This window comes from Podarcis cretensis, assembly GCF_951804945.1.
Source record: "Podarcis cretensis genome assembly, chromosome: 16".
NCBI classification, from domain to species: Eukaryota; Metazoa; Chordata; class Lepidosauria; order Squamata; family Lacertidae; genus Podarcis; species Podarcis cretensis.
Window position 1 is genome coordinate 2702361 of NC_137186.1, and position 71684 is coordinate 2774044.

Sequence of the window (71684 nt, forward strand, 5' to 3'; positions counted from 1 at the left end):
AATAAATAAATGTAATGATGGTGCCATGCAAGCTTGCCTGGGAAGAGCATTTCACAAGCAGGGAGTCATCAACTGCCACTCTCCAGACCTCCCATGGAGTGAGGCTCTCAGATAACAATCAAAACAACTCCATTTGAGCCCATTGCACATGTAAAATACTCTTCTCTAACCTCACTTGTCCAACCTCTAAACACCAACTCCCATCTTCCTTGACTGTTCACCAGGCTGGCTGGGGGCTGATGGGACTTGGAGTCCAGCAACAACATCTGGAAGGAAATACCAGGTTGAGGCAGGCTGGAATAAGGAGAGGGCATTTCACTGGTTATGTGTCCAGATCCAGGTTGGGTCAAACCCTGGGATCACCCCAGATTGGACTGGGGCAAATCTGAAATATTAGTGCATTGCGATCTTGTGGTTAGTAGGTTATGAAACTAAAGTTTGACAGGCACAGATGGTGGTTTTCTACAGGTAGGCAAAAGTATTCCACATAGGTCATCGTAGTACAGTGGCTCAGCAGTCACCACTAAAACTGGGAGGCCATAATTCAAATCCTCATTAGATGACCCTGTCTCTCTTGCCCTTACCTTTCTCACACGGTTGTTGTGGGGAGGAAATGTTGAGTGAGGAGAACTATATGTGCCCCTTAAACTCCTTGGGGGAAATGGGGGTGTAAGTATAATTAATTAATTAATGAACAAAACACTCAGACCTGTCACAAATCTTCTGTGTCCCTATTTTCCAGGGACTGATTTACAGAAGCCATCACGGTTTCCAATTTGATCCTGGAATGTCCCTCTTTTCTTTAGGATGTCCCTGTTTTCAAAGAAGAAATGTTGGAGGGTAGGGAGTTTTGTGACTCCCGAGCCAAAGAGTTAAGGAACTAGACAACCTTTAGAAGATATCTGAAGGTAGCCCTGTATAGAGAAGGTTTTTTTAAAAAAATGTTTAATGTTTTATTACATTTTTACAGATGTTGGAAGCTTCCCAGTCAGATGGGCGAGGTAGAAATAAATTATTATTATTATTAGTCAGAGTGAGTGGAGGGAGAAGGACCTCACTGGGGACTCAGACAGATGTTGTTTTTGTCAAGATGGGGGTCCTCCGTTGCCCCCCCCCCATCCTGTGGGCAGCTGCCCACCTGCTGCTCCAGGAATGTGCTGGCGCCAGCTTGCACTCCCTGTGCTACTTCTTCATAGCTGTAGATGCGGGTGCCGCTGTGGTCTAAACCACTGAGCCTCTTGGGCTTGCTGATCAGAAGGTTAGCAGTTCAAATCCCGATGACGAAGTGAGCTCTGGTTTCTGTTATGGTGCCCCGTTGTGCCAGAAGCAGTTTAGTCCTGCTGGCCACATGACCCGGAAAGCTGTCTGTGGACAAACACTGGCTCCCTTGGCCTGAAAGTGAGATGGGCGCCCCAACCCCATAGTCACCTTTGACTGGACTTAACCATCCAGGGGTCCTTTACCTTTACCTTTATCTTCATAGCTGTATCAGCGCCTGGTCAGGGGCTGCCTCAGTTCATTGTTGTCGGATACGTGGATGACCAGCAATTTGTTCAGTACGACAATGAGGCGGAAAAATCGAATCCTCAGTACTGGCACAGGCAGACTCCTGAGCTTCAGGGCACTGGGCTGATGTTCAGGGCAAATATGCAGATTTTGTGGAATTGCTACAACCCTTCAGTGTATGTGCAGCTGTGAGTGAGGCTCAGACAGGAGCAACGGAGGACATTGGCAGTACGGCTATGACGGGAGGGACTTCATCAGCTTTGACAAGGAGACCCTCACCTGGATGGGAGCTGATATGGAGCCCAAGTGAGCAAGAGGAAGTGGGATCCTGAACTGGCCCAGAACCATCACCGGAAACCTGTCTGGAGGAGACTTGCATTGAGTGGCTGCAGAGATACCTGGACTACGGGAAGGCAGCTCTGCAAAGCACAGTGGCTCCGGTGGCTCCGGTGACCAGGGAGGCAGACTATGACAGCATGGAGTCCTCAGCTTCTACGCTAAGGAGATTGATGGGACCTACCATGTCTTGCTTAGTGTCAAGATCGACTCCAACGAGAGGGACCACTGCCAGTGCCACGTGGAGTATGACAGCCCAAAGGAGCATCTGGACATGGCCTGGGAGGAACTGGTCAACCTGGGGCTCATTGTGGGAGCCATTTTGGGTGTTGTGGCTGCCATCCTGCTGGCATCTGGGATCATCTTTTTCATCTGCCGGAAGTGGAGTGAGAAAGCAGCCTACTAAGCCACCTCAATAAGCGACCAGGGGTTTGCCAGCTCCGCCAGGGCTTCATACCAGCCTGGTGTGTAGGATGAGACCAGAAGGAGCCTGCCCAAGGTTTGCTGTGAATTACAGAGACTCAGAGCTCATGCTGTCCTTTAATGCTGCTTATGGTGTTCCTTAACTCTGGCCCTCGCCCATCCATTCTGACTCCAGCCGTAACTTGAATTTGAGGATAATCATGTTTTTCTGGTGGATTTTGGCCAATTTTTCTTTCCAGCTGATTTTCAGAAATGTGCTTGTATTAATCAGAAATGTGACAGATTTACGCAGCTAAACGCTTTTAAAAGAGATGAGGGGATTGAGCATGACTTGCAGTGATTTTGATGGTGTCCTGGCTGTCTCTGAGTGCAGATCTAGGTCACTGAGTCTGAGCTTCCACAGCCACTGCCCAGAAGATGTGTTCTATGCTTAGGATCATATTTTAGTCTCTTGCTAACTATGCTGTTTTAAATGTGCATTTTATACTTGTCTTCCTTTAGTAATGTTTTCTTTTGATTTCTTTTGTTAGCTTTTCTGTGTTAAATATGCATTCTGTAGTTGACCTCCTTTGCAATGTTTTGTTTTGACATCTTTGAGATAATATTTTAGTTTCCTGCTAATCATGTTACCTTGAATGTATACTTTGATGTTTAATGTGTTGTTAACCGCTTTGAGATTCTTTTCATAAAAATATAAAGTGGTATAAACATGAAATGAATGAAAAATGATTAAGAATTATCACCATCATCATCATCATTATTATTATTATTAAATAGGATGTCCCTATTTTCATCAGAAAAATGTTGGAGGGTACGTTATCATTCTCCAAACATACTCATGAATATCACTCCGTTCACTAGATGCAAAGAGACATTGAAACAATGTTCCTCTGCCTCTCCTTGCGGAGATTACATGCCTTGGATCCGTCACAGTCTCAAGACATGAGCAGGCTCATATATAGAGAGATGCTCTTTCAGGTAGTTGGGTCCCAAGCCATTAAGGATTGACAATTCATCCAGTTAAACCAGGGTGGTAGCGTTTTGGTATATTGCTGCACGGAAGACATTGACACAGAAGCCACAGAATGCCCACATCACATCAGGATCAGAGCCAACTGTTCTCCTTCAAAGAGCAGCTGGCCCCAATCCCTGTGACAGGTCAGAAAAAGGACATGGGAGAAAGGTTCAGCCCTTTTTTTTGTTTGACATGAAGTAGCAAATGTTGCATTTAGCTTCTGTGACTAAGACCTGCTGAATGCCCTACCCTTTCATGGATTGATAAAATCCTCCTTAAAGCCATCTGAGCTCATGGTTGTCACCATACCTTGTAGCAATGAAACCCTTAAGTTCATGAGAACATAAGAGCCCCCCTAGACCAGGCCAATGGCCCATCTAGTCCAGCATCCTATTCCCATGGTGGCCAAGCAGATGCCTGTGGAAAAAAACCCCAAAAGGACCACAGCACAAGAGCCTTCTCACCTTCCATGGCTTCCAGCAGCTGCTATTCAGAAGCATCACTGCCTCCGACTGAATAAAACAAAATGCACATCCCAGAATAATTAGGACCCAAATGGAAGTAGCGCCACAAACCATTTTGCCTACGACTCCACAAAATTGTCCTACCTGAAGATGCACAAATCATCTTGCCTGGAACTTGAAGAACCATTGTGCTTGGAGCTCCACAAACCATCTTCCCCGGAGCTCTATGGTTTCTTGGTGGATGCCCCATACCTCGAGTTACAAACGCCTCAGGTTACAAATGCTTCAGGTTATAAACTCCGCTAACCTGGAAGAGTTACCTCGAGTTGAGAACTTTGCCCCAGGAAATCGTGTGCCGGCAGTGCAGCGGCAGCAAGAGGCCCCATTAGTGAAAGCACGCCTCTAGTTAAGAACAGTTTCAGGTTAAGAACAGACCTCCGGAACGATCTGTGTTCGTAACTAGAGGTACCACTGTAACTGGAAAATTACATTGATAGGCTTTGAGACCTATCACAGGGTTTGCCAACAAAAATAATGAACAGGTGGTTCAGGTTAACTGGGCAAGGCAACTGACTTCTGATGGCATTTGATAATCCAACCCAAAGTGGACTCATTAATGGTTCCTCATAAGCCTGGGGAAAATGACAAGTGAGGTGCTGCAGGGTTCTGTCCTGGGCCTGTTGTTGTTCAGTGTCTTTATAAATGTCTGGAATGGAGGAATGGAGGGAATGTTCATCAATTTGCAGAAGACACCAAACTGGGAGGGGTAGCCAATGCTGCAGAAGACAGAATCAGGATTCAAAATGACTTAAACAGATTGGAGAACTGGGCCCAAACTAACTTTGTTTGTTTGTTTGTTTGTTTGTTTGTTTGTTTGTTTGTTTATACCCCGCCCATGTGGCTGGGTTTCCTCAGCCACTCTGGGCGGCTTCCAACAGAATATTAAAATACAATAATCTATTAAACATTAAAAGCTTCCCTAAACAGGGCTGCCTTCAGATGTCTTCTAAAAGTCTGGTAGTTGTTGTTCTCTTTGACATCTGATGGGAGGGCATTCCACAGGGCGTGTGCCACTACTGAGAAGGCCCTCTGCCTGGTTCCCTGCAACCTCGCTTATCGCAGGGAGGAAACCACCAGAAGGCCCTCGGCACTGGACCTCAGTGTCCGGGCTAAACAATGGGGGTGGAGATGCACCTTCAGGTATACTGGGCCAAGGCAATTTAGGGCTTTCAAGGTCAGCACCAACACTTTGAATTGTGCTTGGAAATGTATTGGGAGCCAATGTAGGTCTTTCAAGACCAGTGTTATGTGGTCTTGGTGGCTGCTCCCAGTCCCCAGTCTAGCTGCCTCATTCTGGATTAGTTGTAGTTTCAGGGTCACCTTCAAAGGTAGCCCCACATAGAGCACATGGCAGTAGTCCAAGCGAGATAACCAGAGCTTGCACCACTCTGGTAAGGCAGTCTGTGGGCAGGAAGGGTGTCAGCCGTGAGGGCGGGTGACCTCTCCACGCCCCCCACACCCCACTCACCATGTGGGCGGCTAGCCCCACCTCCGCGTCGCTCTGGTTGCAGGGCAGGTAGCTCCACCCCAGGTCTGTCACATGGAAGAAGGAGCAAGCTTTTCTCCTACTCTGGAGGGTAACACTTGAACCAATGGTTTCAAGTTACAAGAAAGTAGATTCCAACTGAACATCAGGAAGATCTATTCATTCCCAACCCAATGCTCAAAGTCTACGTGGGATGGAGAGAGACCAGCCACTTCCTCTTTTGTGATTGTCCCATTATCTGCTCTTTTTAGATGGTGATTGGGATGTGATTTGACCAAAATTAATAAGTGGGTTTATTTAACAGCCCCCACCATCCAATTTCTCCCAAATATAATTGAGCAGTGCCCCCAACTCTGTGATGGAGCCCAGCAGTGTTCCATTAAGGACAAGCAAAATAAAAGCCAAATACATGAAGTTACATAAAGACCAACTATATTAAGTTAAATGACGGATAGATTTGATCCAAGGTGGGAAGAGTGCACCCAATTATTCTCTCCCAATTATTGTGTTTCTCTCTCTGCTTCTGAACACATTGTGAACAAGGGGTGTGACTCTTCCCCCTCCAATTCTCCAACAGAGAGAAGCTGGTCTGCCATAGAATGTATCCCCCAGTCCTTGTCTTCAGACCATTCCTTGACACTGGGGAACTCTGGGAACTGTAGCTCTCTAATGGGAACTCTCAGCCCCCTTAACAAACCACAGCTCCCAGGATTCTTTGGGGGAAGCCACGACTGTTTAAAGTGCTATGACATTGTTCTAAATGTATCACACAGAGGGGGGGGGTCTAATTTAGGTCTATTGATTTCAATGGGTCTGATTAGGACTTAGTTGGACACAACCCAGACTCAGCTGACACATCCGTGAAGATTGTGACCTCTTGGGGATTGGGGTGTCTATTTTTAGAACACTGGCCACGTATCTTAGTCAAGGAGGAGATTGGCATGAAATTGCCCGCAGCCATCACAGAAGCAGAGTCGAAGAAAGGAGTGGCATGGGGAAAATGTAGAAATGCATGATGAGCCTACTCCATTGTGTAAGGATGGAGTCATCCAGATTTACACACTGTATCCGGAGGCTGGGCTTCAGTAGAGGATAAAAAGCACTTGCTGTTCCTGGAGCCACTTAATTCCTTCCAGCAGCGTCTCAGTGACCAATTGGGTAAGTCTCTTACAGCTGACACTAAGGAACTGCATGGTGGTGGCTGTGGCTAGTCAAAGCAGTAGTAGATGTCTCTTTCATGCTTTGGGCAAATCTGTTCTTAGATAAGACTGTAATAGTAGCGTAATACCAGCAAGGCTATTTCCAAAAGCCTTTTTTCTGCTAACCGTAAAATGCAGGGGTGGTTTTCTCCTCAGCCTCATAGTACTCTACTATTCCTAGTTGTTCTGCTACTACTAGTAATGTTAGTATTAATGGGCTGTATCCAATGCATATTCTATGTGTAGACTCACTGAAAGCAATGGACTTTGGTCTATTGGTTTCACTGGGTCTACTTTGGCATTAGAGATGCAAGCCAACATTTCAGCCCTTCCTATAGTAGTAGGAGACAATCAGTTTTATTGCTTCTCAATTAATTAGAAATATTGTGTTTCTTGAGATCCTCCCTGCAAGCTCTGAAAGTTCTTCCCCGGCCCCCTGCAGATTATCTGAATACACCTGGCTGGTGCCATTCAGATTATCCTAGGAATAGAATGACGGTGAATAGGAACTTGGATGAGGTGCACAAGATGGGGAAGGGCTCATAACTGAAATTGCATAAAGTGGAGAGCATCCTCTAAAACGTCTCCAAATGCCCACTTTCTTCTCCTCTCCTGCTCTCTCCCCAAACCAGACCAAAATACCTGGAGTTGAAGCTCTGGGGTTGTCTGAAGGTTGGCGGACACAGGGAATATGTGCTGCTGCTGCTGCTGCTGTGCTACCCTGTACATCAGCTGTTAGGCGGGGAGGCTGAGCAGCCTAAACAAAACCCCACTGCACCTCAGGTGTCTTCAGGGCTTCCTCCGCCCTCACTGACGTCCTCTTTGGGCTCCAGGGAGGGTCTCCTCGTGAGCCACGGGGACTCTCCAGCTTCCTCCTGAGATTTCTGGGTTTGAATTAAATTATTTCTCAGTACCTCACATGTATGCGGTCATGTGTGAGTTGGCCACAAGTAATTTTGGAGGCACCTGTATAATGCTGCCTAGATTCTGACTAAAAACCAGGAAGAACTTTCTGACAGTAAGTGGTGTTAGATACTGGAATAGAAACCCTCTGGAGGTGGTGGACTCTGCTTCCTTGGAGGTTTTTAGGCAGAGATTGGATGGCCATCTGTCATGGATGCTTGAGTTGAGATTTCTCCATTGCAGGGGGTTGAACGAGATGACCCTCATGGTCCCGTCCAATTCTGCAATTCTATGATTCTATGTATTACAACCATTTAAAAATGAGAAATTAAAAGCAGCTAAAGCAGACCCCAGTCACAGGAATAATAATAATAATAATAATAATAATAATAATAATAATTTATACCCCGCTCTTCCCGGTTCAAAAACCGGGCTCAGGGCAGCTAACAACAAATTTAAAACACTTAATTGATGCAATAAAAAAAAGCATAAAATACAGTATAAAACGTGAATAACAATAAATTCAAAAATCAAAAATCAATTTAGGGGGGAAATCCATCAATAAACATTAGATGATCACCAGGGCTAGCTGGCTAAATTCGTCCTATTTGGGCCAGCGAGGAGACCAGGGGAAAATTAGCAGTGGGATCCCAGAGCGGGTAATCTTAACAAAAAGGGGAGGGGGAGGGAAGGAAGGATAGGGGGGTGGGCCCTGAAAACACACAACCCAGTGGTCAAAGGTCGGGGCAAAGAGGTGTGTCTTCAGCATTCACCAAAAGCTAAAGTGAAGATGCCCTTATTTGGAGAGGAGCTGCCACAGAGAAGGCCCTCTCCTGGGTCACCTCCACCCTGAATTTCTGAGAGGGGTAGAACTATGAGATGGACCTCTCTATTGATTTTAACAATGTGGAGGGTTCAAGTAGGTGTTGCCTTTGGACTGCACTGGAGATTTCAAAATACCTGGGGCGTTGGATCCTCAAAGTAGCTTGCCATTACGTCAGTGTTCCGAATTTGTCAATGCCCCTTGTCCCTTGTGTAAGTCTTGCTAATTGCTCATCCTCCCACAGTCGCTAGTTATCAGGAACACTCCCAATTTACATATTCAATGTATTGGGTGGAACATGTTCTTCCTTTTCCTTCCAGGGGAAGAATGATTGGGGGAAATAGCAGGACGATCTTAACATGTTTGCTAGTTCCGGTGGCTAAAGCGGCCATTTCCCAGGTCTTTTCCCCCACCCCTCCAGATCTTTAGGAGTTAAATTCCAGGGGGCGGGGTGGGGGGAACACAGGGTTGTATCTAACATTAGGAACACTACTTGTGGACCCCTTGAAATTAAAGGACATGATTACTGAGGTCCATTGATTTCAATTAGTTTTATCCAGTGTTAGTTCTACTGAGAGTAGAGCCATTGAAGATGGTGGACGCGACTAGCTTAAGTCAATTAATTTCAATGGGTCTATCATGTAGTTGGATGAAACTCATTATTCCCTTGAAATACATCATTGATGTACAAAAGAGAGGACCTTCTTTGTGCTGGCTCCCAGTTTCTGAAATAACCTCCTGAGGGGAGGATGCCTGTTGCCAATACTATGCTCTTTTCAGCACCAGGTTAAAACTTTTTAAAATTCACTCAGCCGTTTTAGATTATGCTTTTATTAGTTGATAGAGTGATTTTATTCAACCTGAGTTTTATTGTTTCGTTGTTATTATTTGCATGACTAACTTAGACCCATTAAATTCAATGGGTTGTATCCAATGTTAGTTGTACTCAGCATAGACTTTGAAATCAATGGATGGACCCTTGTCTTAAATTCTTGGAGAGACTCTGTCAATAATTGTAGACATACAACAAGCAAGGCAAATGGTTTAGATGTGTTTGTGTGATGGTATTTCTGAATGACAGGTGAAATCCATTCTTTCTTACCTGCAGGCTTTCTGGAACATCAGTAGAAATGGCATCATTCAACAACCAGCAGCAGTGCAAACAGGCAACCACTTTGCCACCTGCACTGTGCAAAACAGCACCAGAACCGTTGCCATGTCCTCAGCCAACACCATGTCCTCAGGAGAAGCCTCCATGCAAGGAGACACCAGTAGTGGTCGTCCCAGCTCCTTGCCCTCAGCCAACACCGTGTCCTCAACAAAAACAGCCATGTAAGGAGCCACCAGTAGTGATTTGTCCAACTCCATGCCCTCAGCCAACACCATGTGAAGAGAAGCCTCCATGCAAGGAGACACCAGTAGTGGTCGTCCCAACTCCTTGCCCTCAGCCAACACCATGTCAAGAGAAGCCTCCATGCAAGGAGCCACCAGTAGTGGTCGTCCCAACTCCTTGCCCTCAGCCAACACCATGTCAAGAGAAGCCTCCATGCAAGGAGCCACCAGTAGTGGTCGTCCCAACTCCTTGCCCTCAGCCAACACCGTGTCCTCAACAAAAACAGCCATGTAAGGAGCCACCAGTAGTGATTTGTCCAACTCCATGCCCTCAGCCAACACCATGTGAAGAGAAGCCTCCATGCAAGGAGCCACCAGTAGTGGTCGTCCCAACTCCTTGCCCTCAGCCAACACCGTGTCCTCAACAAAAGCAGCCATGCAAAGAGCCACCAGTAGTGATTTGTCCTCAGCCAACACCATGTCCTCAGGAGAAGCCTCCCTGCAAGGAGACACCAGTAGTGGTCGTCCCAACTCCATGCCCTCAGCCAACACCATGTCAAGAGAAGCCTCCATGCAAGGAGCCACCAGTAGTCGTTGTCCCAACTCCATGCCCTCAGCCAACACCATGTCAAGAGAAGCCTCCCTGCAAGGAGCCACCAGTAGTAGTCGTCCCAACTCCATGCCCTCAGCCAACACCATGTCAAGAGAAGCCTCCCTGCAAGGAGCCACCAGTAGTAGTCGTCCCAACTCCATGCCCTCAGCCAACACCATGTCAAGAGAAGCCTCCCTGCAAGGAGACACCAGTAGTGGTTGTCCCAACTCCATGCCCAGAGAAGCAGCCTCCCTGCAAGGAGCCAACCACTGTCCCATGTTGCCCACCTGAGGCAAAATGCCCACCCCCTTGCGATCAACAGCAGAAGAAGCAACCTTGCCAGTGGCCTCACCAGCAGAAGTAAGCAAGCATGAGAAACAACAACGGCGCAGGAAGTCAGCATGATCAACACGTCCAGCTCACAACCTGCAGCTTTCAATATACCTCATCCTTTTTGTTTATTTAAATTCCTTTAAAAACCCTTCTGTTATTATATTTCCCATGTTGTTCTCCATATGATAATAGTAGTAAACAGCATAATTGCCACCAGCAAGTTACATTTACATTGCTTCAAGAGGAAGTGTTTTGGAGTTAGGCTGTCAAATTTGGCTTTTGGTGGCGATGCAATGAGTTCTTAGTTTCTTCCTTCTTGGGGCTGGCCCTGGTGGACGCCTCAGATGACAAAAGTTCCTCCCATTTCCCCTGATTTACCCAATGTAGCATGGTACTCTCTTCTGTGATGGAGGACACTGTCCTGTTGTCAGTACTGAAGTAAAATTCAACTGTTAGTTTGGTTGGATTCTGTACAAAGGATAGGAGAAACCATCTCATCCTTTCCTGGGTATCCCTGTTTCTTCAATATTTATTATTGCTTAATGATTATTTTGTTGACCATCCAGTTCTTAAAACAGGGAAGACCCCTGCCGCATAAGTCTCATCCCACCTAGAATGGTGAAATGAATACCAGTTGCTGGAGAATAGGTGTGGAAGAGGGATGTTGAACTCATGGCCCAACTGTTGTCTTCCCTAAGGAATTTGATTAACTAGTGTGGGAAGCAGGGGGCTGAACTAGGTTTGATCCAGTAGGGTTTTCCTTACATTCGTGAGCAAATCCCATTTCCTGCATGTACTTTTCCTTATCCACCCACCCCAGATGTTTAGTAGGCAATGTAGCAAGGACTGTTTCTGTCTTCATTAAATACATCCTTGTTGAGATGTTGGCAGAGAACGTAATAATCAGAGCTTCTCATCTGAGGCGACACATTAAACTTCAAAAAGAAATTGTCCCCAGTGATGCCCGAGTATTATTTTACTGTGAATTTAATTAAGGTAATTGACACAAAAGGAAGCGGATTTTATTGGATGGCTTTTGTGCCATGATTGCAAAGGGGTGATCATGGCATTGCCAGGAAGCTGATGACATGTCCCAAATCTTACTGTTTATTGTTCATCCGTCTGTATATTCTTCTGGGATTAAATGGATTGTTCCTAAATCTCTGAACTTCCGAAATACAAATAAAAAGCCTCAACATGAATTTGAATCTGGAGATTTGATTTTGGTGGGGTATATGACTGTATGAAGGGCAGTATGAAAATACCTATATAAAATAAATTAAGAATGTGCAAAGAAAGACTTCTTCAGTCCCTCCAGAAGATTCCAACTTGGGCAAAACTTCTTTTTTAAGAAAAGCTCAGCTTTTCACTTCTTGAAATATGACAACCCCACTGTTTGGACAAGGTCACAATTATTGGTACAGTGGTGCCCCGCAAGACGAATGCCTCGCAAGACGAAAAACCCGCTAGACGAAAGAGTTTTCCGTTTTTCGAGGCGCTTCGCAAGACAAATTTCCCTATGGGCTTGCTTCGCAAGACGAAAACGTCTTGCGAGTCTTGCGAGTTTTTTCCCTTTCCCCCCCTTTTTTTAAGCCACTAAGCCGCTAATAGCCGCTTAGCTGCTAAACCGCTAAGCTGCTAATAGCGCTAATCCGCTAATCCGCTAATAGGAATGCTTCGCAAGACGAAAAAACCGCTAGACAAAGAGACTCGCGGAATGGATTATTTTCGTCTTGCGAGGCACCACTGTATAACAGTTGGTTTAGCACCACATTGATGCCAGCAAACATTAGAGGGAAGGGCTGTAACTGAGTTACAGCCTGCTTTGCATGCAAACGGCTCCAGGTTCAACCCTAGGCATCCCCCGGTAAGTGCTGAGAAGGGCACCCCGTCTGAAACCCTGGAGAGGCCCTGCTAGTCAGAGTAAACAATATTGGGTTAGATGGAGCAAAGGTCCTGCTTTAGTACCAGGCAGCTTCCCATGTCCCAATCAACCCCAGCCAGTATAGCCTATGGTCAGGGATAGTGGGAGTCCTTGTGAAAGGGGAGAATCTGCAAAATGGAAATTTCGCCCACACGTTTCCTTGGTCACTTCATGATGCAGCTTTGCTTGCACCAAAGCCTGCACATCACCATGTGGGGATAAGCATGGTCAACTGCATGGGGAAGTGTGAAGAAGCAGGGTGGGTAGCATGGGCAAGCAGAGTCAATTGCATGGGAATAATACAATCAATGGCATGGGAAAGTGTGGCGAAGCATGGACAATGAATGGCATGGGACTTCACTCCTTGGGGGTTATTTCATGGTGCCAATTTGCCAAGTGGAAAAAGTACTACCAGGCCCCTCAACGCCAACCGACTGAAGTCCATAGCAAGGCCAAAGACGCTATTGGAAAAAAGGGTGGGAGGGTGGGAGATATGCCCCGCGAGGCTGAAAGGGAAGCCTCAGAGTCACACCATGGCTTAAATTGGCCCTGGCCACGCTCCCAAGCGACCTGATTGGCCACCTGTGACATGACCTGGCCGGGGTCTCTCCCAGCGGGACATGGGATATTGTCCCGCCCCCACGCTGAGGTGGGAGGAGGCTAGGTGGCCCGACCGCAACCCAGCCCCACCGGGAAGTGGACCCAATTTATTACTCCAGTCCTGGATTCCTATCAACTCCTATCATCTCATATTCGCCTGATGAAACATGTGGCGGCAAAAGTTGCTTTGTCAAGAGCAAAGGAAGAAAGCTGACAACTGGCTTCTTTGTTTGTGCTGGGTTCCAGGAAGACTCCACTGAACTACCCAAACCTGCTCAATCACTAGGTCTTCCAAATTCTTAATTGCATCTCCCCGTCTTTCTAAGAACGGGCAAGTATGGACAACGATTCTTACATTTTGGCTTGAGAGACACCTAGCCTCTTAAGCATTAAGCATAGCAGTATTAATTGCTTTGCACAGCATCGTTAATGGATATAGGCAAGGAGTTATTAAACTGGGCAATAGAGCCCCAGGGTGGCTGTGGGGTTACCTGAGGGAGGTACTAAGAGGGCAGCAGGGGATGCCGGAATAAACAACAACAACAACAACAATAATAATTTATTATTTATACCCCACCCATCTGGCCGGGCTTCTACAGCCACTCTGGACAGCTTTCAACAAAATATTAAAATACCGTAATGCATCAAACATTAAAAGCTTCCCTAAACAGGGCTGCCTTCAGATGTCTTCTAAAAATCTGGTAGTTGTTGTTCTCATCTGGTGGGAGGGCATTCCACAGGGCGGGCGCCACCACCAAAAAGGCCCTCTGCCTGGTTCCCTGTAACTTGGCTTCTTGCAGCGAGGGAACCACCAGAAGGCCCTCGGAGCTGGACCTCAGTGTCCGGGCAGAATGATGGGGGTGGAGACGCTCCTTCAGGTATACCGGACCAAGGCCATTTAGGGCTTTAAAGGTCAGCACCAACACTTTGAATTGTGCTCGGAGATGTGATTGACTACCAGACTTTGAAAAGCTGCTTTGAAAAGCTGCTGGATCAAGTTCATATTTTATTATTTTTTAATTAATTAAACTGAGTAGTTTTCACTGGATTTTGAATCAATGTGCAATTAGTTGCTACTGTTAGGAATTTGCGTTATTCTATTCTTTAGTGGGTCACACAAGCTGCTATTCTGGGTAGGGGAAGATGCACCAGAGATGAGTTGGGCAATGGCCAGAGGCCCTTGGCAGAGTAATACCAGCAAAAAATGTCCTCCCGGGATCAAATGTCCTCCCACTAGCAGATTGAATTGTTAAGATCACAGAAGGGAAGGTTATCCCTAGCAAAGATTTGTTTTTTGCTCTGGTGTAAAGAAGTATATATCCTTCAGAATACAGTGGTACCTCGGGTTAAGTACTTAATTCATTCCGGAGGTCCGTTCTTAACCTGAAACTGTTCTTAACCTGAAGCACCACTTTAGCTAATGGGGCCTCCGGCTGCTGCCGCGCCGCCAGAGCACGATTTCTGTTCTCATCCTGAAGCAAAGTTCTTAACCTGAAGCACTATTTCTGGGTTAGCAGAGTCTGTAACCTGAAGCGTATGTAACCTGAAGCGTATGTAACCTGAAGTGTATGTAACCTGAGGTACCACTGTATCTAGATTTATTGCTAAGCCTCTATAAATCCGTTCTATGAAACTTCAAGTGGGTTTGGGAAATGATATATCTAGTGTTTTTTTGGGGGGGACGCAGGGAATCCTGGTACTTTTATGAATATTGGTACTTTTGTCCATATACTGTATTTATTTTATCCCAATTTGAGCTCTAAAATGGTGGTTTTCTTGATTCAAAATGAGAGTACCCCTAAACGTGTGTTTTTTTTAGGAAAAAAAGCACTGGATTTAATCTTTAAAGATTAAGGAGCAGAAATGTAAATCTCTATTATTGTTATTGTTGTTGTTATCTGCTAAAACACAATAAACTAACTGACTGGCTGACTGAAATGATGTCTGTGCTCTATGGAGCTTACAGAATTTTCATAGGCAATTTTTGTGAGGAAGTGTTCAGGTACCCTGGATGTATCTCCACGGACCCCACCCAACCCCATAAGTGCACCTTCTTTCCTCCAGGGTGTCTATAATTTAGCATCTGCTTGGGCACCAAATTTGGCACATAGCTGTAAATTTCCTGCATTTGCAAGTGCTGTGGGTTAAACAACAGAGCCCAGGACTTGCGGATCAGTGGTTCGAATCCCCGCAACGGGGTGAGCTCCCGTTGCTCGGTCCCTGCTCCTGCCAACCTAGCAGTTCGAAAGTAACTGCAAGTAGATAATGCAAGTAGATAAATAGGTACCACTCCGGTGGGAAGGTAAACAGCATTTCCGTGCTGCTCTGGTTCACCAGAAACGGCTTAGTCCTACTGGCCACATGGCCCCGAAGCTGTACACCAGCTCCCTCGGCCAATAAAGTGAGATGAGCACAGCAACCCCAGAGGCGGTCACGACTGGACCTAATGGTCAGGGGTCCCTTTAGCTTTACCTTTAGACCAGATGACCGCTGAGGCTTCTATGATTCTAGGATCACTGACTGCACATCATTGGGTGCTGGGATATGAGGAATGTGTGAAATGGATGGAACATGTGTAAAAGGTAAAGGTAAAGGACCCCTGGACGGTTGAGTTGAGTCAAAGGTGACTCTGGGGTTGTGGTGCTCATCTTGCTTTCAGGCCGAGGGAGCCGGTGTTTGTCCACAGACAGCTTTCTGGGTTATGTGGCCAGCAGGACTAAACCGCTTCTGGTGCAACAGAACACTGTGACAGAAGCCAGAGCGCACAGAAATGCCATTTACCTTCCCGCCGCAGTGGTACCTATTTATCTACTTGCACTTTTGAACTGCTGGGTTGGCAGGACCTGGGACAGAGCAACGGGAGCTCACTCTGTTGTGGGGATTCGAACTGCTAACCTTCCAATCGGCAAGCCCAAGAGGTTCAGTGGTTTAGACCACAGCGCCACCCATGTCCGGAGCATGTGTAGTACTGATCCTTCACATAATAGGGGAGAGTGGGAGAACGGTATAGAGTTGAAGTCTAGCTAAGGCCACATTCACACCATGCATTTAAAGCACGGTGACACCTCTTGAAGCTGTCATGGCTTCCCACAAATAATGAGAAATATAGTTTGCTAAGCATGCTGAGAGGTACTAGGAATCTCATATTCCTCTTCCAGTGCTACAATTCCCAAAGATTCCTCTGAAGAGGATTTGGGTGTTAAGCCACCCTGGGCATTGGGCTGGCATTGCAAGGCTGCAATGGCAATATAGGAATTTGCCTTATACTAAGTCAGACCACTGGTTCAGTGCTGCCTTCACTGACTGGCAGGGGCTGCCCAGGGTTTCAGACCTAGAGATGCCAGGGATTGTGACCTGAGACTTTCTGCATGCAAGGGAGATGTTCTACAGCTGAGCCACAGCCCTTTCCTAACGCTGGTCTAATCCAACAAGGCTCTAATTTCGTTGCTTTTTCTTAAAATAATAATAATAATGAATAAAACAAGTAAAACTTCTTAGCAAGTCTCCACATATTGCTACCAGCTGAAACCTCTAATGGTTCAAATGGTCTGAAATACCTTTAAATCACAGACACTTAACATCAGTTCAGTCAGTGACCTAGCTTTGTTACGAATGCTGACGGAGTGGATCAGAATCAGAGGAACTGTGGGATTGGGTGTGAGTGTTGACAAATAAGATGTAAAGATCCTTCTGGGTCTGGGGTGCCCTTAAGTCCTTTGGCGTGTTTAGAGTAGCTCTTTTGGTGTGGCTAAAGCTTCCTTTTGGTGTGGTGAAAGCCGCCATTGGGTGCATCTAGAACAGTCCTTTGGTGTGGCTACAGTATCCCTTTGGTGTGCCTAGCATAGCTGTTTGGTATGGCTAGAGAAGCACTCTGGTATGTTTAGAACAGCCCTATAATGTTTCTAGAACAGTGCTTTGTTGTGCTTAGAACAGCCCCTTTGTTGTATCTAGAACAGCCCTTTGGTGTGCTTAAAAGAGTCCTTTGGTGTGTCTGCAGTGTTAGGATTCCTGTTCCATGACTGCAGTCATGGGATTGTTGTCTTTCACATGACAGTATATATTTTGACTCCACAGAGTGGGAAGTGACAGAGACGGGATGTTTGTATTACTGTGTTCTGTGAAGTGGGACTATTGTCCTCTTTTTCTCTTTGCTGTCTGAAGCTAGAGAGGGAGAGAGGGAGCCATGTTGCAGTGCTCCGTGTGTGTTTATATGTAAATAAAGTCGATTAGCCAAAATTCTGAGTTGCTGAGGTCTGTCACGCAAGTTGTGACGACTCTGTGGATCCCTAAGTGTGCCGGTGTCTGTTGGCATCGGTCGCTGTGATGTTTGGGCTGAAGTAAGCTTTTGAAGCTCCCGAACGATTGACCAGGAGGGAGGGAACATGCCAGTCGGGCACGTGTCTCTGCCAGTGTCCTACTCGAGTGTAGGATGATCCCCTGAAATTCAGAAGCCCTTTGGGTTTCATACACATGAAACCATACCATACCATATAACATGCACATGAAATCGACCTAGCAGAAGGAAAATAGGTCTGTGCTGAATGCAAAGAATGACACAGAGAGCGAAGAGACACAGATGCGGGCGGCTGACTGCAGGAAGCATTTTATTGATAGGCTTTCATTTCTGGAAGACTGCATTGGCTATGAGGGATAGAATCATAGAATCGTAGAGCTGAGACGGACCCAAAGTCCAACCGCCCTCAATGCAGGAACCACAGCTTCAGCACTGTTTCCCTTGTTGGCTGTCTTGATGGTGCTGGTGGTGCTGGTGGTGCTGGTGATGAGAGCCGCCATCCTTGGCTGACTGGCAGTGGCCTTGGCTTCCACCACCAGACCCATGGCAGGGTTTCCCCAAGCTCTGTGAATCCACCTGCCCTTGGCATGGATTCCCAGGGCACTGAGGTTCAACCTGCCCCTGGCACGGGTTCCCAGGGCACTGAGGTTCAACCTGCCCCTGGCACGCTGGCACTTGGCCCGTCTTCCCGCATCCTGAAGAGGGAGGCCCGCAGGAGATCGGTGGGCAGGAAGGAGGCTGCTTACACTGCTGTGACATCTTCTTCTGCTGATTTCGGGAGACCTGAAATGAAACCAGGCTGTAAGTTCCAGCAGCGCTCAGTCACAGGCAGTGATCTATGTCTTGACATAAGTCACCTTGGAACTAAGGGTCTCCTTAAGGAAATGAGTGAACCCGGGTTATTTTGCAACGGGCCCCAGATCTCCTGCTTACTCCCCCTTGGGGAAATAAATTAAATTATCTTTGTTTACAGTGACCCCCCAGCCACGCACTTGTAAAGGGCCATAGCTCAGCAGAAAATCATCTGCCAAAGCTGCAGAGGCCCAAGGGTGGAACCAGGGACCTTCTCCATGGAAAGCTGGTGCTCCATCAGCAAGCTATGGTCTTTCCCTGAAAAATAAAGCTCACCCACACTTCCACTTGCCCCACCACTTTCCTTGTGAAAACACGCTCTTTACCACTGAATCGGAGCAAACAACAGTCACGTTTTCTGCAGAATGACGTTTGCTCCAGTTCAACAGCAAAGAGTGAGGTTTTCCAAGCAGAGTGACAGGGCACATAGAAAAGCTCTTGGAGCCCTAAGTTAGGTTCTAATCCTCAAGGTTCTGAAAAAAGGAGCTGATTTAAATAGGAAGGCAGGGCTGTCTTAAGCATATGTGGCGCCGGGGTGCTAAGATCTGCCAGGTGCCCCCCTCAGCTTGCCCAGTCGCAGGCGCACAGGAGGGCAGGGCTGGCCAGCTGCCTCAGCATCTCGCTGGCTTGGTCACCCCCAAACTCATAGCACAGAGCCGCCCGCAGCAGAAGAACCCGCCACAGCGCTCTGACTGATGGGCGGATTCTTCCCCGGACTCAACTCTGGGGCCCCAGATTCTTGGCCTGGCGTCCCTGAGAGCCCGGTGCCTGGGTGCCCAGCACCCCTAGCACCTATGGGTAAGACGGCCCTGTAGGAAGCTGCCTTATACCAAGCTAAAGCACTGCACTGTCTAGCTCAGCATCATCCACACTGATTGACAGAATATCTCCAAGATTTCAAGCCGAGAATCTTTCCCAGGCATTGCTGGGGACTCCACAAGTTGAACCGGGACCTTTTGCATGCAAAGTAGATGCTGTACGATGGGTTGGATTACTCTGTTCTGTGCAAAATTCAGAACTTCCAAATCAAACAAGCGAAAAGGACAGTGGTGGGTTTGCAATGTAGCAGCATAGCTTCAGAAACCAATTCTAGGGATGGGGGAAGAAGTGGAATTGCTTATTAAACCGGAAGGAAGCCAACCTTTACAATTCATGCATTTCTGAATTTTGCAATGCCAAGATCTCCAACAGCAAAATGTGTACAAAAACATAAATAAACGTACACAAAGGAAAATATTTTGGTAAAAATAGGATATGAAAAAACATTACATTGGCAGAAAATGCTTGCAAATCCCTGCATACAAAAATTGACATATTAAGAAAAATGCACACTGGAAAGTGTAGGGATTTTCATGTGATTTAAACGAAACAGAATTTCAAACTGGTTCAGAAAAGGTGAGAAAGAGAGAAACGAAAATGAAATATTCATCTATCCCTAAGGCATTGTGTTTCAACTATGCAATGCCTTTTGAGAACTTTTCTATTCCACCCGGCCCATGCAGACAAGTAAGAAGACATCTGAGCTCATTTCTGCTTCTTCTACTTCTATGAAATAGCAGTATATATTTTTTTTAAAAAAATAAATAAACCCAGAGAGAAATTTGGGAGGAGGAGAATTACAGGCGCATTCTTACTCAAAAGTAAATGCTCTGTTTTAGGAGTAAGCACAGCTAAGTAAAGTGGTATTGTTCTCTCTCCTGAGATTAAGATTCAGAAAGTCATAAATTTCAGAATTTATGCTTCCTCCAGACATAGCATAGGCATACTGGTCATGCTCTCTTTTCTTCCATGAAATGGCAGAAAGAAGCTGACACAAAGCTTTCCTTATCAGCGTGGGGAAATTAAACCCAAGAACCAACTTACCCGACAATATGCCAACACAGGTGAGCTGAGAAGAAGAGCTGGGTGCTTTTCCGAGTGAGGAAAAGAAGGGCTTTATATAGGCCCTGTAAGCACCGTCTCATCAGGAAATGAGGATGACGCTGGTCCTACAAGTCAATTGAGATTGACACATGGAGAATCCACCCTTCTGACATTGTCAGGGCCTTTTTCACCCGATTCTCTGTTTTTTCCAAGAAGAAAGGACTAACGAGGGGCACCACCCTTTGCAAGAACAACATGTCCAATTTAATTCATGTCTTGAAAGATCCCTGAAGAAAGGGCACATGTAGGATTTACAACCCCGCCATCCTGTCTGGCACAGGACTCATGGGCAGAAGAACCATCCCAGTGCTGTCAGAAGAAGGAACTTGATACATTCAACTGGACCACTCCCAAAGTGTGTGGCTTGTGGTGGGATGAAATCAGCACTAGTCCTGCTCAGAGTAGACCTGATGAATCTGAGGTTCATGAACTTCAACGGGCCTAGTCTAAGCAGAACCTAGTTGGAGACTACCCTGAGAGATTATAGCTGCTGGGTACGCTCTGGGGCAAAAATTGTCCCATTTCAGAGTGCTTGAGTTAGGGAAGACGTCTTCAGTTTGCCCAAGCTTGGGAAGCAGAGTTCAGAATAAAACTGCCTGCCTTCTCATGCATTTATACATAAATCTATGACACAGTCTGTTGGAAGTGGTAGAAGTGCTCCAGGGAGCAAATGAATTGTTTAAGAACTTAAGAGTACCAAGTCTTGCAGTATTCAGGCATTTTTAGTTCAGAAGAGGATTTGAGAACCTTTCGTGTTCTTACTGAGGGGTGAATTGCCCTGGCAGTAATAATAAGCAGGATTAAAACCCAAAATGGTGAAGAATAAAAGTAAGCAGGATCCTTCCTTCCTTCCTTCCTTCCTTCCTTCCTCCCTCCCTCCCTCCCTCCCTCCCTCCCTCCCTCCCTCCCTCCCTCCCTCTGTTTTCTCTCCTCTCTTCTCTCTCTCTCTCTCCTTCCATCCATCCATCCATCCATCCATCTCTCTCTCTCCTTCCTTCCTTCCTTCCTTCCTTCCTTCCTTCCTTCCTTCCTTCCTTCCTTCCTCTCTGTTTTCTCTCCTCTCTTCTCTCTCTCTCTCTCTCCTTCCTTCCTTCCTTCCTTCCTTCCTTCCTTTTCTCTCTCTCCTTCCTTCCTTCCTTCCTTCCTTCCTTCCTTCTCACTCTCTCTCTCTCTCCTTCCTTCCTTCCTTCCTTCCTTCCATCTCTCTCTCTCTCTCCTTCCTTCCTTCCTTCCTTCCTTCCTTCCTTCCTTCCTTCCTTCCTTCCTTCCTCTCTCTCTGTCTTCTCTCCTCTCTTCACTCTCTCTCACCATTTCTACCTCCCCACCCCTTTCTCTCTATGTGTCACCCATTTCCTTTTTCTCTTCCTGCAACCCCTTCTCTCTCCACCTGCACCCCCAACCCTGCAGAATGACTGCCAGTGACAATACTGAGCTAGATGGTCTGGCTCAAGAGCATATAAGGAGAGCCCTGCTGGATGGGCCAGAGGTTCAGCTAGTCCAGCATGCTGTTCTCACAGTGGCCCTCCAGATACCCCTGGGAAGCCTGCAAGCACAATCTGAGAGGCAGCAGCACTCTGCTCACCTGGACTGTCCAGTCACAACAACTGGAATTCAGAAGCATCACTGCCTCTAACTGTGGAGACAGAGTATAGTCATCATGGCTAGCAGCCTTTGATGGCCTTGCCTTCCATGAATTTGTCTAATCCTCTTTCAAAGACATCCAAGTTGGTGGTCCTCATGTGTTGTATAAAAAAATGACTTACTTTTATCTGTTCTGAATCTTCCAAGGTTCAGCTTCATTGAACGTCCATGAGTTCTCCCTCCATGCCACACATGGTTTCATTAGTTCCTATCATGTTACATCTACTTGCCTTTAAAAGGTAAAGGTAAAGGGACCCCTGACCATTAGGTCCAGTTGTGGCCGACTCTGGGGTTGCGGCGCTCATCTCGCTTTATTTTTACTGGCCAAGAGAGCCAGCGTACAGCTTCCGGGTCATGTGGCCAGCAGGACTAAGCCGCTTCTGGCGAACCAGAGCAGCGCACGGAAATGCCGTTTACCTTCCCGCCAGAGCAATACCTGTTTATCTACTTGCACTTTGACGTGCTTTTGAACTGCTAGGTTGGCAGGAGCACGGACCGAGCAACGGAAGCTCACCCCATCGTGGGGATTCAAACCGCCAACCTTCTGATCTGCAAGCCCTAGGCTCTGTGATTTAGACCACAGCTGCACCTGAGTCCTTTCTACAAAGTGGATAAAGGTAAAGGTAAAGGTACCCCTGACCGTTAGGTCCAGTCGTGGACGACACTAGGGTTGCAGCGCTCATCTTGCTTTATTGGCCGAAGGAGCCGGCGTACAGCTTCCGGGTCATGTAGCCAGCATGACTAAGCCGCTTCTGGCGAACCAGAGCAGCGCACGGAAATGCCGTTTACCTTCCCGCCAGAGCGGTACCTATTTATCTACTTGCACTTTGACGTGCTTTCGAACAGCTAGGTTGGCAGGAGCAGGGACCGAGCAACGGGAGCTCACCCCGTTGCAGGGATTCAAACCACCGACCTTCTGATCAGCAAGTCCTAGGCTCTGTGGTTTAACCCACAGCACCACCCGCATCCTACTTGCCTTTACTCTAAACTAAAAAGTCCCAAATGATGTGACCTTTCCTCATCAGGGAGTCATTGGTAATTTCTTTTCCCAAGTCTACAATATCATTTCTGAGGGCCCAGGGAGATGGTACTACGTCCGTTCAGTGGCATATCAAATTTTAAAAGGATCTCAGCTAGCCAGCACTGGAGAAGACCTCTGCCAGATGGGCACCCTTTAACAGATAACCTTGTGGGGACAAGACTCCAAATAGTTCAGATACCAGCAAAAGTCAGCCATGGCAGTTTGCTGCAGCATTATCACCTGACATGACCAGACCCCGTTCTCATCCGTTGTCCTCTCGCAAGCAGGTTCTGCTCTCTCAAAGAAAAGGGTGTTTGCTTCAGGAAAGGAAACATATCCTTCTCATAAAACTCTACCAGTGACAACGGGGTGGACATGAGCTTAAATCACTGGAGAGTCACATCACGTCAGAGTTAAATCACTGGAGACTCACATCTCTTTCCTTCAGTGGTCAAGAGACCTATAAAAGATCTTCCCTTCCCAGCTTTCACCAACCAGTCTTCTGCTTCTGCCTTCTTCCCTCCTTCTCAGTGGACCGTGTTGGGTAAGTGAACTACTGTTTCTATTGTAAAGAGATTCTTGATGGCTGCCATCAGTAGAGGGCTGACATATCTTGCTGGGAATACCTACCAGTTTAGACAATGCTAACAGAGGAGTCGACAGGTTCACGGAGGAGAAGGAAGAGGAGATGTCTGTCATCTCTTAACCATGATGCTTAAACATCAACTCTATGTCATGTATACTACTCAGTTCCAGAATCTGGGTGTATCCATTGTGGAGAGGACTGCCAACTTCATGCCTATCAGGGTTCAGCCCTTAGAGAGACCTGGAAGCTGAGGTCACTCCCTCCAAGAGTGGGAGTGTTGGGTGCAGATATCCCTTCCTCAGGACTGGAGGTTGCGTCACCAGCTGATTGGGTATGGAGAAAGTGGATAGGTATATGTTTTTCTCTCTACAATGGTACCTCGGGTTACATACGCTTCAGGTTACATACGCTTCAGGTTACAGCCTCCACTAACCCTGTGTCCAGTTCTGGGCACCACAGTTCAAGAAGGACACTGACAAACTGGAACGTGTCCAGAGGAGGGCAACCAAAATGGTCAAAGGCCTGGAAGCGATGCCTTATGAGGAACGGCTAAGGGAGCTGGGCATGTTTAGCCTGGAGAAGAGGAGGTTAAGGGGGGATATGATAGCCATGTTCAAATACACAAAAGGATGTCACATAGAGGAGGGAGAAAGGTTGTTTTCTGCTGCTCCAGAGAAGCAGACACGGAGCAATGGTTCCAAACTACAAGAAAGAAGATTCCACCTAAACATTAGGAAGAACTTCCTGACAGTAAGAGCTGTTTGACAGTGGAATTTGCTGCCAAGGAGTGTGGTGGAGTCTCCTTCTTTGGAGGTCTTTAAGCAGAGGCTTGACAACCATATGTCAGGAGTGCTCTGATGGTGTTTCCTGCTTGGCAGGGGGTTGGACTCAATGGCCCTTGTGGTCTCTTCCTTTTTTTATAATAATTTTTATTATTATACATTTTATAAATTTCCCTCCAATTCTTCGTTCAATCCCGCATGCAACAAATCATAGTTATTTTTTGACTTCCTTCAACGTCTCTGACAATCATCCGTAGTTACACCTTTAATACACATTCCCTTCTTTCGTATTGCCATTTTTCCTCCTTACTCCTATTATTTCTCATAAACAATACTTATTTTCTTTTTTTTACAGTGCCTCTTTAAATCCCACTAGCATTGTGTTCACACCACATATATTTTTCAGATAATCCACAAATTTTCCCCAGTCTTCCCCCTTGTGGTCTCTTCCAACTCTATGATTCTATGATTCTAACCCAGAAATAGTGCTTCAGGTTAAGAACTTTGCTTCAGGATGAGAACCGAAATTGTGCTCTGGTAGTGCGGCAGCAGCGGGAGGCCCCATTAGCTAAAGTGGTGCTTCAGGTTAAGAACAGTTTCAGGAACGAATTAAGTACTTAACCCGAGGTACCACTGTATCTCATGGATATACAATGAAGCTGAATGTTGGAAGATTCAGGATAGACAAAGGGAAGGCCTTCTTCATACAGTGCATGCTATGAAGGTCTCTCCCACCAGAGGTAGTGATGGCCACTAACTTGGATGGCTCTGAAAAAGGATTGGACACATTCATGGAGGAGATCTGTCAGTAGCTATCAGTGACTTGCTCCATGGTTGATTGGGTTTAAAAGAGATTGGACAAATTCATTGAGCAAAGGGCTATCAGCTATGATGGCTATATTCTCCATTCACTGTTGGAGACAGGATGCCTCTGAAAAATTCCAGTTGCTGGGAATCGCTAGTGAGGAGAGTGCTTTTCCACTCAGGCCACTGTAAGAACAGAATGTGGGACTTGATGGACTATTGGACTGATCCATCATGGTTCTCATGTTCTTATGGAATCCCCAAGTCCAGAGGCAGTCTACCTAGATTCCTAGGATCATAGGGTTATGTGGCCACTGTGAGAAGAGGTTGCTGCAGGGATCTTCTTTGGTTCCTGTGGAGGCACATCACTGATCATTGTGGTCTATAGGGCACTGGGTTAGATGAAGTCTACTGTCTTGCAACCAGTCCAAAGTGGTTGCCCAGACTATCAGCTTCTTAGCCTCAGTGTTGCCTTTGTTGAACCCATCAGGGAAGTGGATGGGGACAATATTAGAATTAGCTGGTGTGACCTGCCATTGGCTCTGCAGTGCTCCCTACTGTTGGGCTCCCTGCCTTCCACCCTACAAGCCCCAATGGGCCCCTGCCACCACAGGGCCCTGGGATTAAAGAGACATATGCTTTTAAAAGTCCAGCTGAAAAAAGCTGCAAGTGGTTGCAAGTTGCTTTGCAGCATTAATGGTAGTCATTGGAATAATTACAATCGAGAGAGAGAGAGAGAGAGAGAGAGAGAGAGAAGGAAGGAAGGAAGGAAGGAAGGAAGGAAGGAAGGAAGGAAGGAAGGAAGACTTTTGGTTCCACCTGCCATTAGCTTTCTGACTCCCCCTACTGTCTCCCTAAAGGGATGCGGGTGGCACTGTGGGTTAAACCACAGAGCCTAGGACTTGCCAATCAGAAGGTTGGCAGTTCGAATCCCCGCCATGGGGTGAGCTCCCATTGCTCGGTCCCTGCTCCTGCCAACCTAGCAATTCGAAAGATACATCAAAGTGCAAGTAGATAAATAGGTACCGCTCTGGCAGGAAGGTAAGCAGTGTTTCTGTGTGCTGCTCTGGTTCGCCAGAAGTGGCTTAGTCCTGCTGGTCACATGACCCGGAAGCTGTACGCCGGCTCCCTCAGCCAGTAAAGCAAGATGAGCGCCGCAACCCCAGAGTTGGCCACAACTGGACCTAATGGTCAGGAGTCCCTTTACCTTTACCTTACTGTCTCCCTGCTTTATGCCCCGCCTGTCATAATGGGCACTGGCCACTATTGGCTTAGCTTCAATGTTGCCCTTGTAGAACTGAACAGGGAGGATGGGGACAAAACTAGAACTCCTTGGTTTTCATTGACTCTGGTTACACCAATTCTTTGGGCTCCCTGCCTTCCACCCCACCAATCCCAGTAGGCACCAGTCACGACGGGTCAACATGGAAGCAGTGAGTGATTGCTTCAGTTCTGCATGCTTAGCTTAGATAAAGTCTGAAACCACCGGGGAGGGAACACAGATGCTTTATATCAAATCCATCTACCTAGGAATATAAGATGAGCCCTGCTAGGTCAGGTCAGTGACCCAGGAACCCAGTGCTTCCCCCCCCCCCAAAAAAAAAAATTGTTGCTGGTACTCACCATGAAGTTGTTACAGTAACTGTCACACTTTTTAATTTTTTAATTACAAAAGAGGTGCCGGTACTACATGTACCTGAGTATCTCCTGGGTGAAAAGCAATGCAGGTACCCAACTATCTTGTTCTCTCAACACCTCAGTTTTGTCTACATTGATGGTCAGCTGTCCTCCGGGGTTCTAGACTACCTAGAGATGATAGGGATTGAAAATGGTACCTTCTGCATGCAAAGTAGGTGCTCTGCTGCTTAGCTACAGCCCTTGCCCTGTAAAGAGTAATATCCCAGTCCTCATGGTTCATAATAATAATAATAATAATAATAATAATAATAATAATAATAATAATTTATTGATACCCCGCCCATTTGGCTGAGTTTCCCCAGCCACTCTCGGCGGCTTCCAATCGAGTGTTAAAAACAATAGTGTTAAATATTAAAAACTTCCCTAAACAGAGCTGCCTTCAGATGTCTTTTAAAGATAAGATAGCTACTTATTTCCTTCACATCTGAAGGGGGAGGGTGTTCCACAGGATGGGCGCCACCACCAAGAAGGCTCTCTGCCTGGTTCCCTGTAACCTCACTTCTCACAGGGAGGGAACCGCCAGGAGGCCCTCGGTGCTGGATTTCAGTGTCCGGGCTGAACGATGGGGGTGGAGACGTTTCTTCAGGTATAAAGGGCCACTTTAAATATGGATGTAGGAAGCTGCCTTGCACCAGGTTAAACCATTGGTGCAGCTAGCTTGGCATTGTCTACACTGACTGGCAGGGTTTCAGACAGGGCCATTCCCAGCTCACCTGGAGATGTTGGGGATTCAACATGGGACAGGTGCTCTACCCACTCAGCTCTAGGTACCCAACCAAGGCCTCAGGCACAGGTCTTTCCTCTCTCAACTTCAGATGAACCTGAGACCTTGCGTGCCACAACATGTGCTCTCCCACAGCAAGCTGCTAGGCCCTCCCTAGCTCCTTTTTGTCCTTGCTTGGATGAGCTTAGGCAGGAATTCAGGTCCCTGGGCTTCAGAGATAATGGGCATGCCCCAATTTATGGATGTACCATTAGGTGGGAGTGGCTAAACGTAGGGCATGCCATGAGGTTAGGTTGCTTCCAAAGATTCCAAGATTTATTCTGCAAAGCAGTACATCCTTGTGATGGAGCGAGGGAGTTCCAATGCAGTTTCTTCTTCCTCTTCTTCCAGGTCAGCCTACAGTCAAAGACAATGTCTCATCAACATAAGCAACAGTGCAAACAGCCCCGTGTGTGCCCTCCAGGGCCCTGTGGGAATCCTGCAAAGTCAAATGAGCCTCAGTGGCATGGGTCAATTGGCTCTCACTGTCACAGCTCAACTGGCTCTTACGGCCAAGGATCAGGTGGATATGACTGTCACAACTCAACTGGATCTTATGGCCAAGGGTCAGGTGGATATGTCTGTCACAGCTCAACTGGATCTCATTGGCAGGGGTCAGGTGGATGTCTGAGCCAAGAGCCAGGGCAATGGCCATCTGGGAAAGATTGTGACGACCAAGTTCCAGCCTGTCACCCTCATGGCACCCAGTCATACTAAGCTACCTTCACAGAGTCAGCCATCAAGAGGTGGAAGCCACCACAACTCCTGAAGTCAACATCATGACCTCCTGTTCTGCTTTCATTAGCCACAGAACTCTATTATTTTCTATCAGGCTGATTTCATGCATGTATTTATCCTGGCAAGTCACAAAGGCTACTGCGGACCACACAGCTATGAGAGGTGGAAGGAGATGGGACTGCCAGGCCATCTCCATTGGCTCTGCCAAATGACCAGCAACTTTTGGCTCTTCTCCATCCTCCCCACCTCCAGTTATTGCTGCTTATTACAAAGTCCCTGTAAATGACTTCCTGAGCTTGTTTTTTCCTTCTCCCTCCCAATCCCTTTCCCTTTTGTGACATGTCTCTTAGACTGGGAACCTGAGGGCAGGGAATGTCTCAACACTGATCTTTGTAAGCCACTTGGGGGAGGGGGTTACTGAACATCTGGATAAAATAAAAATAAGCCTATCAAAGGGCTGTAACTACCAAAGCAGGGTTTTCTGAATCTGGTCTTTCCTTTCTTTCTACACCTTCCATGTTGCATCTGCAATGATGCTTGGCTTCCTTATGTACCTCAGCCAGCAAGAGAATAAAGTACAACTATAAGCAATCAATTTGACTCCATGTTTTCTCATTGACTCTGTTGGCCCCATGTGCTCAGCTTAATCTCATTGTTTGTAGTCCATGCATGACAACTTTGGTGCAGAATTTGCATGCAAACTTTACCCCCACCTCACAGTGGTACCTCGGGTTACATATGCTTCAGGTTACATACGCTTCAGGTTACAGACTCCACTAACCCATAAATAGTGCTTCAGGTTAAGAACTTTGCTTCAGGATGAGAACAGAAATCATGCTCCGGCGGCTCGGCGGCAGCAGGAGGCCTCCATTAGCTAAAGTGGTGCTTCAGGTTAAGAACAGTTTCAGGTTAAGTACGGACCTCCGGAACGAATTAAGTACTTAACCCGAGGTACCACTGTATCATCTGGAGAACCTCAGAGTCCTCAAACCTGTCCTGGACACATGTCCAAACCAATCAGGGACCATATTTTAAGTGCACTTACACAGGTGTAAAACAGGGATGGAAAATCCTTGACCTTTAGGTGTTTGTTGGACTCCAGCTCCCATCCGCTCCCAGCCAGCATGGCCAATGGGCATGGATGATGGTGGGAGTTGAACAACATCTAAGTGGGGCCACTCAGGTTGCTCACCTTGCTCTGTTCGGTGATAAATTTTGGAATTAGAATCCAGATGTGGTTGGACTCTGGGGTCCATCACTCCCAGCTAGCATGGCTAAGAGTCAAGGATGTTGACAGCTGCAGTTCAACCGTATCTGGAGGGCACCAAACTGGAGGAGGCTGGTATAAACTATGACATATCTCAATGGCAGAGCATCTGCCTTGCGTGGCAAGTTCCCGCCTCCCCCCAGTAGGAATACAGACACATGACGCCGTATTTTAGGTTAATGGGCTAAAATTGGCCACAACTTTATTGGTTACAGGTGATGAGCGGTATTGGGTTAGGCATTGGTCCTAACCAACTATCCGGCTTCAGCCTGCTTGCTTGAAGACCAGGAAGGGTTAACACCAGCAGGGGGAGTCCTGCTGATGCACATCAACTAGGAACTCCCCCAGGGTCGCCACTTGGGGGCGTGCCTTAGGCCCTCACCTCCATAGGCTTTGGACAGGGCCACGCCCCCCGGAATCCTTTATCGGACTACCCTTCAATATGTGGGGCAGGTGATAGCGCTTCCTCCCCCCCATCCATCTACATAACAATACCCATACCAACTCTGGGGTCCATCACTCCCAACTAGCATGGCTAAGAGTCAAGGATGTTGAGAGCTGCATCTGGAGAGCACCAAACTGGATGATGATAATAATAATAATAATAATAATAATAATAATAATAATAATTTATTTATACTCCGCCCATCTGGCTGGTCTTCCCCAGCCACTCTGGGCGGCTTCCATAGATACCAAAAATACAGTAAAATATCACACGTTAAAAACTTCCCTGAACAGGGCTGCCTTAAGATGTCTTCTGAATGTCAGGTAGTTGTTTATCGCTTTGACATCTGCTGGAAGGGCGTTCCACAGGGCGGGCGCCACTACCGAGAAGGCCCTCTGCCTGGTTCCCTGTAGCTTTGCTTCTTGCAATGAGGGAACCGCCAGAAGGCCCTCGGCGCTGGACCTCAGCGTCCGGGCAGAATGATGGGGGTGGAGACGCTCCTTCAGGCATACTGGACCGAGGCCGTTTAGGGCTTTCAAGGTCAGCACCAATACTTTGAATTGTGCTCGGAAACGTACTGGGAGCCAATGTAGGTCTTTCAAGACCGGTGTTATATGGTCTCAGCAGTGGCTCCCGGTCACCAGTCTAGCTGCCGCATTCTGGATTAGTTGTAGTTTCCAGGTCACCTTCAAAGGTAGCCCCACATAGAGCACATTGCAGTAGTTCAAGCGGGAGATAACCAGAGCATGCAGCACTCTGGCGAGACAGTCCGCAGGCAGATAGGGTCTCAGCCTACGTACTAGATGGAGCTGGTAAACAGTTGCCCTGGACACAGATTTGACCTGCGCCTCCATGGACAGCTGTGAGTCCAAAATGACTCCCAGGCTGCGCACCTGGTCCTTCAGGGGCACAGTTACCCCATTCAGGACCAGGGAATCCTCCACACCTGCCCGCCTCCTGTCCCCCAAAAACAGTACTTCTGTCTTGTCAGGATTCAACCTCAATCTGTTAGCCGCCATCCATCCTCCAACCGCCTCCAGATACTCACACAGGACCTTCACCGCCTTCACTGGTTCTGATTTAAAAGAGAGGTACAGCTATCTTTTAAACTGGAGGAGGCTGGTATAAACTATGACATATCTCAATGGCAGACCATCTGCCTTGTGTACCAAAGGTTCCAGCTTCAATCGCCGGCATCTCCAGGTGTCAGGGCTGGAGTCAGGCGTGGGTCAGCAATGAAACAATAAACCACCCAAGGCCAGTGAAGATAACTCTTTATTCATGGAAACAATCCACCGTTCAGGCCTGGTGGTCTCAGGAACTCTTTCCAGGAGCTCTTGCTCTGCTGAAGCAGCTGTGATGCCTGAAGGTCCCCATTTTCCCAGTGTCCACTAGAATTCCTCATCTCCAGGGTCTTTCCCATGCAGTGCCAGGCTGTGTCTGCTCACAACCACCCTCTGCTCTGCTTGTTTCATATCTCAGCATGTTCTATGAGACCAGGGTGAAGGGGAGCTGGTCTCAGCAGCAGGAGGAGACTCCCTGGCTTCTTCTTCATAATAATAATTTAATAATAATTTATTATTTATACCCCGCCCATCTGGCTGGGCCTCCCCAGCCACTCTGGGCGGCTTCCATGAAAACCAAGAATACAATAAAATATCACACATTAAAAACTTCCCTGAACAGGGCTGCCTTAAGATGTCTTCTGAATGTCAGGTAGTTGTTTATCGCTTTGACATCTCATGGGAGGGCATTCCACAGGGCGGGCGCCACTACCGAGAAGGCCCTCTGCCTGGTTCCCTGTAGCTTTGCTTCTCGCAATGAGGGAACTGCCAGAAGGCCCTCGGCGCTGGACCTCAGGGTCCGGGCAGAACAATGGGGGAGGAGACGCTCCTTCAGATATACTGGACCGAGGCCGTTTAGGGCTTTAAAGGTCAGCACCAACACTTTGAATTGTGCTCGGAAACGTACTGGAAATGTCTTCAGTGTCTTGTCCCTCAGTCACCTGGCTCCACTCCTCTCCAGCCCCCCGCTTCTGCCTCGAAGTCTGAACTGTGTTCTGCCACAGCCTCTTCCTGCTCACCAGACCCTGTTCTCTTTTCTGCTTCTGACATCTCCTCCTCCCAGTCTGCTACTTCTTCTCCCTCTGACCACTCATCATCATCCCACCACGAATCCCCTGCCTCTGAGCCTTCTTCTCCTGAGGGTTTCCCAGCTTCTGCCTCCCACCACTCCTGGGCATCCAGCCAGCTTATGATACCAGGTAAATCTGAGAGAGACCCCTGTCTGGAACACTGGAGAGATGCTGCCAATCGGTGCAGACAATATTGAGTGAGATGGGCTGATGTTCTGATTCCATAAGAAACTTCTGATCTTTCTCTTTGCACCAACCCTTTATTCAGAACCTTGAAGGCTGCCAGCTCTATCCCCAACAACTCTAAGTAGAAGTGGGAAAGAGTCCTGTCTGGAACCCTGGAGAGCTGCTGCCAACCAGTGTCAACGATGCTGAGCTAGATAGACCAGTGGTGTGGCTCCGTTTTCTTTCTTTCCCCCATCTTCCAACACCTCAAGCTTATTGTACACACCACACAGCACTGGCCAACTGAACCTGCAGCCTCAACCTGCCTCATGGAAGGGCCTGTCCCATAGCTCCTAAGGAAGGCATGGAGGAGATCACCCTCTCTTAGGATCTGCTATTCACAGATATACTGCCACTGGAGAGAGAGGCTCCATGGCAGTCACCTTTTCCCCACCCCTCCAGCATTGAAGCACCTTTAGGTAACCTGGGAGGTTATGCCCCTGAATTAAAAAAATAGCTCCTTCCAATTATCTGTCTGGAGAAGCTGCAAACTTTTGATCCTCCCCCTGGGCTAATAGTTGCAACTGCTCTGGCATGTTGGAACAAGATGGGCTGCGAAGGCAAGTCCCGGTTGCTTTGTGCTCTCCTCGTCCCCATCAGTCCACGAACCCCCAGAAGAGTTATTTGACAAAGATGACAAAAACACACCCAGTCCCTTTCTGGCTAATTGCTACTCTACCCTGGGAATTAAAAACAAGACAAAACACTTAAGATAGATCAGACTGCAGCGAGACACAATGAATTAGGAGGCGCAGTAAGGTAGTTTAAAAAAAAAAACCACATTCAAGGTTCTTCACTCATGAGAAGCTGCTCTGTACCAAGTCAAGTCATTGTCTGCTGAGCTCATGCTCCTTCCCCTCAAAAGAATGCAAGTGCCCAGTCCTCATGGTTCTGATTTGAATAGAGGCACAGGAAGTTCCTTCCATACAGAGTTAGACCACTGGTCCGTCTCCTGCAGTGCTGCCCACACTGACTGGCAGTGCCTCTGCAAGGTTTCAGGCAGGGGGTCTTGTCCAGCCTGACCTGGCAATGCCAGGGTTTAAACATGGGACCTTCTGCATGCAAAGCAGCCAATAAATACTTTAGTAAAGGAAAGCCTGTGGGGTAGCTTAGTCAGTAGAGTGCGGGACTCTTAATCTCAAGGTTAATCTTTGGGCAAAAAGATTGCCGCATCTCAGGGGGTTGAACTAGATGACCCTCATCAGCAGCGCCACCTGGCGCTAAAGATTGAGGGGGGCCAGCATCACACACACGTGATGTAGGCGTGTGTCGTCACGTGTGCAACATGCAGTATGTGCTTGGGAGAAGGCCAGATGCTGCACCAAGCTACCCATGCTCTGCGGTCGGGAAGAGACAGGTGCCCCAATCGCTGGAGCACCCCACAGCTGGCATAACAACAACAACAACAACAACAACAACAACAACAATTTATTTATACCCTGCCCATCTGGCTGGGCTTCCCCAACCACTCTGGGCGGCTTCCAACAGAATATTAAAATACAGCAATCCATCAAACATTAAAAGTTTCCCTAAACAGGGCTGCCTTCAGATGTCTTCTAAAAGTCTGGTAGTTTTTCTCTTTGACATGTGGTGGGAGGGCGTTCCACAGGGCGGGTGCCACCACCGAGAAGGCCCTCTGCCTGGTTCCCTGTAACTTGGCTTCTCGCAGAGAGGGAACTGCCAGAAGGCTCTCGGAGCTGGACCTCAGTGTCTGGGCTGGACGATGGGGGTGGAGACACCACTCCACACCCATGCGCCAGAGCACCCAGCACATTAAAGGTAAAGGTACCCCTGCCCGTACGGGCCAGTCTTGACAGACTCTGGGGTTGTGCGCCCATCTCACTTAAGAGGCCAGGGGCCAGCGCTGTCCGGCGACACTTCCAGGTCACGTGGCCAGCGTGACATCGCTGCTCTGGCGAGCCAGAGCCGCACACGGAAACGCCGTTTACCTTCCCGCTGGTTGCACCCGGAGGTGCACCCGGAGGTGCTTTCGAACTGCTAGGTTGGCAGGCGCTGGGACCGAGCAGCGGGAGCGCACCCCGCCGCAGGGATTCGAACCGCCGACCTTTCAATCGGCAAGCCCTAGCACATTAGGCTTCCCAAAAAAAATATCAAGGGGGCCCAAAACAGCTCAGCCCCCATTATTTCAGTCCTCGTGGTTCTGAACAAAGTGCTGCTTGAAAGAGGAACAAGGAAGCTGCCTCATATCAAGGCAGACCAATGGTCTAGCTACTTTAGTATTGTCTGCCCTGACTGGCAGTGGCTTTCAAGGTTTTCAGGCAAGGGATATTTTGACCCTACCTGACGATGTCAGGGATCAAACCAGAGGGTTTTATGCATGACTAGCAGACATGCCACACCTTAAGCCAGAGCTCTTCCCTTTCCTCCTTCTTTTCCTTGAGTGACAAGGAGCAAAGTCATTCTTGGCCCTGAGGCAGCACAGTGATTAGGAAGAAGGAGAGTCCCTTAAATTTGGGAGTGAGGTCCCTCTAGTGGCTTCGTCTTGCGCCATTCACAGTTTTTACTTGTGCTGCTCAAAAGTGGGAATGCTCACAAGTAGGGCATGAGGGACACGGGTGGTGCTGTGGTCTAAACCACAGAGCCTAGGGCTTGCCGGTCAGAAGGTTGGTGGTTCAAATCCCCACGACGGGTCCTGTTGCTCAGTCCCTGCTCCTGCCAGTGCAAAGTGCAAGTACATAAATAGGTACCGCTCCGGTGGGAAGGTAAATGGTGTTTCCATGCACTGCTCTTGTTCGCCAGAAGCAGCTTAGTCATGCCAGCCACATGACCCGGAAGCTGTACGCCGGCTCCCTCAGCCAATAAAGCGAGATGAGCACTGCAACCCCAGAGTCGGCCACGACTGGACCTAATGGTCAGGGGTCCCTTTACCTTTACCTTAGGGCATGAGGAGGTCTTGGGGGGGAGCGTTACATTAACTTTTGAGGTGGCTAAAGTGTCTGTGGTAAATCTCCTTGCTTGCATCTAACAAGTCTCTGTGGTTTGCCTTCCACAGTCCATATTCCTACAGTACAGAATATCCTGTAGGCAGTCAGAAGTAATAATAATAATAATAATAATAATAATAATAATAATTGTACCCCGCCCATCTGACTGGGTTGCCCCAGCCACTCTGGTCAGCTTCCAGCATATATAAAAACCATAATAATGCCATACCCTCCAACTGTCAAGATTTTCCGGGACAGTCCTGGAATTACAAAAGCCATCCCGGCTCCTGTTTTGATCCTGGAATGTCCCTATTTCCCCTGCCAGTGCTGCAACCTCTGAGCTCAGGGAGGGGAATGAAGCAGCTCTTTGTGCTGGGCCCAGAGGTAACCCGAGTAACACGGTCCAGGTGCCGTCCCGAATCCAAGGGTTCTGTGAGGAGTCAGTCCGGCAGGACACATGGCAGGAAACCAGGCAAGGTCGGGCACCAGATCTCAGGCAGGTTCTGGCAAACAGCAACATTGCACCTGCAACCTGGGGTGAGGTCCAGCAGCCTTTTATCTCTGACGGGATAACGGCCGGTCTTGATCCCCTTTTGACTCATCTCCCTGTTTTGCCCAAAGGTGAGCACTCCTCCTGCGAGTACTCAGGTCTCTCTTTCTCTTAGACCTCAGTCTATGCAGCTTGGGAGATGTAGGTGGGTTACTAGACCCAGAGGCCGCCTCAGCCCCCCCCCCGACCCAACTGGTAGTGGAGCAGCTGTAAGTGATGGCCCAGCTGGATGCAACAAGGTCATCCCTGCATCTGGAGCCAGGGCAGGCTCAGGCCCCGGACTCGGCCCAGCTGGTGCTTGTTACAGGGGAACCTGTGCAGACTGGGGCTCTTCAGAATCAGGCCCCAGACTCTTCGGAAGATTGTTTTATTGCCCAGCCACGCTTCCCCTGGGAGCCTCTGTAGATTGTAAAGCAATTAGCAGAGTTACACAGCGGCGTGTGTCGAAAGAGCAGTAAATGAGTCCCAAATGTTTCTTCTGTCCTAATATCCCTTTATTGGCACAAAAGTAGTGTATTTACAAACTCCAACTTCCATCTGATTCAAGCTGCATCTTCTCCCTCGGTTTCGATTTCCACTCAGTACAGAGCATTCCAAGCTGCTTTTGTCAAGTCCTGGCTTACTTCCCTTGTACACACCTCCTCTCAGGCTTGAGGCACAGAAGGTTAACCCTTCACTACACCCAACACAGACTAGGTTCAGATGCCACCTGAGGCAAAGGATCCGACATGCACTGAGACTCCTCTGGGTCCGAGCCCAAGTCCCAGGCCATCACACTCTTATCCTGAGCGACGGTTGTGGCTGCAAGAGAGAATCCTGCTGCCTCTCTGTGGCCACTGCTGCTCCTTCCTTGGGCAGCTTGTAGCAGCTGTTGGAGAGCAGGCAAGGAGGAGGAGAGGCTCGCCACCACTGAGGCCCAGCCCCACATGCCGCGCTGGCTCTGAGGGGCAGGCGGAGGGCAAGGCCGCCCTGAGTGGAAAGAAAGGAGTGCAAGGAGTCTTGGTGGTTTCTTCTTAAATGCTTTGTGCATCCACAGCTAATCTTGCTCCTTTCTAATTGATTTATCAGTGTGCTTTATTTATTTATTTTGTAAACCCACCAAAGAACAAAATACAACAAAATCAGGATTAAGGGGTTTTGCTCAGGATAGTGGAGGGCATATGTGCTGTGTCCCGTTGGCACAGTGGTGGAGGAAAAAGAGCCAGTGTGGTGTAGTGGTTAAGAGCGGTGGACTCGTAATCTGGTGAACTGGGTTCGCTTCCCTGCTCCTCCACCTGCAGCTGCTGGGTGACCTTGGGCCAGTCACACTTCTCTGAAGTCTCTCAGCCCCACTCACCTCACAGAGTGTTTGTTGTGGGGAAGGAAGGGAAAGGAGATTGTGATAGGCTTGTGAAAGGAGATTTGAGACTCCTTAGGGTAGAGATAAAGTGGAATGTCAAATCCAAACTCTTCCAAACTCTTCTGATAGGAAATGCTTTGTGAGGAGGCAAGGGGCAAAAATGGGAGGGTCAAGGAGGATTTAGCTGGGAGAAGGAGTGAGATATGTCCCCATTTTCATCCGAGGGATGTTGCAGAGCATTGAATACAAGAACATTAGAAGAGCCGGGCTGGATCAGGCCTATGGCCCATCTAGTCCAGCATCATGTTCTTACAGTAGCCAAGCAGATGCCTCTGGCACAAGACTCGGGCGCAAGAGCCCTCTCTGCTCCTGAGGCCTCCAGCAACTGGTACTGAAAAGCATCGCTGCAGCTAGCGAAAGCGACAGGAAGAGTAAAAGGCCAACCAAAACAAAAAGTCTATAAGGCTTGGGGAATCTTTAAAGAATATTTAGAAAACTATGGAATAAATGGAAACATCTTGGCAGAATTAGACTGATCCCTGTATTGTATAAATATAAGTTCACAGGGAAGTAAAAAGAAATTATATAAGAAATATGTGACTGTGCGGTATAAAGTATTGGATAGATAAAGTACAGTGAGATTAATTGGAAGTCAGTTTTAAATTTCTTCTCTATAAGTTTTATAATTGTGTTCCATATCAGGAGTATATATGATGATAGTTATATTAATCTTCTTGTATCTTATAGTGTGGTGGTTTGTTTGATTTTTCTGTTATTTGTTTGTTTGATTGCATGTTTGTTTACTTGTATGTAGGTCTGATTTCTCAGAAATGTATTTATTTTAAATTAATAAAGATATATTGAGAGAGAGAAATAAAAATGAAACAAAAAGCATTGCTGCCTCTGACCGTAGAGGCAGAACAGAGCCATCCAGGCCAGTGACCATAGACAGATCCCATGTATTTGTCTTATGCACTTTTAAAGCAATTCAGGTTGGTGGCCATTGCTGACTCATGTGGAAGTTGAGTTTCATAGTTTTTAACAAGAGCACTGATAGTTATCTCTAGTGCACTGATAGGAATGTTGAGAGCACACAAGCAATGACCCGTGCAGCCTGGACACTAGCAGTAGAAGGAATGGTGTTTTGGTTTCAATACACTTCCATTAAAGAGTTGGTTGTTGAACAAATATTTGTGTTCCACCCCTCTCGTCTGCAGATTTTGACAAGTCCAAACATGAAGCACAACTGGGTGTCTCTCCCTCCCCCTTTCTGGTACATATGCAATTATTTTTCAGGAGGACATTTAGATCTGATTATTGTGGGTTGTTGTTATTATTATGGTGCTGGAGGAGACTCTTGAGAGACCCATGGATTGCAAGAAGATCAAACCTATCCATTCTGAAGGAAATCAGCCCTGAGTGCTCACTGGAAGGACAGATCCTGAAGCTGAGGCTCCAAGACTTTGGCCACCTCAGGAGAAGAGAAGACTCCCTGGAAAAGACCCTGATGTTGGGAAAGATGGAGGGCGCAAGGAGAAGGGGACGACAGAGGACAAGATGGCTGGACATTGTTCTCGAAGCTACCAGCATGAGTTTAACCAAACTGCGGGAGGCAGTGGAAGACAGGAGTGGCTGGCGTGTTCTGGTCCAGGGGGTCACGAAGAGTCGGACACGACTAAACGACTAAACAACAACATTGTGGGGTACTCATCACAGCAAATGCAATTAACTTCTTTTTTTTAAGTCTTGGAAATTTTGGAGTCATCATGACATCTCATAGCAGAGAATCTCATAAATCAATTAAACTGCTTCCAGTTCTACCAGAAAGGAGACCAAAATATGAATTTGGAGATCTAGGTTTTGCTACAGAGTATAGCTTTTTATTTATTGTGAGGCAACGCTCCAGGTTTTGAAATTCTAGGAAGGGAACATTGTGTATAGTTGCACTGTACATAAACTTCCCCCTTGAGTGCATGCAATAGCCCAAGGGGGAGGAACAGCCGGTAATTTAGACATCCCAAGAAAAAGGTGCAAATATTAAATATGGCAAAGGACGAAGCTTTTGGGTTCCCTCTTCCAAGAGACAAGATATGGGGTGCAGTTTGAAAGGCCAGGCGGCAAAGCCTGACTGATGCCACACACAACTCTGGAATTCTGTTCCCGGGTTCTGGGGGCCTTTCAATGGCGGCCTCAGCATCATCAACAAGGGCCTTGCTTAGCGCATGGATCCACCGGGACACACTTTGAAGAGCATGAGCCGACGGCGACTGGGATGCACTGTGGCGGTGCGCAGACTGATTGACATGGATCGGGGCACTTTGTGGCGCACGGAGCCACCACCTGTGCACACGGTGGGGCACAGACGGAGGGTCCACACGGATCCACACATTTGGGGGCACATACGTCGCCACACTTGGGAGCGCATGGAGGAGCGCAGACAGGAGCACAGGGGTCTCCGCCAATCTTAGCGCATGGACCTGAGCATGGTGGAGAGCAGACGGTCACGGACTGGCCAGGGGACTGTTGGACGATGCTTGGGCCACAGGGCGCTGAACACGGGCAGACGTCTCCACATTTCACAGAGCCCTTCTGGCCACAGATTGGGGGCGGGAGGCAGGGCTGCTTGCACTGCTGGAATGGGCAAGCCATCTTCGATGGGTCCTCAGGGAAGTCTGTGGGGAGAAAAGCAAGAGAGAACAGATTCATGTTGAGGTAGCTATCTTGGGCTGCAGATACTATGGGGCAAGCAGAGATGGGAATGTGCTGGGAGAAAGAGCCCTTGCCAGTCAATGGAAATGGCAAGTGGGGAGAGTTGATGCTGTGTGGGCTTCTCATTAAGACATTTAGATGGTCGATGGACCAAATGGGCCTTTCACCTGATCCAGCTTCAGGGCTCTTATGGAACCTTCATATCCAAAGACAGATTCCTACTTAGATTCCTTGGGGCATTTGGCCACTGTGAAACTAGGTTGCTGGACTTAACGGTGGTGTCTTGGCCTGATCCAGAAGCAGAGCTCTTCTGATCTTCTTATGCAATGTCAAGGTCCAAATGCAGTCTATCTACTGTCTTAGGGACGCTTGAGACTGTGGAAACAGGATGCCAGACTAGATGAACCGCCAACTTAGCTGGATCCAGCTACAAAACTCTTCTTATGTTCTTATGGGACCTCCAGGTCTGCTGGGCCACTTCTTATGTCCTTACCAGAGGTGCCAGCTTGCGAGGGCAATGGGGTAGGACAATGTCATACACATGACATCACGTGTGACGTCCTGACATCATGCGTGTGATGTCAGCATGTCAGGAGGAGCTGTGCCATGCTCTGCTCTGTGCTTCGCCTCTCTGCTTTTTGGACATTGGGGGGACCTGGCCCCCAACCCCCAAATTTTTGGAGCCCCTAAAGGACTTAGCCCCCAAGAGCTGGTGCCCCTGGTCTTTACATGTTCCTGTTAGCTCAGCTATGACAGAGGACACTCATCAGTGAAGAACTAATATACATTTCAGGTCCTTTTCTCCTTTGCTTACTTCAAAAAAACTATTTCCATCTCCCAAGGTCCACCAAGACTCAAATATGGACATATTTAAAGGATCCAAAGCTCCCTTTCTTCCCAGGAGTTTATATATCACATTACAGTGGTACCTCAGGTTACATACACTTCAGGTTACATACGCTTCAGGTTACAGACTCCGCTAACCCAGAAATAGTGCTTCAGGTTAAGAACTTTGCTTCAGGATAAGAACAGAAAGCGTGCTCCGGTGGCATGGCGGCAGCAGGAGGCCCCATTAGCTAAAGTGATGCTTCAGGTTAAGAACAGTTTCCAGTTAAGAATGGACCTCTGGAACGAATTAAGTTCTTAACTCGAGGTACCAATGTATTTTACTTTAGAAACTTGCATCCCACCTAATTTTTTAGAAAAATACTCAGTGTGGTTCGCTAATCCAAACCACACCCATGATTAGAGGTATATCCCTATCTCCACCCAAAGGGATGATCAGTCTATCTGTCTGTCTCTGACTGACTGTCTACCTATCTCATTGCAAACTTAAGAGAATTACTATTTCCACTGCTTTGAGTTAATAATTCATATGTGTCATGTTGCTATTCATTCTTGTGATAAATGACAAGAAAAATTAAATGATTAGATAAGGTGAGACTTCTGGTTGAGCAATTTTGGAAAAAGGTCAGTCGGAACCCACCCATAAGAAACTACTTGCACCAGCCCACCAACATCAGTCTTCCCTACACTGACTGACAGCAGCTTCCTGGGGTTTCAGACAAGGAATCATAGAATCATAGAATCCTAGAGTTGGAAGAGACCACAAGGGCCATCGAGTCCAACCCCCTGCCAAGCAGGAAACACCATCAGAGCACTCCTGACATATGGTTGTCAAGCCTCTGCTTAAAGACCTCCAAAGAAGGAGACTCCACCACACTCCTTGGCAGCAAATTCCACTGTCGAACAGCTCTTACTGTCAGGAAGTTCTTCCTAATGTTTAGGTGGAATCTTCTTTCTTGTAGTTTGGAGCCATTGCTCTGTGTCCGCTTCTCTGGAGCAGCAGAAAACAACCTTTCTCCCTCCTCTATGTGACATCCTTTTATATATTTGAACATGGCTATCATATCACCCCTTAACCTCCTCTTCTCCAGGCTAAACATGCCCAGCTCCCTTAGCCGTTCCTCATATGGCATCGTTTCCAGGCCTTTGACCATTTTGGTTGCCCTCCTCTGGACACGTTCCAGTTTGTCAGTGTCCTTCTTGAACTGTGGTGCCCAGAACTGGACACAGTACTCCAGGTGAGGTCTGACCAGAGCAGAATACAGTGGCACTATTACTTCCCTTGATCTAGATGCTATACTCCTATTGATCAGCCCAGAATTGCATTGGCTTTTTTAGCTGCCACGTCACACTGTTGGCTCATGTCAAGTTTGTGATATGATAGCCATGTTCAAATATATAAAAGGATGCTACATAGAGGAGGGAGAAAGGTTGTTTTCTGCTGCTCCAGAGAAGCGGACACAGAGCAATGGCTCCAAACTACAAGAAAGAAGATTCCACCTAAACATTAGGAAGAACTTCCTGACAGTAAGAGCTGTTCGACAGTGGAATTTGCTGCCAAGGAGTGTGGTGGAGTCTCCTTCTTTGGAGGTCTTTAAGCAGAGGCTTGACAACCATATGTCAGGAGTGCTCTGATGGTGTTTCCTGCTTGGCAGGGGGTTGGACTCGATGGCCCATGTGGTCTCTTCCAACTCTATGATTCTATGATTCTGGGGACAGATTTTGTCCGGGGACAGATTTGTAAATCCGGGGACTGTCCACGGGAAACGGGGACATCTGGTAACCATATTATATACCGAGTTTCCCCATTGGACCATCTAGTTCACTCTTGTCCATCCTGATTGGCTCTCCAGAGTTTCAGAGAGGAGCCTGCCTGGAGAAGTCAGGGGTTCAACCTGAGAGCAATGCAAAGGATTATGCCCGGCTATTCAGCTATGGCTCCTCCAAAGGACACAAGAAGATTCCCTGCTGCACCTGACCAAAGGCTCATCTCGTCCAACATCCTGTTCTCCTTCCAGCAGCCAATCAGATTCCTCCAGAAAGGCCACAGGCAGGGCATGAAGGCAAGAGCCCTTCCTCAGCGTACATAAGACCATCAGAAAAGCCCTGCTGGATCAGGCTGAAGGATCTAGCTCAGCATCCTCTTCTCGCAGCAGCCAAATGCCCCTGAGAACCTAGAAATCTAGGTAGACTGCCTGTGGACCTGGAGGTTCCATACGAACATCAGACTACTCCTGCCGCTGAATCAGGCCCAAGGATCTAGCCCAGCACCCCATTCTCACAGTGGTTTGCCTGCAAGCCTACAAGCTAGCAGAACACGACTACAACAGCACAAACGCTTCCTCCAAGCCACCTCACGCAGTCCATAAACCATGGGAGCAGGAGATACAAATCAACACCATGCACCAAGAGACTTACCTAAATGGATCGCCAACCAAAAGCCAAAGAGAGTCAGTTCAGGAGTAACAGTGAGCAAGCTGGTTTTATATGGTTTCGTTCAACTGGGTTCCGGAAACGAAGCACCCTGAGGGGGTGAAGCATACGTTCCTCCCACACAACTCCAAATTGCTTGTTTGGGTTGCTATTTACTCAGGGAAACCTCCCAATCTTAAGGGCTGCCACATGACGACAAGCTTCCTTTTTTGTGGGAAGGGGGTGGAATTCCATGGAATGTTATGGGGCAATGGAAATACAGTCAGGCCGAGTTGCAGGAAACATGCTGGGAGGAGGAAGATGATGATGATGGTCCTGCCTTTTCCCCAAATTGGGACTCAAAATGGCTTACACAAATTGAAACAGCACAGATAAGATAATGAAGACGTACAAAAGATGGTTGATAAAAAGTAATTAAACTCTAATAGAACCTTACTTAAAACCCCCACATTCATTAAAACACAGATAACAAAAGCAGCACGGTACTATTAAAAGTCCTTTAATAAAAAGAAACTTGTTCCCAAACGTTTGTTGGAATAAAACAGTCTTCCCCTGCCAGTGGAAGGACAACAAGAGAGGAACCAATCTGGCTTCTCTAGGGAGAGGGTTACAAAGTCTGGGAGCAGCCACTGAGAAGGCCCTCTTCTGCGTCTCCACCAAGTGTGTCTGTGAGCGTGGTGGGACTGAGAGAAGGGCCTCCCCTGAAGATCTCAAAGCCCAGGAAGGTTTGTATGAGGGTATGTGGTCTACCAAATAGCAGGGACCTAAGTCATATAAGAAGAATCCAATCTAAAGACAGTCTTCAGTCACGCCATACTTTGCAACCACTAGGGTGGCATTTGAAACAGCAATGGCTTCTTTCCAAAGAATTCTGGGATGCTTGTGAAACGTGGACCACTTATAAATGCCATCTCCAACTCCTTGAAAGATTCCATCAATGGTGTTTCCGAAAAAATTACACATCACTTGGGAAAACAGGCGAACTAATACCAGTGTACTGGAAGAAGCAAAGATCACCAGTGTTGAAGCAATGATTCTTCAACATCAACTTCGTTGGACTGGTCATGTTGTGCGGATGCCTGATGATCGTCTTCCAAAGCAACTACTCTATTCCAAACTTAAAAATGGAAGGTGAAATGCCGGTGGAGAACAAAAGCTGTTTAAAGATGCTCTCAAGGCAAATCTTTAAAATGTAGTATAAGCACAGACAATTGGGAAACACTGGCCTGCGAGTGCTCCAGTTGGAGAACAGCCTTTACCAAAAGCATCGTGGACTTTGAGGACACTCAAACTCAGGACGAAAGGGAGAAATGTGCTAAGAGGAAGGCACGCTTGGCAAACCCTCACCTTGATCAATTCCCGCCCAGAAACCAATGTTGGTTTGGGTTGTTTAACTACTCTGGGAACTGTAGCGTTTTGAAGGGACAGAACATAAGAAGAACTCTGCTGGGTCAGATCTAATCCAGCATACTGTTCTCACAATGGACAATCAGATTCTTCAGAAAGCCCACAGGCAGGGCATGGAGGCAAGAACCCCTCTCTCCTTGACACCCATATGGACATAATAAGCCCCCTGATGGATCAGACCAAAGGTCCATCGGGTCTGGCATCATCTACTCACAGTGGCCAACCAAACTAAGCCCCAATCAGAATCCCAGAAGCAAGACCTGAGCACAACAACTCTCCCCACTTGTGATGTCCCATAACTAGCATTCAAGAGTATCCTGCCTCCATCCGTGGCAGGAGAACATCAGGGTTAGGATCCAGTAGCCTTATCCTCCATGAACTTTGATAGCCTTATCCTCTATTAAAGTCATCCAAGTTGTCAGCCATCACTGCAAGAGTCCTCCGTCACTGCAGCATGGGCCTGGCCGAAGAACCATATAGTCCAGCATCCTATTCTCCCAGTGGCCAATCGGATGTCCCAATGGGAAGCCCACAAGGAGAGCCTGAGCACAACAGCAACACTCCCCTACAGAGGTTTTCAGCAGCTGGTATTCAGATGCATGTGGCCTCTGACAGTGGAAGTAGAACCTAGCTCTCAGGGCTGGTGCATCTATCTCAGAGATTATTCCATAAATGGCATGGGATGGATTGATGAATGAACACTTGCAAAAGTCTCTAGGGCTGGGGATGAAGTGATTTGTTCCTCCCAGTGTGTGCCTACTTCTTTCATTTAAAAAGAAAACACAAGTCACAATGATTGCATGTAGTCTCTGTGTTCAAAAAATGTGGGGGGCAGAGTGGAAAGAGCTATTCCTTTCATGTTCTCCTTGAAGGCCTCTTGAAGGCACCTTGTGGGGCACTTTGGGAAGAAGAATTCTGGACAGGATAGGCCTTGAGTCTGTTCTCCTCCATCTCTGCCTACACCTGGTTTTATTTGATTAATCAATGGGTGAATGGATGGGTTGCATATTTTCCTGACTTTTCTTCCAAGGAGCTCAATGTGGAATACATGCTTCTTCCCCTTCTCATTTAATCCCCACACCCAGTGAGCTTCACAACCGTGGGGCTGTAAACTCTGGTCTCCCTGGAACAAGTCCAACACTCTAATAACTACATTCCTGCTGCCCATTTTAAAGTATAAGTGCTTTTCACTGAAACTCTGAAACACAGAGGAGGAAGAGAAGGATGCTCACAAAAATTATGATGGCAGGCCTGACTAATGCATGGCCAAGAGCTTTCCAGCTATCACCCCATCACTCTTGTGATGCTGTCACGACAAGCGCAAAACGCAATTAACTTCTGAGTTCACCCAGAAAACATCTTGGAAATGCAACATTTTTGGTGTGCTTCCTAAATTGAGCCAATTATGTGATTTTATCTAATGTGCAGTGATGGGGAGTTGGGAGGATACTAAATTCCTCGGTAGTTAGCTGATAATGGGGTGCACATTCCATCCTCGGTAGTGATAACAAGCGAAAAGCCCTCAAAGAAGATGAGACATTTCAGTCATTCATTAAGAAACTGGAATTTGATGAGCAACCTCTGCAACTGAAGACAATGACAGGATACCTCCAGGGCTGAAGCAGCTCCATCTAGCCCAGTATCCTGTTTCCCACAGTGGACAGCCAAAGGCTCACATGCATAGGAGCATGAGAAGCTGCTTTATATCAGGTCCACTCCTTCGTCCATCTGGCCCAAAAGTCATGGATTAAGATGCCCTCAGACTCTCCCCACCCAGCACCTGAGTGGGCCTCCTCCAAGATGCCACTGATAGCATGATGGGATGAAACACCATGGGCTTCCCATTTCTGATTTACACCTCTGGAAGTCCATTTAATATGTGATCCCTGATTGGTTAGGACATGTGTCCAGGGAGGAGGAGGAGGAGGAGGAGGAGGAGGAGGAGGAGGAGAAGAAGAAGAAGAAGAAGAAGAAGAAGAAGAAGAAGAAGAAGAAGATATCCCGCTTTATCACTACCCTAAGGGGTCTCAAAGCAGCTAACAATCTCCTTCTCCCTTCCTCCCCCACAACAAACAAACATCCCTCGGATGAAAATAGGGACATATCTCACTCCTTCTCCCATCTAGATCCTTCTTGACCCTCCCATTTTTGCCCCTTGCCTCCTCATAAAGCATTTCCTATCAGAAGAGTTTGGAAGAGTTTCGATATGACATCCCACTTTATCACTACCCTAGGGAGTCTCAAAGCAGCTCACATTCTCCTTTCCCTTCCTCCCCCACAACAAACACTCTGTGAGGTGAGTGGGGCTGAGAGACTTCAGAGAAGTGTGACTGGCCCAAGGTCACCCAGCAGCTGCAGGTGGAGGAGCAGGGAAGCAAACCTGGTTCACCAGATTACGAGTCCACTGCTCTTAACCACTATACCACTAGGACAGGGATGGGGAACCCAGTGGCTCTGTGGATGGTGCTAGACTCCAGCTCCCATCCCCCTTGCCCATTGCCCACGCCAGGGCTGGTGAGAGTTGAAGTCCAACAACATTTGGAGGGTAACTGGTTCCACATACAGCAAACACTGCAAGGAAGAAAGGTGCATAAAATTTATGAATGAACACTTGCAAACGTGACAAGGGCTGGGGATAAACTGATCTGTTCCTCCCAGAACAGAATAGCAATAGCAATAGCAATAGCAATAGCAATAGCAATAGCAATAGCAATAGCAATAGCAATAGTACAGTGGTACCTTGGGTTAAGAACTTAATTCGTTCCAGAGGTCTGTTCTTAACCTGAAACTGTTCTTAACCTGAGGTACCACGTTAGCTAATGGGGCCTCCCGCTGCTGCCGCACAATTTCTGTTCTCATCCTGAAGCAAAGTTCTTAACCCGAGGTACTATTTCTGGGTTAGCAGAGTCTGTAACCTGAAGCGTATGTAACCTGAAGCGTCTGTAACCCGAAGTACCACTGTATATCATTTTGTACCCCACCCATCTGAGTGGGTTGCCCCAGCCACTCTGGGTGACTTCTAGCACATATAAAAGCATAATAAAACATTAAACCTTAAAAAGCTTCCCTAAACAGGGCTGCCTTCAAATGTCTTCTTAAAGTCTGGTAGTTGTTCTTCTCTTTGACATCTGGTGGGAGGGCGTTCCACAGGGCGTGCGCCACCACCAAGAAGGCCCTCTGCCTGGTTCCCTGTAACCTCACTTCTCTCAGGGAGGGAACCACCAGAAGGCCCTTGGAGTTAGACCTCAGTGTCCGAGCTGAACGATGGGGGTGGAGACGCTCCTTCAGGTCTACAGGAGATCTTTTTATGAGGGCTGATATATAACTCAAATAAACAGATCAACAATGTAGTAGATAGTGTGTTGGACCAGAGACTGGGAAGCCAGGGCTCCAAACCCCACCCAGCTATGAACCTCGCTGGCATGGCCTTCGCTCAGGCACTGACTCTCAGTCTAATCTACCTTGCAGGGTTGCTGTAAGGTTAAAATGGGGATAACCATGTGCACCACTTTGAGTTCCTTGGGAGAAAAGACAAAGGAGAAATGGAAGAACAGCAATAACATTATCTAATTCTGGCAAGCTTTTTGTTTTTGAACTTTCACTCAACACTCACATGTGCCAAGTCTATGCAGTACAAATTTGCTCAAATCAGATATATCCAACTAGGTATTTAAAGTGCTAATTAAAAAGAGTTTCGCAGTTAGTCAGGATATAATTAAGACTCTCTTTTTTAAAATGAAATTTGTGTGTGTGTGTGTGTGTGTGTGTGTGTGTGTGTGTGTTCCATAAACCTAGTTAATTCACTGAGGTTTTAAAGTGCTTGGTTCAGTCATTCTGTATTCACAGCAGAATATAATTCGTATTCATCTTGCCTTAATTTACTTTGCATGATTACTCCTTGGAAAGCCTCATCTGTTCCAATCTGCACTGGAGCTTGCTGATTTATCACTTTAGCTGCCCTGTTTAATCTGTGCACTATTTTTAGACGGCTACTGTTCTAAGTGGTTTGCCCAAAAGCCACATACAAACATCTTCCCACCTGACCCAGATTTTTGTGAATCAAATGGGTCAAGTGCAGAGCATTAATCAATTCTGCTTCTTACCCCGCCCAAATCCAGTCTGTTCTTATTTATTTATTTTACTTCACTTATTTTATTTATTTCTACCCCACCTTTTTCTCCAAGGAGCTCAAGGTGGTATACATGATTCATTCCCCTCCTCATTTAATCCCCATAATAACCCTGCAAGGTAGATTGTGTCCTCCCTTAAAGAGGGCACGTGTTGTGGTGAGACCTGGAGACTGACCTCCTGGCTGTGGGTGGGTTCATTGGACAGCCACAATACCCGATTGGTAGGTCCCTCGTTGCTGGGATTAATCTGGCCAATGGGGTGCAGTCTAAACAGATTGTGGGACCTATATATACCTATGCACCATGACCCATAGCTTCCTCTTTCGGCTCGGGCATCGTAACACCTGCCCACCTCTCCCTACTTTTAGGGCATTTTGTGATTGACCTTGCTATTTCGTCATGTGTCATCTGTCATTGGGACTGGGGCACAGCAGGAATTTCCCCACTTGGCTGATTGGCCGTTGCCATTTGGGTTTCACCTGCTACGTAGCAAATCATCACAACTTGTAAGGTTGTGGATAGGCTCTGGTTCAGGTGATAGGGATGGGAGAACACTCTCGCCATTCCCATGTGAAGGGTATTCCGTAAAGGAATCCAGGGACTCGATGGTTTGGTCAACCCCCGAGAGGGGGTTGTGCCCATGCCTGAGTCCAGGGGGACATTTGGGTGGCGGAGATAGCCTGTTCCCGGCTTTCCGCTTATCCAGGTGTTCACCCTTGGCTGACCTATGCTGGTGCCCTGGGTCAGTGCTACCTGCAAGGGTGCAGGGAGCTAGTTGAACCAGAGCCTATGCAACCAGTCACTTTTCTGTAATCAATAAAGTTGTGGCCTAAATTCTGCCAAAAACCAAAAACTAAAATTTGAGTCAAATGTGTGTTTATTTAGGGGGGAGGTCTATGGCTCTGAACATGCAAGTTAGAATGAGAGGCAGTGACTGGTGCGAGGTCACACCTAGTGAGTTTCATAGCTGAGTGGAGATTCGAACCCTGGTTTCCCAGGTCCTAGTCCAACACTCTAACCATTGCACCAAACTGGCTCTCTTCAGCTAAGATGTCATTCTCCTCAGCCCAGATTTGAAGCTTATTCAGTGAAAACCTTCTGCAGACTTTTGACACAATATCCAGGAGACTAACTGATAATAATAATAATAATAATAATAATAATAATAATAATAATAATAATAATAAATTATTGAATCAATATACTGCCCTATACCCGGAGTTCTCAGAGCAGTTCACAGAATAAAATCAAAATATAAAACCACAAAATTCATAATCAAAATAAAAACAACCCAATGACCCCAATAAATTATTATAATAATTTTATTATTTATACCCTACCCATCTGGCTGGGTTTCCCCAGCCACTCTGGGTGGCTTACAGAATATATAAAATATAATAAAGCATCACAAACTTCCTGATACAGGGCTGCCACCAGATGTCTTCTAAACGTTTGTTGGGATCAGACCTTTCACCCTTTTCATACGGGGGACAATAACACTAGCCCACCACCCAACAGGAATAATCCCTGATTGGCTAATATGGGGGCGGGGGACTTAGCCCAAATTGGAGCCCACCAAGAGGAGTACATTTAAATATTCAGGGGAGAGTGTATCTTTCTCGGGTGCCACCACAGAGAAGGCTCTCTGCCTGGTTCCCTATAACCTCACATCTCGCAACAAGGGAACTGCCAGAAGCCCCTCGGAACTGGACCTCAGTGTCCAGGCTGAACTATGGGGGTGAAGACGCTCCTTCAGGTCTACCCGGACCGAGGGCGTTTAGGGCTTTAAAGATCAGCACCAACACTTTGAATTGTGCTCGGAAACGTACTGGGAGCCAATGTAGGTCTTTCAAGACTGGTGTTATGTGGTCTCAGTCACCCATCTGGCTGCTGCATTCTGGATTAGTTGTAGTTTCCGGGTCACCTTCAAAGGTAGCCCCACGTAGAGCGCATTGCAGTAGTCCAAGCGGGAGATAACTAGAGCATGCACCACTCTGGCAAGACAGTCCGCGGGCAGGTGGGGTCTCATCCTGCGTACCAGATGGAGCTGGTAGACAGCTGCCCTGGACACAGAATTGACCTGCGCCTCCATGGAGAGCTGTGAGTCTAACATGATCAACATTTCCCTTGCTCTCTGATGCTCAGAGCTGGGCTGATCTGGGTGCTGGGAAGAGAAGTGACCACCTCGAAAATCCCAATGTACCCATGGGCCTAAAACATTGGTGACCCCTGCTATAGAGGGATTCTCACTGCTCATTAATTTTTGGAGCGAGAAAGACCTGGGAAATATCCCACCATGCATCTCTTCCCCCTATTTTGCAACTGCATGTATTAATGTACAAGTAGTAATCAGAATCTTTAAAATGCTGCATATATTCATGTATAACAATGCTAGCTAAGGCAATGTCAATGGAAGATAAGCAATCATCACAAGGACATGACCCTGTACCATATCTAATGTATTGGTTTCTCTGTCTCTCTTTTTATTGTTTTTAATTAGATGTACTAATTAATAAAATAAAATAAAATAAATACAGTGGGAGGGTGTGATGTGGAGCTCAATTAGTTTCCAGACTCAATTCAAAGTGCTGGGTTTGACCCAGAAGGCCTTATGTAGAGGACTTCCGGGTTAGCGCCTCTGGCAATGGCGGAATTCCTCTGATCGGGAGGAATTTACTCCATGGAAACAGGGTCTGGCCGCCACGGCGAAAGTGGAGACCCACTAAAAATCACAGGCGGGAGAAACCTGTGAACCTGAGATTCGGCTGGCACCTTTTGCGCCTCCCCTACTCGCGGGGAGACCCGGTTTCGGGGATCTGGAGCGACGTGGGGTGAGCGGCGCAGTGCTTCGAATTGATTGCTTCTTTCACGGAGTGAAGCCGCATTGCTGTTGCCGGAGAGCGCTGACTTTTTCCTGTGGACAATTCGATTTTAAACAACTACCCGTGAGTAGAAAGGAAAATTGGATCTATAAATGTCTTAATTTGATAGACTACTGAAATGGTATAATTATGTTTTTAAATTGTTTTTGTTTTGTTTTGTTTAGGTTAATGTTGTGTTTTGTATTGTGTATATATTGTATTGTATTGTTTTTTCTTTTCTTGTTGTTTTTTTTCCTTTTTGTCCCTTTTCTTCTCTTTCCTTTTTGTAAGTTTTGAAAGTAATAAATATTTTTTTTAAAAAAACCAGAAGGCCTTATGTGACCCTGACACCTCAAGGACAGCCTCTCGCCACATCAACCGATCTGAATATGGTCTCATCACCTGAGGCCCTTCTCCACATGTCCCCTCCAAGGGAGGCATGGAACTGGACTTATCAGTGGTGGCCCCCTTTTGTGCCCTACTCTTCTCAGGGACGCATGCATGGTGCAGTCATGGTTAGGTCTTAGGCACCAGGCTAAGACATTTTCATTGACCCAAATCTTCAGTATGAACATAAGAAGAGACAGGGCTGTTTTAAGCATATGCAGCACCTGGGTGCAAAGATCTCCCTGGCGCCACTCCCCCCCCCCCCAGGTTGCCCAGTCCCAGGCGTGCAGGAGGGCGGAGCTGGCCAGCCACCTCAGCATCTTGCTGGCTCAGTCACCCCCGAACTCATGGCACAGAGCCGCCCGCAGCAGAAGAGCACTCTGCAGTGTTCCAACTGGTGGGCGGGCTCTTCCCTGGACAGAACTCTCAGGCCCCGGACTCTCAGACTGGCACCCCTGAGAGCCCAGCGCCCAGGTGCCCTGCACCCCTAGCACCTATGGGTAAGACGGCCCTGAGAAGAGCCCTTCCGGGTCAAACCAATGGTCCATCTAGTCCAGCATCTTGTTCTCCCAGTGGTCCACCAGGTGCCTGTAGAAAACCTTCAAGCACAACTCTCCCAGCCCTGTCATTTCAGCACATGGTAAAATTTAAGTCAGCCTTTATTATAATGCTCATTTGTTCGCAGGGTGAAGTAAGATTTCTCCCGATTGTGTTACTGAAACAGCACGTTGAAGAATTTTGCATAGCACATTGTGTGTGTGTGTGTGTGTGTGTGTGTGGCTGTTAATTGATGTTATCTGTCTGTATTTTGTCTCATTAAGTCACTTTACCTTTTGCATGAAGTGAGTAACAAATATAAGGAATATTGGTGTAATATAAATCTGAAATCAAATACAGTGTTCGGCATGCGCACGATAGCCAATGTGCACACCGTTTTTGGCCCTGGAAGGGGGTGGAATGGAGGTGAGGTGGGGCAGAATGGGCTTACACTTGCCCCTACCACAATGTGCATGGTGTATCAGAATGCAATCCCTGCACAAATGGGGAGTAGTTGCCTGTACTCTGACTGAGTATTTCTGGAGCATGATACCAAAGCTAACATTTATTTTTATTTTTATTTTAAGGAGTATTTGGGAGTATTTTAAAAAGCATCTCAGAAGTATTAAAGAGTATTTTTAAAAGAATTCCTTGGGAGAATTAAGGAGTATTTTTAAAGAGTTCCTTGGGAGTATTAAGGGGTATTTTTTTAAAGAATTCCTTAGTAGCATTACGGAGTACTTTAAAGGAGTATCTGAGGAGTATTTCAGAGCGACTTTCAAAGAATACCTCAGGACTATCTGTGATATTTTTAAGGAGTACCTCAGGAGCGTTCAGGTGCACTTAAGGAAGTATTAAGGAGTATTTTTATAGGAATACTTTGGGAGTGTTTCATTCCTAAGATATACTGCAACAAGAGGCTTGACCTGGCATATCTACCATTCTATTTAATTATGTCCTTAAACCACAGTGATGTCACTTATTGGGACTGGAATGAGCTTTGCTCCCCAGAGACGCTGACGGTGCCCTGAAGGCGCTTACTGCTCATTTTATATTAGGAAACATTTTATCATGTTGTAATGTCAATTATCCACAGCTCCATCTCACTTTAATTAGGAGCACACAAACATCAATCATCTGCTTCCTGGTATCACCTGCAGAGTGATGGATTTTTTCTCCCGGCAAGGAAAATGTAGGGATTGTACTATTGACTTGGTTATGTAGGCCTCAACTCTACCATATGTCCCCACTGTGGAAGGGCGTGTGGATCCAGAACTGGCCTCCACAGTCACTTACGGACCCACTTCTAAATACGTGTTCATGGAAGGCAATCTTACTCGGCTACGAGGGATCGCCAAAGAAGAAGAACATGTTCAAAGCAGTATCACGCAACAGTCATGGCTTCCCCCCAGAGAATCCTGGGAACTGTAGCTTGTTAAGGGTACTGAGGGTTGTTAGGAGACCACCCCTTATTCCCCTGACAGAGCTACAGTTCCCAGAATTCCCTGGAAAGAGGGACTGACTGTTAAACCACTCTGGAATGGTGGGGTCTCCTAACAAATCTCAGCACCTTTAACATAGCAGAGTTCCCAAGATTCTCTGGGAGGAGGCCATGACTGTTCAAAGTGGATTGATACTGCTTTAAATGTATAGTGCAGATGAGCTCTACTTTCCTTCTCCCCCATATGGGATATTAACACCAAGATTATTTTGTGCAACTGAAATATCCCATATACAGTCTCCAGCATCTTCAACTAAGGCTGAGAGGTACCCATGAGAGATACCGATGGTCTGACTCAAGGCCACTTCCTATGTCCCTATTTAACCAGCCCTTTGTGCAGAAACATGAGGACTAAAATCTTGCTTTATTTTCAAGGGAAGTACCAGCTGAGGTGAAATGAGAATGTGCTGCTAGGCCACTGCGTGACCACAGGGCCACTACCTGGGCCATGTGGCAGTACCCATGAAGTGGCAGTGACAAAGGGCAGGTTCTGGTGAGATCTTGTGAGATCTTGCAAAAAATCCCATAAGATTGTGTGCGCTCCACAAGATCTTGCAATATTTGGTGAGATTTTGCCAGAAGCTGGCACAGCTGCCGGTGCCATCAGAAGTGTCGGAAGTGGGATGGATGAGGCACCAGCCAGGGTGCTGCTCCTGGGGCTTCTGCTGACCTCATAGGTGGCCTTCTTCTGGGAAGTACCATAGCTGAGAGCATAAAGAATGTCCCAAGTTCAACTCTCAGCAAACTCAGGTAAAATTGGGGAAAGACTCCTTCCTGGAACCCTCAAAAGCTGCTGCCTTACAATGTGGACAATACTGAGCTGATGTGAATCGGTATAACGCAACTTCTGGTGTTCTTGAATCCTAACCAAATGCCACCAGCTAGATTTGTTGTTGTTTAGTTGATTAGTTGTGTCCGACTCTTCGTGACCCCCTGGACCAGAGCACACCAGGCACTCCTGTCTTCCACTGCCTCCCACAGTTTGGTCAAACTCGTGTTGGTAGCTTCGAGAACACTGTCCCACCATCTCGTCCTCTGTCGTCCCCTTCTCCTTGTGCCCTCCATCTTTCCCAACATCAGGGTCTTTTCCAGGGAGTCTTCTCTTCTCATGAGGTGGCCCAAGTCTTGGAGCCTCAGCTTCAGGATCTGTCCTTCCAGTGAGCACTCAGGGCTGATTTCCTTCAGAATGGATCGGTTTGATCTTTCTGCAGTCCATGGGATTCTCAAGAGTCTCCTCCAGCACCACAATTCAAAAGCATCAATGATGGCAATGGTTGTGTTTCGTAGCAACAACAACATGACCAGCAGAGGAAACCTCCCTGGAATGTGCCTACTGACGCACAGGGCTTGAGGAAGCCACAAATGCATCCCGTATAAATATTAATAGGAAAACCAAGATACCAGTCCTCTCCGTCAGTTTGTTTTATTGATATTTGGGGATCGGCATCCTTGACTCCTGTTTAATTTGACAGCCCCGTGGTGTGGCTCACTCACCCTCTGTGTTATTTAGAACCTGTATAAACATTCAAAGGCAAAGCATTTCTATCTCAACAGATAATGAGTTTCTGAACTGCCTAGGGCAACATCTGCCTCAAGGCTTTTCTGCCTGTGTCCCAACAGGACGTTCCTGCCTAACCCGAACCCTTCCCAAACTTCTGTTTTCTATCTCTGTTTGAGCCTCAACCTCCAGGAGAAGAAAAGCCTAAGGAGGAAACACTATACATATGTGGTGGACTTGTAGAAGGGTAAAAAAAGTAGTCATACCTCGGGTTGCAAACGCTGCGGGTTGCCCGTTTTTGGGTTGTGGACTGCACTGAACCTGGAAGTACAGGAATGGGTAACTTCTGGGTTTCGGTGCTCGTTCATGCACAGAAGTGCAAAATGACATCAGGCGCATGCACAGAAGCGGCGAATCACGTCACACGCATGTGCAGACACAGCACTACGGGTTGCGAATGTGCCTCCCGCACAGATCACGTTCACAACCCGAGGTATGACTGTATTGGGAAATGATCCATAATGTTTGGGGGGGGGGAATGTTTAAAAGTACTTTCCCCCCAAAGCCAGAGTCCTTTCTGTTGAGGATAATTCAGACTGAAATTTCCAGGTGTCAAAAAAGGTTGTTTATGTATGTTGCTACTGTGGCCTGTGTTTTGTTAGCCCCAAAATGGAGAACGCGTGAGATTCCCAGCCAAAGAAGAACGGCAACTGAAGCTGACGGAATATGCACAGCTTGCAGACTTAACATATAGAATAAGAGAACAAGAAGAACACATGTTTAGAGAAGATTGGAAAACATTTATTGAATATATAGGAAATAACTGTGTACAGGTGGAAACTCTGGCAGCGTTCAGATAAATTCAACAGTGTAAATAAGTTTTAGTGGATGCAATAATGGAATACTGAATGGTATAGTTTTTGTAAAATAGGCAGGGATTTATGATATGCAAAATGAACCATGGAAAGAGAAGAAGCGAACTCATTGATACCTTAAGGATGTACAATGAGGATTTTAAAATGAAAAACAGAAAACTTAATTTAAAAAAATTGTGTGTGTGTGTAGTAAACCCAGCGCCAGATTTATGCATGAACTAAGCAAGCTATAGCTTAGGGCCCCACTCTCTTGGGGGGGGGCCAAAAAAATTTAAGGGGGAAAAACTGGATGTAAATTTCCAAAATATAAGATAAAAAACAAATAAAATAAAACCTACATACAGCAACCGTGTTTTGTGTTGTGTAGGCTCCTGTGATGTAAGTCATGGGCCTTGCCTGCTCCCTAAAATATCTTCTTCTTTTTTTATAATAATTTTTATTAATTTTCCACACAAATAATAAAGAACAATATAAAACAATACAACTTCGAGCTCATCAGTTCATTCCCTTCTTTCTTTGACTTCCCCATACCTCCCCATCCCTGCATCCTTGTTTAATAATTCTTTAGCAACCCTTAGGTCCATTATCTTAATTCCCTTTCATACAAAATTTCTTAAGTTTTTTGTTTTTTTTTTCATTTATTGCTGCAATTCTTTACTTCTTACCCCCTGACATCTTAGCACTCCTCAATTTTGCAATTATTTTTAAGATATATTTTGAATTTCTTCCAGTCCTCTTCCATTGTCTCTTTCCCCTGGTCCCGGATTCTGCCCGTCATCTCGGCCAGTCCCATAAAGTCAATCACCTTTGTTTGCCATTCTTCCAGAGTAGGTAGTTCTTGTGTCTTCCAATACTTTGCCAGTAGAATTCTTGCTGCTGTAGTGCCTGCTCCCTAAAATATCACTGGTTTGCTCCTTTCTATATCTAGGGTGCCTACATTCTGCATGGACTTTGCATTCCGCATGGACTTTTCAACAATTACTTTAATAAAATACATATTTTGTTATAAGCAAATGGCTTGTGATACCTATTAGGTCCATAAATGACCATGTAGCATATATTCAACACAAAAAACAGTGACCGTTTGTTGTTGACAAAGTACAGCTGGTCATATAAAGGGCCCCATTATCTTCAGTAGCTGAGGGCCTCATCAAACCTAAATCCGGCCCTGAGTTAAACCCTACACAAATCCAGAATAGCGTCCCTAAGTCATTTGGACAGCGCTTGATATTTTTTCTTCTGGCAGCTCCTGCTAGTGCCAAACATACTGTTCTGCTTCCCTTTGCATCACATCAGTGAGGCTGGAAGGGGAGGGGTCTTGTCATCTGGGCAGCCGAGGACCTTCAGACACACTGTCCAGGTTTGTGCCCCAAGGAGGTCACTTGACTGCTGCTAATGCAGCCATTTGACTTCACCCCTTGAGTTGCACTCCATTGTCTCTTGAGAAAGGCAACAACTATTTCCTGTGACAGCTCATCAAAGATGAAATGCATTTGGTCCAACTTCAGTGAGGTTGAAGAATGTGAAAATGTCGAAGTCACACACCCTGCTTTGAACAAGGGTGTCTAGTCAGGGTGGGAAAACCATCTGACTGACTCAGTTTTCATTTAACTACCTAACTCCCACTGTGTGTGACAAGGTGGAAGTCGAAACACAGCCAAACTTTCGAAACGTGCATGTCTCTGGATTTCACAATGTCGTTCTCCAGCCAAATAATATGTATAAAAGTGCGTATACACTAGGGCAAAGAGTGCCTGTTAGTAAACATAAAAATATAAATGTGTGTGTGATAATATAAATATTGGGTAAAATACATGAAGACGAAGAAGAAGAAGTGGCTATATTGTGGTTGTTGTTGTTTAGTCATTTAGTCGTGTCCGCCTCTTCGTGACCCCCTGGACCAGAGCACGCCAGACACTCCTGTCTTCCACTGCCTCCCGCAGTTTGGTCAAACTCATCCTGGTCGCTTCGAGAACACTGTCCCACCATCTCGTCCTCTGTCGTCCCCTTCTCCTGGTGCCCTCCATCTTTCCCAACATCAGGGTCTTTTCCAGGGAGTCTTCTCTTCTCATGAGGTGGCCAAAGTCTTGGAGCCTCAGCTTCAGGATCTGTCCTTCCAGTGAGCACTCAGGGCTGATTTCCTTCAGAATGGATAGGTTGGATCTTCTTGCAGTCCATGGGACTCTCAAGAGTCTCCTCCAGTACCAGAATTCAAAACCAATTCTTCAGCGATCAGGCATCATTATGGTCCAGCTCTCACTTCCATACATAGCTTTAACAATACGGACCTTTGTCGGCAAGGTGATGTCTCTGCTTTTTGAGATGCTGTCTAGGTTTGTCATTGCTCTTCTCCCAAGAAGCAGGGGTCTTTTAATTTCGTGATTGCTGAATGGGTGCCTATATTAGGCAAACCAAAATGTGCATATCAGGGAAATATGCACTAAAACCTTAATGAATTTTCATAGGGACTTTAAAAAAGGACACACTGATGTGGAAAAATGTATATGAAATTCTGTGCTGAATTTCTGCCAGGAGTTTTGGTGCTGAGAACATAAGAAGGGGATGCTAGATCAGGCTAATGGCCTGCCAGGGAGTCCAGTGTCCAGTTCTCACAATGGCCAGCCAGTTGCCTGTGGTAAACCTGCAAGCAGCATTCAAACACAAGACCAACTCTCCCCTCCAGGGGTTTCTAGCAGCTGGTCTACAAAAGCATTGTTCTGGCTGGAGCTAATGGGAACTGGAGTTTAGCAATGCCTGGGGACCCACTGATTCTCCGTCCCCAGCTTGTGACAAAGAACATGGAACAATGGGACGGTTGTGTTCTTTTACTGTGCTGTTGTGATGGTCTGGGACTCGGGCTCGGACTCGGAACCAGAGGAGTCTCAGTGCACCAGATCCTTTGCCTCAGGCATCATCTGACCCAAGTCTGGGGCTTGATTCTGAAGAGCCCCAGTCTGCACAGGTTCCCCCGCAACAAAGACCAGCTGGGCCGAGTCAGGGGCCTGAGCCTGCCCTGGCTCCAGATGTGGGGATGACCTCGTTGCCTCCAGCTGGGCCATCACTTACAGCTGCTCCACTACTGGTTGGGTCAGGGGAGGGTCTAGTCACCCACCGACGTCTCCTGAGCTGCAGAGACTGAGGTCTGAGAGAAGGAGAGACCTGAGTACTCGCAGGAGGAGTGCTTGCCTTTGGGAGAAACAGGGAGGTGAGTTGCCAGGGGATCAGGACCAACTGTTACCCTGACAAAGATAAAAGGTTGTCAGACCTCACCCCAGGTTGCGGGAGCAACATTGCTGTCTGCTAGATCCTGTACCTGTCCTTGCCTGGTTTCCTGCCTTGACCCTGTCGGACTGACTCCTAGTGGAACCTTTGGATTCTGGACCCGACCTGGACCATGGTTCTCAGGTTACCCCTGGGCCCAGCACAGCCGTATCAGGAAACCAAGCCACTAGAAGGATGTTGTTGTGGGTCCTCAGAGATGTTTTGGCCAAAAAGGAACACCTGAAGGGTGATCTAGGCACAGCTAGGCAGGTGAAACCTTCAGAGAGAGGCTGTTTCCACCCTTTCAAATTATATCAGGGCTGTTTGACAGCAAAGCTATAATGGCTTAATAACCATACCCAGCCCCATCCTTTTAGACCTGATTACAGATACTCTGGTTTATCTCCATCTAAGGTCTCCAGGCATTTCCTATTACCTCTTTTCTTTTCTCTCTAATGCACTCGTTCTCTTTCCACATCAGGCTCCCCCAAGCCGGTCCCTCCAGATGTTTGGATTGCAACTCCCATAGTACCTGCTCAGGCTAAGAACATAAACATGGACCTGGATCAAGTCAATGGCGCATCTAATCCAGCATCTTTTTCTCACTGTGGCCACTCAGATGCCTCTTGGAAACCCGCAAAATTGACCTGAGCTCAATAGTTCCTCTCCCCTCCCATACTCTCCAGAGGTCCTGTTTTCCAGGGACAGTGCAGGAGGACGATGGAGGGCGTGTGTGTTGTGTCCCATTAGTGTCATGGTGATAGCAAACACCCTTCTTCTGACAGAAAATGCTCACGGGGGGACAACGAGAAATGGGGATTCAAGGAGGGTCATTTGGAGATGTCCCATTTTCATCTGAGGAATGTTGAAGGGCATGCTCTCCTAAGATTCCTAGCAACTGATATTCACTGCATCTTTTGACCATGGAGACAGAGCAGAGCCAGTGTGGCCAGAAGCCTTATCTCCCATGAATTTGTCCAATCTTCTTTCTTTCTTTCTTTTTTCCAAAAAATTTTATTCATTTTATAACACAAATAAACAGCACAAACAGGAAAACAAACAATAAAAACAGATTCTTATCTTATCCTTATTTTTTCTAAACATTGTTAGGTGGGCTTCCCCATGTCCCCCCTATCTGATTTTCATTTTACCTCATCTTTAGCAGTTTACAGATATCATAAATTTTAACCATTTTTTAATCACACTTACTTTAATCATAAAAATCTTCACATTTTATCACTTGCAAATAATACTATTTTACAACACGCTATCTTCTACTTCTAACCCTACAGCCTAAATCCACTTCCAAAGCTATTCTAAGATTTAAATATTAAATATTTTTTCAAATATTCCTTAAACTTCTTCCAATCTTTTTCCACCATCTCTTCTCTCTGGTCTCGGAGTCTCCCAGTCAGTTCGGCAAGTTCCATATAGTCCATCATCTTCATCTGCCATTCTTCTATAGTGCTTGCTTTCTTTCTTTCTTTCTTATGTATTAAATAAATTTATTATATATAAATATATTCCTCTCCAAGTTCTTAGAATTATTTCCCCCTTATTTTACCTTTGGCTGTGAACTAGCAAAGCAATTCATTGCTTAGTTTTCTGTTGTTCTTTTTTATTATACGTATATAGATATTTGGTTTGACATATTTAAGTTTACAACAAAGCACAACGCATCCAAAGTCACATGATTCTCCCAAATCTCTGGACTTTCCACCTTCCTCTCCATGGGATCTGTTATTAAAACTTTTCTACTGCATCTTTTAAAAAATAATCTGAGTTTTTTATAACTCCGTTTTATCCATAGTTTTCATTACATAGATCAAACCTCTCCATTCTGAAGGAAATCAGCCCTGAGTGCTCACTGGAAGGACAGATCCTGAAGCTGAGGCTTCAAGACTTTGGCCACCTCATGAGAAGAGAAGACTCCCTGGAAAAGACCCTGATGTTGGGAAAGATGGAGGGCACAAGGAGAAGGGGATGACAGAGGACGAGATGGTTGGACAGTGTTCTCGAAGAGACCAACATGAGTTTGACCAAACTGCAGGAGGCAGTGGAAGACAGGAGGGCCTGGAGTGCTCTGGTCCAGAGGGTCACAAAGAGTCCTAAACGACCAAACTACAACAACAACAAAATTTAAAACATTTTCTTCATTTCATTATATATCATCTCCCAGAAAGCTTTTATTACCTTACATGACCACCACATATGATAAAAGGTACCGCCTTGTTCTCTACATTTTTGCTCACTTGCTAGGAGTCAAATATCATCATTTTCGTACGATTCTCTTTCAGCGTGCAACATGCCGTGAATTTCAAATCTGATTTCCATTAATGCCCTAAACAGCCTCGGTCCAGTATACCTGAAGGAGCGTCTCCACCCCCATAATTCTGCCCGGACACTGAGGTCCAGCTCCGAGGGCCTTCTGGCGGTTCCCTCCCTGCAAGAAGCCAAGTTACAGGGAACGAGGCAGAGGGCCTTCTCGGTGGTGGCACCCGCCCTGTGGAATGCCCTCCCACCAGATGTCAAAGAGAACAACAACTACCAGATTTTAAAAGACATCTGAAGGCAACCCTGTTTATGTTTAATAGACTATTGTATTTTAAGATTCTGTTGAAAGCCACCCAGATTGGCTGGGGAAACCCAGCCAGATGGGCGGGGTATAAATAAATTATTATTATTATTATTATTATTATTATTATTATTATTATTACCTTTCCCACTTCCAACATTCAGTTTCATTGGGTGCCCATGGATTCTAGTGTTATGGGAGAGGGAGATAAGCTTCTTTCTCTTACTCACATTTTCCCTGAACTAAATAGCCTCTAAATAACCTTTTCTCATCAGGGAGCCATTCCATCGCCTCCATCATTTTGGTTGCCCTTTTCTGAACCTTGGGCTGAGGGGAATTGCAGCCCCAAGCATCCAGAGGGCACCAGGTTGGAGAAGCCTGTTGTAGACACAGAACGATACAACTAAGGCCCTCCAGCTTCAAGGCTCCTCTAATGTCCTTAAATAACCCACCACCACCTGCCACTATAAGTGGTTGAAACCACAGACAGGTTTCCCCACATCTTCTGCTCTTTGTGAAAATTAGGCTTCAAAGGTTCGTTCCCTATGTTGAAATAGGACTTTAATTTCCTGGGTTATCTCTTTTTTTAACCACCCTGTCCCCAAAGGCAGGGTATTAACCTAGCAATCAAAACGTTCTAAGGAAACTACAATTAAGACAACATACACTAAAAGATACTTTTGTGGCATGCCGGTCAGCTGAACGATGGGATGCGCTGGAACAGATAGACTAAAAAGCATACCAACATTTCTCCAATGAAAACAAGGACGCCCTAAGGAAAAGAGGATTAAATCAGAAACCGGGATGGCTTCTGTGAACCCGGAACTGTCCCTGGAAAACAGGGGCACTTGGAGGATCTGCACAGACATTTTGCAATGAGGTTTTGAAGTTGGGCTCACTGCCTAGAGCATACGACAGTGAGTTGGGCATGAGATGTGAAGCTAAAAAGCTAATAACATGCAATTCATTAGGCATGCAAATGCTAGACGATGGACAGAGACCACACACAATTAAGAGTGGAATGCACTCAATTTCCATACTTCAAATAAGTTGCTCCCAAGGAGTATTTTAGGGGAATATTAAAAAATGGCAGTTATATTTTAAAGTTGGCCATGATCAGGGGCATGGGGAGATCTGTAGCTCAGAGACAGAAGGTTCCAGGTTCAATCGCTGGTGAGGACAGGGAAGAAATTCAGTTCTCATCTATTGGCAACTCCACCTAAGTTGCTCTTTGCAAAACAATATAGCAAAATTCTCCAGGCAAGTAAAGTGTACTGGAACATATCCGACAGCAAAGTGTGCATATAAATGCATATACTTGTGAAAATTGCACCCAGAATCCATTATAATAGGGGAAATTGCTTTGCCAAAAAAGTACCCTACGTTAGGTAAAATTGCATAGGAAAAAAAATTATATATTGGGGGGGAAATGCACTAAATTGCTAGAGAATTTTCTTGAAGACTTTTTCTATCAGCATATGAATTGTTATGTATATATTAGATATATATGTGTGACAAGCATAGAAAAATGTTTGTAAAAGAAAAAGGAAAACCATAAGGGAATTCATTTGAATTTTGAGCTCTTGGTTCCATGCTGCCCTTATTTCAGTATTATCTATTGCTCCCTTCAGCTAAAGGTCTGAAATGGTTCTTTCAGCATATGAGTGTCTAGCTCATAGTTGCACTGCATCATCAGTTCTGTAGTCTTAATGGATTGCTTATAGTTTCACTGCATCACAGATCCTGTAGACTTAACGCAGGACAAACAGCTATGCTTTTGTGTAACGGTGCTTACAGTATGCTTGTTTTATAGGTGAATGAATCGAAAAGTTTGAACATAAAAAGTGTCTGAGTGAAAAGTGTACAATGGGCTGAAATGGTATTCCATGCAACAGGATGGATCTATGCGGAAATGACTGGCAGAATCCGAGACCAGGGAGAAGAGTCGGTGGAAGAAGATTGGAAGAAATTTAGAATTTACTTACAGAAATATTGTAAAATTTTTGAATGCTAATGGCATTGAAATGAATTGAAGGGGTTCTAGCAACGAGGCTAAAAATAAGATTGGATGGATAATTAGACAAATTAATTGGATATGAATTTGCTGAATTAATTTTTAACAGGGATACAAAAAAAGGAGATGTGAGGAAGTCAAGAAAATAAGTGAATCAAAGATGAGAAGTAAAAAGAGGGATTTTTGTGTTTTTTCTTCTTTTTTTAAAAAATGTGTTTTTTCTTTTCTTTTTTGAAACTATTTTTCTTTCTTATGTATTTTATAACTTTGTATTTTTGTGTATTTTTTTTTCTTGTTTGTTGTCATTTCTAAAACTTAATAAAAAATATTTATTAAAAAAAAAAAAACCAGGATGGATCTATGATGGGATGCTAGCAAGACTGAAAGGTAACAGAATTAGCTGCTCAGCCCATCCCTAGGCGGCAATATAGGAAGTTGCCTTAGATGCAAACAGACCCTTTGTCCATCTAGCTCAGTGATGCCTACACTGAATGGCAGGTGCTACCAACCCTACCTGGCAATGCAAGAGAATGAACCTGAGACGTTCTGCATGCAAAGCACTGAGCTACATCAAAATAACTCGGGCGTCCTCACATCCCACATTCAGGACCGGACCACTATAAAATTTGTGGTAAATGTCACAGAACGGAAGGGAAAGCTCTCCTTTCCGCAAATTCCAGAATGTCGAGTTTTCGTGCGACAGGTTGAGTAAACATAATAGCGGATTAATAAGTCGACGAGATAAACTGTTGTTGTTTTCTTCTTCTTCCCACTTCAGGACCAAAGGAATGTGTTCCCTAATTTGCCAGCAGCTAACAGCACTGAAAGGAAGATTCTTTTTAATGACAAGTTAGAGGGGGGAAATTGCAGGAAACACTACCGGGTAGGACATTATTATTTTTCCACGTAACGTGCCATCACTGCAAGGCTTGGAGCAGTATATAAGGTCTCCTTTCCCAGTTGTGATCAACCTGCTGGACTGTTAAGTCATCTTTTCTAGAAGGAGCAGAGGGTAAGTAACATTTCAACAACTTTAGCAGGGAAGGGTCATAGCTTGGTGGCAGAACGTCTGCTTGGCATGTAGAAGTTCAACCCCCAATTGCATCTCTGCGTTGGGCTGACAATTGCCCCCTGCCAGAAACTCAGGAGAGCCACTGCTAGTCATTGGAGACAATACCGCTGGGAGAGATCATCAGGGGGTTAGGGCTGGGTGTTCATCAGTATGCGGATGATACCCAGCTGTACCTCTCTTTCAAATCAGAACCAGTGAAGGCAGTGACGGTCCTGTGTGAGTGTCTGGAGGCGGTTGGAGGATGGATGGTGGCTAACAGATTGAGACTGAATCCTGACAAGACAGAAGTACTGTTTTTGGGGGACAGGAGGCGGGCAGGTGTGGAGGACTCCCTGGTTCTGAATGGGGTAACTGTGCCCCCTGAAGGACCAGGTGCGCAGCCTGGGAGTCATTTTGGACTCACAGCTGTCCATAGAGGCACAGGTCAAATCCGTGTCCAGGGCAACTGTTTACCAGCTCCATCTGGTACGCAGGCTGAGACCCTATCTGCCTGCGGACTGCCTCGCCAGAGTGGTGCATGCTCTAGTTATCTCCCGCTTGGACTACTGCAATGGGCTCTACGTGGGGCTACCTTTGAAGGTGACCCAGAAACTACAACTAATCCAGAACGTGGCTGCCAGACTGGTGACTGGGAGCGGCCGCTGAGACCACATAACACCGGTCTTGAAAGACCTACATTGGCTCCCAGGACGTTTCTGAGCACAATTCAAAGTGTTGGTGCTGACGTTTAAAGCCCTAAAGGGCCTTGGTCCAGTATACCTGAAGGAGCGTCTCCACCCCCATCGTTCTACCCGGACGCTGAGGTCCAGCTCTGAGGGCCTTCTGGCGGTTCCCTCATTGCGAGAAGCGAGGTTGCACGGAACCAGGCAGAGGGCCTTCTCGGTAGTGGTGCCCGCCCTGTGGAACGCCCTCCCATCAGATGTCAAAGCGATAAACAACTACCTGACATTCAGAAGACATCTTAAGGCAGCCCTGTTCAGGGAAGTTTTTAATGTTTGATATATTACAGTATTTTAATTTTTTTTTTGGAAGCTGCCCAGAGTGGCTGGGGAAGCCCAGCCAGATGGACGGGGTATAAATAATAAAATTATTATTATTATTATTATTATTATTATTATTATTATTATTAAGCTAGATGGACCAAGGGACTCAGTCGAAGGCAGATTCCTTTGTTTCTAGGCGGATAATCCTTTGGACCTCTAGATATCATTAGTTCAGGGCTCCCATCAGCCCCCTTCTGCAGAGGCAATTGAATCGACTGAATTAAGTCAGCTCTGTAATTAGATTTGTGTGAGAGTTCATCATCATCAAACCTTTATTGGCATCACTTACAAACATTCAGAATAAATAGGCCAGTGTGATTTTGTCACCATTTCAACAGTACAGTCATTTGCCAAAGGGAAGAAGAAGCGATCAATCTATTTAATCTCTGTGGGTCTCCAGCAAGAGCAGGATCCTGTGGCGTACTTTGGGGACAAAAAAATCAAATAGAGGAACTTGGCTACTGTCTTGGTGAGCTCCTGGTCTCTCCCTTGTAATAAGAAGCATACAATCTCTGTCTCTGGTTTCCATGTTGGAATACATAGATGGTCTAGAAATTGTTGGCGGAGATCATCATACATTTTACATTTAAGGGCCATGTGAGCTAGAGTTTCCAGCAGGTGGGCATCGCATGGGCAGATCCTATCTCCTTCTGCCATACCCGCAAACATACCCCAAAGGAGGTTAGAAGGATTAGAATTGAACCTAGCCAGCAAAAAAGCCCTTCTTTCTTGTGGGTTTAACAAAAATTGTAAATAATTGAGGTTAAATTCCTGTGCCCAAGAGAGTCGAAAATAAAGAGGGGGACATGTTTTTTCTGCAGCTGAGATTAGTTCCTGGCGATCTATGTCTGTGGGAGAGTTGTAGAGCATCTGCTTTGTGTCACAAGTTCAATCTTCTGCATCTCATAGAATCATAGAAAGAGACCCTGAGGATATTCTAGTCCAGTGTTTCCCAAACTTGGGTCTCCAGCTGTTTGGGGGCTACAGTTTCCATCATCCCTGACCACTGGTCCTGCTAACTAGGGATGGTGGGAGTTGTAGTCCAAAAACAGCTGGAGACCTAAGTTTGGGAAACCTTGATCTAGTCCAATTCCCTACGAAGCTAGGTCTGGTGGGAAAATAAATTAAAATAAAATAAAAGACCAGAACTTGTTCATGTATGCCAAAGCCGCCGCAAGAACTTTACTGGCCCAAAGATGGAAAAAACAAGATTTACCCACCATCCAGGAGTGGCAGGTGAAGATGATAGATTTTGCAGAACTTGCCAAATTGACAGGAAGGATCCGGGACCAAGAGGGCCAGAGATACAATAACAATTGGAATAAATTTATTGAATATATAAAGGAGAACAACAAAAATATTAAGACACTAGCAGGACTGGAATAACACCTCCAATATAAAACAGTAGATTATGACAAAAATATACGCAAAAAGTATGTGATGTGTATACCAGCGGTCGGGAGGGAGGGAAGTCAGGACTCGGCAGAGTCAAAGGAATTATGGTGTGACAATAAGGATTGTTGGAAAAAGAATTACATGTTGAAAACAATAAAAAGTTATTGGGGGAGAGGAAAGGAATACGAAGCTGTCCCTTACGGGAATTGAACCTGCAACCTTGGTGTTATCAGCCCCACAATCTCGCCAACTTTGCTGAAGGGCTGGAGAAGATTCTCCTTCTGTAGAGAAGGCTGAGCTAGAAGGGCCAATGGCCTGATTCATTACAAGGCAGCTTCCTATGCTCTGGCCTCCCTCCTCTGCCTGTGTGCTAAATGTTTTGCAACATGGGGGACTAATGGGGAGATTTATTACTTGGTGAGCAGCAATGCCCATCATTGCAATTGCGCACGGGGTTGGGGGGGTTTGCTTGCTTGTTCATTAAGAATTATATCCCATGGGATGTTGGACCATGACAGATCACTGGCCTGATCCTGTAGGCTCTTCGTATGTTTCCCCTCCTTCTACAGTGTGGACTTTGCTAGCTGCCTTTTCACGGGGCTGTGCAGGTTTTTTTTTAATATAGCGAGCGCCTCTGGTTATCCAGATTAAGGATGGTTCCCTCGCCCAGAGTGCAGAGCCAAGTGCAAGATTGAGAAGATCCATAATAGACATAATCCATTTGGGATCCATATTATGCAAGTTTACCTCTGTTTGGGACTCTCCTTTTCTGCCTACTCCATACAGTTGGGTTATGGTAATAGGCTTTTCAGAGTGGCGTAGTAAGGATTTGGTTTGGCTTGGCATTTTGTTTGGGCAGGCGAAAGAATTTTAAGAATTATGAACAGGGATCTTGAGTCATGATTGGGTTCAGGGTGGTCTCTAGTCACTTTCCACAGCCTTTGGCTTTGGGATCCTGGGGTGTGTGTGCATGCTATGGGCCTGGCCAGGGGCATCTTGGATAGCAGGGGCAAGGTGCAAGTGTCTGTGTCACATACGCAAGGCTCAGTGCCGTTCCAATTCTGGGTGACCCCAGAATTTAGCAGAAAACGTGTCCAGGGGAATCGAGAAACAAGATTAAGGGTACAATTTGATATACGAATGTAGTAGATAAAATGCAAAGAAATATATAACAATAAGAGTACATTCATCTGTAAAGAAAGAATTATACAACATGATTGACAGGAAGTCTGTAGTGTTGGTATATATATCATCTGGGAATAGTTTTGTGTTTTTGTTTTTTATTTTATTTTATTTTTTAGGTATATACATTTTGTATATAAACTTTGTATACATGTTGGAAGTTATGCTATAATGAGATATGCAATGTAATAAGATAACGTATACAGATAAGATGGTTAATAAACTGTTTAAAAAAGAAAAGAAAACATGTCCAGGGGATGGGAATGATATGCCTGTTCTGTATGTGACACAAACCCATCTGCCCAGATGGTTATCACTGAGTTAACAGGCCATGCAGATTGTCTAATTTGTCTTCGTTCAAGATGTGCTGGGATTAGGACTTTTCATATGTAATTCTTGGTTACAATGATGGCAGTGGAGGTGATTCTTTCTTAGATTATACCTTGCACCTTCCTAGGAGCCCAGGGCAGCCAACAGATCAATAGTAATACAATTGAAAGATAGCCTTCTAAAAAGAGTATAAAACTCCTAAAAAGGAGCATATGCTCTCAAACTAATAATTTCAGAGTTGCCAGGGACAGAAGTCTCAGCAAACAGGCAAGTTTTTCAATTTCCTCCTAAATAACACTGTTATGTACCACCTTGCTGCTAATTAAGTCCACTTGGCTAACTTCCAAGGAGGCATTTATGGGATTGCACTAAAAGGCTGCAACTCTGCAGAGACTTTCCTAGGAGTCTCTTTCCACAGAGCATGTCTTTGAAGAAAAGTAGAGCTGCACCAGAAAATGAGTGATTGTATTATTTGCAAACGATTGCGTCAGTACCTGGCTATATACGGGACGTTTCCATTGGTCTCTAAAACTGAGCTCCTCCTTCCTTTCAGGTTCTTTGTACCACAACCACCCAGTAGAGAAAGATGGAATTCCTTCACTCGTATCCAGAACTCATCGATGTCTCTGGCCCCATCTTGCTGGACACTGGCGCCACTGTCCTGATCAAGCAGAGCCCTGAATGTCTACCTACCAAGGCTCCTTACTGCGTCCAGCCATCCCACGCCCAGTCCATCCACATCCCGCCTTCTAAATATTTTGACCCCTGCGCGAAGTCCTGTCACCCTCGGTGTCTGACCCCCTGCAAGTCCATCTGCGGACCTCAGTCCTGCGGAATAGGCCCTTCTAAATGTGTTCCCATCTACGGCGGACCACAGTGCGTCTCTCCATGCTATCCACTCTGCAGACGTCCCTACTTGCCTCAGTGTCTCCCTCCGTGCCGCCCCATCTGTGGGTATCCGTGCCAGCCTCAGTGTGGCCCTTGCGGCCCGATCTGTGTGAGACCGCAGTGCGTCTCGCCATGCTATCCTATCTACAGAAACCCATGCTTGTCTCCATGCCGACCCATCTGTGGCTATCCATGTGCCCCTCAATGTGTGTACCCCAGGCCAGGGATCTGTCTGCAACCAAGCTACCAGTATCCTCAAATCTCCTGTGGGTATCCACCCTGCGGCTACCCGTGCTGCTCTCAGTGTGGGCGGCCATGTCCTTGCGACAGCCTAGATCTCTTTTACGAAGGCTACTAAGGTTTGCATGTCTCTCTCTCCCCAACCCATCCCCATTCCATTTCAGTATTATTCCCCGGGTTTGCTCTGCCATCGCTTGCCTCCCATCTTAACGTGGAGATTCTCAAAACTGAATTTTGCAAGCGGAACACGGTTGCCTCAGTTCGTGCCTCCCCTCCCTCCCTAAAGGCTGTTGCTGTGTTCCAGGAGCACACCTGTTCATTGACAGCACCCTGGTGCTTTTTAAAAAAACAAAAACAAAAAGACAAGATCATATAATTGCATCAGGATTCCTCTTTCTCTTTTCTATTGCTCTGAGATTTAGTTCAGTGCTCAGCTGCTCCTGAATTTATCAATGACCTGTTAGAAGGGGGGAAAGGACAAACATATTGGTATTTATGGGCATTGCATTGCCTTTAGCCTGACAAAGGAGCTAAATTGAAGCACAAGCGTGTTTGTTCATTTGTTTAATTTCTATATATACCGCTTTATATTTTTCATGAGAAATCTTAAAGCGGTTTACAGCGTATTAAATCAGTAAAACATAAATTGAACCATCTTAAGAAAGTCAAATATAAAATATACAGTCAAAGCAACATAGCAGAAAAATAAAACTAATGTTGCTAACTAAAGTTGCAAGGCTCCATGCAAAGTTGAAGTTATTCGCACTGCGATCCTATGCCCAGATTTCTGGGAGTAACCTCCCATTGAACTAAATCAGACCAGAGTGGAGGACAAACCTCCAGCCTACATGCCTAACCAGGTGCTCTAGGGCAGCCTTTCTCAACCTGTGGGTCCCCAGATGTTGTTGAACTACAACTCCCACCACCCCTAGCTAGCAAGGCCAGAGCTCGGGGATGATGGGAGTTGTAGTCCAATTGCATCTGGGGACCCACAGGTTGAGAACACCTGCTCTAGGGCTCCCCATCCCAGTCAAGCCATGACTACCTGTTCTACACCTGATGCCCTATATGAAATCAAGTGAGGGGCCTCGAATGTTAAACCTCAGAGTCAAGGGGCATTGAAGGCGCTGCTTCTCCAGCACCAACTACCAGCCAGTTGTTGTGGCTTGGGAAGTGCCACCGGCCTGACATCATTTCCATGTCATTGTGATCATCGTGATGTCAAGTGATTAGCAGGTGGGCAGCCCATCCCCACCTATCAAACTTGGCCTGTGTGGAGATAGGGATCTCAAGCTTGAGGTATAGGATTGCACTGTCCGACCGACAAAACCCAGGGAGAAATTTGGATGGGGAGGATTTGGCAAGCACCCCAAATTAAGCAATCAAATGATAATCTTTGTCTCATAGCATGCTGATCTGGCCAAGAGTCATTTGTCTCAAGTGGCTTCCATCTCTTCCAAAGTGTCCAGTCCATGACCTCCTAATTAGGGTTGCCAT

General features: G+C 46.5%; 1 protein-coding gene, 2 long non-coding RNA genes and 1 pseudogene across 4 annotated transcripts in view; 3 read left to right on the forward strand and 1 right to left on the reverse strand.

Moving 5' to 3' along the window:
* Positions 1 to 1564: 1564 nt before the first annotated feature.
* On the forward strand, positions 1565 to 2612 carry LOC307205192 (putative HLA class I histocompatibility antigen, alpha chain H; annotated as a pseudogene). Its single transcript has 3 exons — positions 1565 to 1589; positions 1710 to 1866; positions 2009 to 2612. The product of its transcript is annotated as a putative HLA class I histocompatibility antigen, alpha chain H (transcript).
* Positions 2613 to 6306: 3694 nt separating this feature from the next.
* Positions 6307 to 11674, forward strand: LOC307205639 (uncharacterized protein). The gene is made up of 2 exons (XM_079958283.1): positions 6307 to 6448; positions 9324 to 11674. The coding sequence occupies exon 2, from the start codon at positions 9346 to 9348 to the stop codon at positions 10501 to 10503; it is 1158 nt and encodes a 385-aa protein (XP_079814409.1). The 5' UTR covers positions 6307 to 6448; positions 9324 to 9345; the 3' UTR covers positions 10504 to 11674.
* A 27173-nt stretch (positions 11675 to 38847) lies between these two features.
* LOC307205859 lies at positions 38848 to 43274 on the reverse strand. Its single transcript, XR_013834129.1, has 2 exons — positions 42977 to 43274; positions 38848 to 39675 (listed from the first exon to the last, which is right to left on the reverse strand). It is a non-coding gene; the product is annotated as an uncharacterized lncRNA (long non-coding RNA).
* Positions 43275 to 64726: 21452 nt separating this feature from the next.
* Positions 64727 to 71684, forward strand: part of LOC307205471 — an 8735-nt gene continuing 1777 nt past the window's right edge. The window contains exons 1-2 of the long non-coding RNA XR_013834021.1: positions 64727 to 65049; positions 69613 to 71684. The exon at positions 69613 to 71684 is cut by the window's right edge and continues 1777 nt beyond it. This is a non-coding gene — a long non-coding RNA (uncharacterized lncRNA). The remainder of the gene's footprint in view (positions 65050 to 69612) is intronic.

What these genes read in the sequence shown, in the direction of transcription:
- LOC307205639 (XM_079958283.1), top strand. Translation starts at nt 9,346, where the DNA reads ATGGCATCATTCAACAACCAGCAGCAGTGCAAACAGGCAACCACTTTG.